This window comes from Maylandia zebra, linkage group LG13 (assembly GCF_041146795.1).
Source record: "Maylandia zebra isolate NMK-2024a linkage group LG13, Mzebra_GT3a, whole genome shotgun sequence".
NCBI classification, from domain to species: domain Eukaryota; kingdom Metazoa; phylum Chordata; class Actinopteri; order Cichliformes; family Cichlidae; genus Maylandia; species Maylandia zebra.
The window spans coordinates 22,887,374-22,958,902 of record NC_135179.1 but is presented as its reverse complement, the minus strand read 5'-3'; the positions used below and the strand labels follow the sequence as shown (position 1 = coordinate 22,958,902).

Below are 71,529 nucleotides of genomic sequence, written 5' to 3'. Positions count from 1 at the left end.
GTTGTTAGAAGCCAGTGTTTTAATGACAGGACATATATGACAGTAATGAGACAACCTAAGATATCCAAGATTAGCACAAAAACACAAATAGAATCACAGAAAGCGTGTTTCTCTCCCGTTAGTCTTTAGGCCCAGTTACCTTTTACTTTTCTGTGGTCAGTAGCCCTTCATGTCATATTCTGTCTCTATGTACAATGTAGCATTACTAATACAAGAACCTATATGTAAATGAACTTCATTGTGTAATTGATGGCAGTTCTCAAAGTACTAGTCACTTAAAGGTTAAATTTCACATCGAAATTCTCATATTATATTCTATTTGAATGTTTAAAAAGAAAAATATCACAGTATTTATGCTTTCACTGAGCATATACCTGCATCAATGATGAACTCTCAAGGCTGAAAAGTCCTGGCTTTGGTCAGCCACGGTCCACGCACACGCACACGTCACCAATCCCTGACTGCTTGATCATAACAGCAATTGGGCTGCTGGGAACATGACGGGCGTTCTTCTTGATGTTAACAAGGTGCTCACCAATCTCCCTGGGAACAAACGAGATTCCTAAGACAGACCGACAAAACAGATGTTAACAACGCTTATTCTTGTGTGTGCATGCAGCCCGTTTCAGTTGCTCCTGCTTCTTTCTCCACGCTTTAACTTTTATTACTTTCCCCCTCTGTCTTTTACTTAAGGGTTAATAAAGTATTTGGATTCTGATGAGTCTCATTGTTTAGCAAACTTCTCACTTATCAGACGGACACTCACCAATGTGAGCGTTACGCAGCATCTTCAGCAGGCAGGGCTCCTCTGGGCCTGAGGGTGTTGTAAGAGGGGCTGTCAGCTGGCTGAGGTCAAGCTCGCCTATGTCCAGTGGAATATCTGCAGCAGAGCCCGCCTTCAGTGAAGTATGTTGGCTGGAAGGCTTTCAGGCCCGTCTTTGCCACTCCAGGGTCAGAGACCTTCACCTTGTTTGGATGACAGCCTGCTCTGATATTCATCTGTGGGCACAAACACCAAAACTCAAGAGACTTTTCAGTGAGAAGAAAAGGCAAACCTTGCATGCCAGAGTGAAAGTGAGAGAGTGTGTGAGTGCATACTCACCCTGAATGGACTCTCAGGGATGTTAGCGTCTCCCCAGGAGACCATCACAGTGTGCTTCACAGGCTTACGTGGGGTGCAGGTGTATGTGCTGTTGCTATTATCCTTAACCTGGACATCCACAGAATTGACTTCACCATCCTGTGCAGAAGACAAGGGATTATAGTTCAATCAGATTTAACACACTGTATTTTTCGGACCATAAGGCGCACTGTCGATGAACAGGTCTGGTTTCATACATGAGGCGCACTGGACTATAAAACGCATTAAGCGAAACAAAACAGCCAGATAAGTCAAACTTTACTCAACTCTTTCTTCTTGCTTCCTCCACTTCCGTACCATTGATTCATTCATGTTGAAATCTCTCGCAGCTGCTCTATTCTCATGTTCTACTGCGTGACTGACAGCCTTGAGTTTGAAATCCGCTTCGTCAGCATGTCTCTTAACAGGTGGCATTTTGGGGTCATGATCCACACACAATACAGTAATATTATGTTGCAGCACAGTACGTATCACTCCGCCAGGCTCCTGACTACGTAGCCGTAATGCTCCGACAATCCATCAAGCGGTGCGACTTCATAGCTTACCAAAGTCGTACTAAAACATTTTTTGACAGATTTTTAAGCGCCGTGTATTACATAAAATCGGTTCAAGGTCAATAAGCACAACCACAATTCATACATAAGGCGCACTGTCGATTTTTGAGATAATTAAAGGATTTTAAGTGCGACTCATAGTCCGAAAAATACGGTACATACAATATATTTAACATATTTGTGATCATATACAAAGCCAGATACACCTGGGCTATAATTTTCAGAGGAGCTTTTCCTCCTTGCTTGGCATCAACTGTGAGTTCACTGGGTTTTCCAACAGCCAGACCACTGCTCTGTAGGCCTGGACCGTACGCCTTAACCTAGAGAAAACTATTTTAAACAAACAATTAAAAAAGGAACAAGTCAAAGATCTACTATAGCCAAAAGATCATTTACAGACTATAGCGCTGTGAAAAAATATTTGCCTCCTTTCTGATTTCGTATCTTGTTCCATATTTGTCACACTTACACGTTTCAGATCAATAAATGTTAATATTAGACAAGAATGTCTAATATTAAACGGCAGTTTTCAAGGGGAAAAAGCTATCCAAACATACTTGGTCCTATATGAAAAAGTAATTGCACCGAATTAAATAAATTCTAACAACAGCTTATCAAGTTTAAAGGCGCTTCTGCTGTTTAACACGACCTCTGCTAGTTTCCTCTTTCTGGCGCAAAGCGGGAGATAAACAAGCAAGAGAGACGGGACTTGTGGCAGAAACGCCGATCAGCTGATCATTGATCAGTTTCATGATTGAAGTAGCAGCAGGAGAGGGAGAACGAGAGAAGAAGAGGCAGCTGTGCAGCAAAGACACAGAATAACTCCAGCTTTTTGTCTTTTTTTATTGTAGCTGAAGTACGGGACAAATCGCTTTTATTTTCAGCTCAATACAAAACGCATAATATTAACTCTGAATACCAGAGGATTCCGTTTTTTATGGCACGGTTGGCTCTACTAACTAACCATATCAATAAAATAAAGTTCACCAGTAACATCATAGCACCCACCCAACTGTACAGAAACTCCATCATGCTAGCTAGTACACAGTACGAGTTATTGTAACTGACTGTAAAAAGTTAGCACAAGGAAAATAAACTCCACCTAAACTTGGTTTGACCCAGATAGACTGCAGGTCATAACTTCTTACCTGAAGCTCATTTCACCTGACAGTCGGACTGGCGGCCGCCTTGCGTCTCTCCACCTCCAGTCCTTTCCCCCATCCACCTGCTGGCCTCCACCACTTGCTAATTTGACTGAATGTGTGAAAGCTCCACCATAGCCACTACCAAAGAACTGAGTTCTTTTTACACGTCTGCCAGCATCTGTCCAATCCGCCACCTTTCACTGTTTACACAGTTAGGAAAAAAAAGACAACAACAACAACAATAACAAAACATTGGGCCATTTAAAAGGCAAAATTAGCATCGGCCCACCGGGCAAATGGCCGGTATACCCGATGCCCCACAGACAGACTGAGGCCCCGCCGCTATTTTTGAGTGCAAAAATGTGTGGTCTCCAGCTAATGGAAAAGGCTGATCGCACGATGTGCGCGTAGTGCTCTTTAAATAGAACAATTTGCCCCATTCTCTTCGCCCGTCATGTGGCCACATGTGGCGGGCTAGCAGGCTAGCAACATACAGGCCCGGGTTCGAGCCCTCGGCTCACTTCCCTCTGTATGTTCACCTGCTAGGGGGAGGTCCAGGCGGGCGATCTTGGAGTGAAAATTCCAAGGGATGACCCCTCGTAGCCTGGGCTTCCCCTGACTTTTTTTCTTTGCTTTGCTTTTTTTCATTTACCTGCCAGCAACAAACACACCTCCTTGTTGTCATGGCTACCAACGACCACTCTTCTTGTGCCAACAAGTCATTGCCTGACAAAACATTATTTCCTATGTTTCCCTGGCTTTTTTGCCTTTTTTATTTCTTGTCTTTTAGACAAAAAGAAAAGAAAAAGATCTACAGATTCAGGCTTTTCTTTACCTGTGGTAGTCGGGTAGAATGACGTCACTGACACTGCTTTAATATGAAAACAAACTTTCTCAAACAAAAAACAAAAACAAAAAAGGAGTGGGTCGGTGTGTCATCTTTACCAAGCACCATACATGTTTTGCTTCACATTCAAATTATTATTTTTCCTTTTCAAAAATAATTCAGAGAGAAAAAAAACAGAGAAGTCAAATATATCAAATTTGCACGAATCTTCTAGTGAAGGTGCCTCCTCCTTCTGACCTTAGGGTAACTAATTTCTCAGACAGTGACATGACAGTGCGCTGGGAAGCTGCAGCTGATGATGATGTTTCTTACCTCACTAAGTGGAGGCGACCTGAGACAGGTGGGGAAGAACTATTGGATTGTTGGGGTACATATTATGAAGTAAAAAAAATACAATATCTCAATAAACTGTTGTCCTGTGTCTTAAGGAGTATGAGATATCACTGTCTGCACTCTATGGAGATGGAGCTCAGAGTGAAGCTGTGGCCATACGCTACAGCACCTGTGAGTCACACATTTTCTGATCCTGAACGTTTGTCAAACTCAGGAGGGGAGAGCCTGAAACCATTTACCTAAGTCACATTAGCAGCAGTGTTCAGCCTAAAAAATAGACAAGTTAAAAGTCATGCATCCATATTATTTGTTTATTTATTAAATTATTTTCGAGACACTGTTAGTTGTTAGAAGCCAGTGTTTTAATGACAGGACATATATGACAGTAATGAGACAACCTAAGATATCCAAGATTAGCACAAAAACACAAATAGAATCACAGAAAGCGTGTTTCTCTCCCGTTAGTCTTTAGGCCCAGTTACCTTTTACTTTTCTGTGGTCAGTAGCCCTTCATGTCATATTCTGTCTCTATGTACAATGTAGCATTACTAATACAATAACCTATATGTAAATGAACTTCATTGTGTAATTGATGGCAGTTCTCAAAGTACTAGTCACTTAAAGGTTAAATTTCACATCGAAATTCTCATATTATATTCTATTTGAATGTTTAAAAAGAAAAATATCACAGTATTTATGCTTTCACTGAGCATATACCTGCATCAATGATGAACTCTCAAGGCTGAAAAGTCCTGGCTTTGGTCAGCCACGGTCCACGCACACGCACACGTCACCAATCCCTGACTGCTTGATCATAACAGCAATTGGGCTGCTGGGAACATGACGGGCGTTCTTCTTGATGTTAACAAGGTGCTCACCAATCTCCCTGGGAACAAACGAGATTCCTAAGACAGACCGACAAAACAGATGTTAACAACGCTTATTCTTGTGTGTGCATGCAGCCCGTTTCAGTTGCTCCTGCTTCTTTCTCCACGCTTTAACTTTTATTACTTTCCCCCTCTGTCTTTTACTTAAGGGTTAATAAAGTATTTGGATTCTGATGAGTCTCATTGTTTAGCAAACTTCTCACTTATCAGACGGACACTCACCAATGTGAGCGTTACGCAGCATCTTCAGCAGGCAGGGCTCCTCTGGGCCTGAGGGTGTTGTAAGAGGGGCTGTCAGCTGGCTGAGGTCAAGCTCGCCTATGTCCAGTGGAATATCTGCAGCAGAGCCCGCCTTCAGTGAAGTATGTTGGCTGGAAGGCTTTCAGGCCCGTCTTTGCCACTCCAGGGTCAGAGACCTTCACCTTGTTTGGATGACAGCCTGCTCTGATATTCATCTGTGGGCACAAACACCAAAACTCAAGAGACTTTTCAGTGAGAAGAAAAGGCAAACCTTGCATGCCAGAGTGAAAGTGAGAGAGTGTGTGAGTGCATACTCACCCTGAATGGACTCTCAGGGATGTTAGCGTCTCCCCAGGAGACCATCACAGTGTGCTTCACAGGCTTACGTGGGGTGCAGGTGTATGTGCTGTTGCTATTATCCTTAACCTGGACATCCACAGAATTGACTTCACCATCCTGTGCAGAAGACAAGGGATTATAGTTCAATCAGATTTAACACACTGTATTTTTCGGACCATAAGGCGCACTGTCGATGAACAGGTCTGGTTTCATACATGAGGCGCACTGGACTATAAAACGCATTAAGCGAAACAAAACAGCCAGATAAGTCAAACTTTACTCAACTCTTTCTTCTTGCTTCCTCCACTTCCGTACCATTGATTCATTCATGTTGAAATCTCTCGCAGCTGCTCTATTCTCATGTTCTACTGCATGACTGACAGCCTTGAGTTTGAAATCCGCTTCGTCAGCATGTCTCTTAACAGGTGGCATTTTGGGGTCATGATCCACACACAATACAGTAATATTATGTTGCAGCACAGTACGTATCACTCCGCCAGGCTCCTGACTACGTAGCCGTAATGCTCCGACAATCCATCAAGCGGTGCGACTTCATAGCTTACCAAAGTCGTACTAAAACATTTTTTGACAGATTTTTAAGCGCCGTGTATTACATAAAATCGGTTCAAGGTCAATAAGCACAACCAGAATTCATACATAAGGCGCACTGTCGATTTTTGAGATAATTAAAGGATTTTAAGTGCGACTCATAGTCCGAAAAATACGGTACATACAATATATTTAACATATTTGTGATCATATACAAAGCCAGATACACCTGGGCTATAATTTTCAGAGGAGCTTTTCCTCCTTGCTTGGCATCAACTGTGAGTTCACTGGGTTTTCCAACAGCCAGACCACTGCTCTGTAGGCCTGGACCGTACGCCTTAACCTAGAGAAAACTATTTTAAACAAACAATTAAAAAAGGAACAAGTCAAAGATCTACTATAGCCAAAAGATCATTTACAGACTATAGCGCTGTGAAAAAATATTTGCCTCCTTTCTGATTTCGTATCTTGTTCCATATTTGTCACACTTACACGTTTCAGATCAATAAATGTTAATATTAGACAAGAATGTCTAATATTAAACGGCAGTTTTCAAGGGGAAAAAGCTATCCAAACATACTTGGTCCTATATGAAAAAGTAATTGCACCGAATTAAATAAATTCTAACAACAGCTTATCAAGTTTAAAGGCGCTTCTGCTGTTTAACACGACCTCTGCTAGTTTCCTCTTTCTGGCGCAAAGCGGGAGATAAACAAGCAAGAGAGACGGGACTTGTGGCAGAAACGCCGATCAGCTGATCATTGATCAGTTTCATGATTGAAGTAGCAGCAGGAGAGGGAGAACGAGAGAAGAAGAGGCAGCTGTGCAGCAAAGACACAGAATAACTCCAGCTTTTTGTCTTTTTTTTATTGTAGCTGAAGTACGGGACAAATCGCTTTTATTTTCAGCTCAATACAAAACGCATAATATTAACTCTGAATACCAGAGGATTCCGTTTTTTATGGCACGGTTGGCTCTACTAACTAACCATATGAATAAAATAAAGTTCACCAGTAACATCATAGCACCCACCCAACTGTACAGAAACTCCATCATGCTAGCTAGTACACAGTACGAGTTATTGTAACTGACTGTAAAAAGTTAGCACAAGGAAAATAAACTCCACCTAAACTTGGTTTGACCCAGATAGACTGCAGGTCATAACTTCTTACCTGAAGCTCATTTCACCTGACAGTCGGACTGGCGGCCGCCTTGCGTCTCTCCACCTCCAGTCCTTTCCCCCATCCACCTGCTGGCCTCCACCACTTGCTAATTTGACTGAATGTGTGAAAGCTCCACCATAGCCACTACCAAAGAACTGAGTTCTTTTTACACGTCTGCCAGCATCTGTCCAATCCGCCACCTTTCACTGTTTACACAGTTAGGAAAAAAAGACAACAACAACAACAACAACAACAAAACATTGGGCCATTTAAAAGGCAAAATTAGCATCGGCCCACCGGGCAAATGGCCGGTATACCCGATGCCCCACAGACAGACTGAGGCCCCGCCGCTATTTTTGAGTGCAAAAATGTGTGGTCTCCAGCTAATGGAAAAGGCTGATCGCACGATGTGCGCGTAGTGCTCTTTAAATAGAACAATTTGCCCCATTCTCTTCGCCCGTCATGTGGCCACATGTGGCGGGCTAGCAGGCTAGCAACATACAGGCCCGGGTTCGAGCCCTCGGCTCACTTCCCTCTGTATGTTCACCTGCTAGGGGGAGGTCCAGGCGGGCGATCTTGGAGTGAAAATTCCAAGGGATGACCCCTCGTAGCCTGGGCTTCCCCTGACTTTTTTTCTTTGCTTTGCTTTTTTTCATTTACCTGCCAGCAACAAACACACCTCCTTGTTGTCATGGCTACCAACGACCACTCTTCTTGTGCCAACAAGTCATTGCCTGACAAAACATTATTTCCTATGTTTCCCTGGCTTTTTTGCCTTTTTTATTTCTTGTCTTTTAGACAAAAAGAAAAGAAAAAGATCTACAGATTCAGGCTTTTCTTTACCTGTGGTAGTCGGGTAGAATGACGTCACTGACACTGCTTTAATATGAAAACAAACTTTCTCAAACAAAAAACAAAAACAAAAAAGGAGTGGGTCGGTGTGTCATCTTTACCGAGCACCATACATGTTTTGCTTCACATTCAAATTATTATTTTTCCTTTTCAAAAATAATTCAGAGAGAAAAAAAACAGAGAAGTCAAATATATCAAATTTGCACGAATCTTCTAGTGAAGGTGCCTCCTCCTTCTGACCTTAGGGTAACTAATTTCTCAGACAGTGCGCTGGGAAGCTGCAGCTGATGATGATGTTTCTTACCTCACTAAGTGGAGGCGACCTGAGACAGGTGGGGAAGAACTATTGGATTGTTGGGGTACATATTATGAAGTAAAAAAAATACAATATCTCAATAAACTGTTGTCCTGTGTCTTAAGGAGTATGAGATATCACTGTCTGCACTCTATGGAGATGGAGCTCAGAGTGAAGCTGTGGCCATACGCTACAGCACCTGTGAGTCACACATTTTCTGATCCTGAACGTTTGTCAAACTCAGGAGGGGAGAGCCTGAAACCATTTACCTAAGTCACATTAGCAGCAGTGTTCAGCCTAAAAAATAGACAAGTTAAAAGTCATGCATCCATATTATTTGTTTATTTATTAAATTATTTTCGAGACACTGTTAGTTGTTAGAAGCCAGTGTTTTAATGACAGGACATATATGACAGTAATGAGACAACCTAAGATATCCAAGATTAGCACAAAAACACAAATAGAATCACAGAAAGCGTGTTTCTCTCCCGTTAGTCTTTAGGCCCAGTTACCTTTTACTTTTCTGTGGTCAGTAGCCCTTCATGTCATATTCTGTCTCTATGTACAATGTAGCATTACTAATACAAGAACCTATATGTAAATGAACTTCATTGTGTAATTGATGGCAGTTCTCAAAGTACTAGTCACTTAAAGGTTAAATTTCACATCGAAATTCTCATATTATATTCTATTTGAATGTTTAAAAAGAAAAATATCACAGTATTTATGCTTTCACTGAGCATATACCTGCATCAATGATGAACTCTCAAGGCTGAAAAGTCCTGGCTTTGGTCAGCCACGGTCCACGCACACGTCACCAATCCCTGACTGCTTGATCATAACAGCAATTGGGCTGCTGGGAACATGACGGGCGTTCTTCTTGATGTTAACAAGGTGCTCACCAATCTCCCTGGGAACAAACGAGATTCCTAAGACAGACCGACAAAACAGATGTTAACAACGCTTATTCTTGTGTGTGCATGCAGCCCGTTTCAGTTGCTCCTGCTTCTTTCTCCACGCTTTAACTTTTATTACTTTCCCCCTCTGTCTTTTACTTAAGGGTTAATAAAGTATTTGGATTCTGATGAGTCTCATTGTTTAGCAAACTTCTCACTTATCAGACGGACACTCACCAATGTGAGCGTTACGCAGCATCTTCAGCAGGCAGGGCTCCTCTGGGCCTGAGGGTGTTGTAAGAGGGGCTGTCAGCTGGCTGAGGTCAAGCTCGCCTATGTCCAGTGGAATATCTGCAGCAGAGCCCGCCTTCAGTGAAGTATGTTGGCTGGAAGGCTTTCAGGCCCGTCTTTGCCACTCCAGGGTCAGAGACCTTCACCTTGTTTGGATGACAGCCTGCTCTGATATTCATCTGTGGGCACAAACACCAAAACTCAAGAGACTTTTCAGTGAGAAGAAAAGGCAAACCTTGCATGCCAGAGTGAAAGTGAGAGAGTGTGTGAGTGCATACTCACCCTGAATGGACTCTCAGGGATGTTAGCGTCTCCCCAGGAGACCATCACAGTGTGCTTCACAGGCTTACGTGGGGTGCAGGTGTATGTGCTGTTGCTATTATCCTTAACCTGGACATCCACAGAATTGACTTCACCATCCTGTGCAGAAGACAAGGGATTATAGTTCAATCAGATTTAACACACTGTATTTTTCGGACCATAAGGCGCACTGTCGATGAACAGGTCTGGTTTCATACATGAGGCGCACTGGACTATAAAACGCATTAAGCGAAACAAAACAGCCAGATAAGTCAAACTTTACTCAACTCTTTCTTCTTGCTTCCTCCACTTCCGTACCATTGATTCATTCATGTTGAAATCTCTCGCAGCTGCTCTATTCTCATGTTCTACTGCGTGACTGACAGCCTTGAGTTTGAAATCCGCTTCGTCAGCATGTCTCTTAACAGGTGGCATTTTGGGGTCATGATCCACACACAATACAGTAATATTATGTTGCAGCACAGTACGTATCACTCCGCCAGGCTCCTGACTACGTAGCCGTAATGCTCCGACAATCCATCAAGCGGTGCGACTTCATAGCTTACCAAAGTCGTACTAAAACATTTTTTGACAGATTTTTAAGCGCCGTGTATTACATAAAATCGGTTCAAGGTCAATAAGCACAACCACAATTCATACATAAGGCGCACTGTCGATTTTTGAGATAATTAAAGGATTTTAAGTGCGACTCATAGTCCGAAAAATACGGTACATACAATATATTTAACATATTTGTGATCATATACAAAGCCAGATACACCTGGGCTATAATTTTCAGAGGAGCTTTTCCTCCTTGCTTGGCATCAACTGTGAGTTCACTGGGTTTTCCAACAGCCAGACCACTGCTCTGTAGGCCTGGACCGTACGCCTTAACCTAGAGAAAACTATTTTAAACAAACAATTAAAAAAGGAACAAGTCAAAGATCTACTATAGCCAAAAGATCATTTACAGACTATAGCGCTGTGAAAAAATATTTGCCTCCTTTCTGATTTCGTATCTTGTTCCATATTTGTCACACTTACACGTTTCAGATCAATAAATGTTAATATTAGACAAGAATGTCTAATATTAAACGGCAGTTTTCAAGGGGAAAAAGCTATCCAAACATACTTGGTCCTATATGAAAAAGTAATTGCACCGAATTAAATAAATTCTAACAACAGCTTATCAAGTTTAAAGGCGCTTCTGCTGTTTAACACGACCTCTGCTAGTTTCCTCTTTCTGGCGCAAAGCGGGAGATAAACAAGCAAGAGAGACGGGACTTGTGGCAGAAACGCCGATCAGCTGATCATTGATCAGTTTCATGATTGAAGTAGCAGCAGGAGAGGGAGAACGAGAGAAGAAGAGGCAGCTGTGCAGCAAAGACACAGAATAACTCCAGCTTTTTGTCTTTTTTTATTGTAGCTGAAGTACGGGACAAATCGCTTTTATTTTCAGCTCAATACAAAACGCATAATATTAACTCTGAATACCAGAGGATTCCGTTTTTTATGGCACGGTTGGCTCTACTAACTAACCATATGAATAAAATAAAGTTCACCAGTAACATCATAGCACCCACCCAACTGTACAGAAACTCCATCATGCTAGCTAGTACACAGTACGAGTTATTGTAACTGACTGTAAAAAGTTAGCACAAGGAAAATAAACTCCACCTAAACTTGGTTTGACCCAGATAGACTGCAGGTCATAACTTCTTACCTGAAGCTCATTTCACCTGACAGTCGGACTGGCGGCCGCCTTGCGTCTCTCCACCTCCAGTCCTTTCCCCCATCCACCTGCTGGCCTCCACCACTTGCTAATTTGACTGAATGTGTGAAAGCTCCACCATAGCCACTACCAAAGAACTGAGTTCTTTTTACACGTCTGCCAGCATCTGTCCAATCCGCCACCTTTCACTGTTTACACAGTTAGGAAAAAAAAGACAACAACAACAACAATAACAAAACATTGGGCCATTTAAAAGGCAAAATTAGCATCGGCCCACCGGGCAAATGGCCGGTATACCCGATGCCCCACAGACAGACTGAGGCCCCGCCGCTATTTTTGAGTGCAAAAATGTGTGGTCTCCAGCTAATGGAAAAGGCTGATCGCACGATGTGCGCGTAGTGCTCTTTAAATAGAACAATTTGCCCCATTCTCTTCGCCCGTCATGTGGCCACATGTGGCGGGCTAGCAGGCTAGCAACATACAGGCCCGGGTTCGAGCCCTCGGCTCACTTCCCTCTGTATGTTCACCTGCTAGGGGGAGGTCCAGGCGGGCGATCTTGGAGTGAAAATTCCAAGGGATGACCCCTCGTAGCCTGGGCTTCCCCTGACTTTTTTTCTTTGCTTTGCTTTTTTTCATTTACCTGCCAGCAACAAACACACCTCCTTGTTGTCATGGCTACCAACGACCACTCTTCTTGTGCCAACAAGTCATTGCCTGACAAAACATTATTTCCTATGTTTCCCTGGCTTTTTTGCCTTTTTTATTTCTTGTCTTTTAGACAAAAAGAAAAGAAAAAGATCTACAGATTCAGGCTTTTCTTTACCTGTGGTAGTCGGGTAGAATGACGTCACTGACACTGCTTTAATATGAAAACAAACTTTCTCAAACAAAAAACAAAAACAAAAAAGGAGTGGGTCGGTGTGTCATCTTTACCAAGCACCATACATGTTTTGCTTCACATTCAAATTATTATTTTTCCTTTTCAAAAATAATTCAGAGAGAAAAAAAACAGAGAAGTCAAATATATCAAATTTGCACGAATCTTCTAGTGAAGGTGCCTCCTCCTTCTGACCTTAGGGTAACTAATTTCTCAGACAGTGACATGACAGTGCGCTGGGAAGCTGCAGCTGATGATGATGTTTCTTACCTCACTAAGTGGAGGCGACCTGAGACAGGTGGGGAAGAACTATTGGATTGTTGGGGTACATATTATGAAGTAAAAAAAATACAATATCTCAATAAACTGTTGTCCTGTGTCTTAAGGAGTATGAGATATCACTGTCTGCACTCTATGGAGATGGAGCTCAGAGTGAAGCTGTGGCCATACGCTACAGCACCTGTGAGTCACACATTTTCTGATCCTGAACGTTTGTCAAACTCAGGAGGGGAGAGCCTGAAACCATTTACCTAAGTCACATTAGCAGCAGTGTTCAGCCTAAAAAATAGACAAGTTAAAAGTCATGCATCCATATTATTTGTTTATTTATTAAATTATTTTCGAGACACTGTTAGTTGTTAGAAGCCAGTGTTTTAATGACAGGACATATATGACAGTAATGAGACAACCTAAGATATCCAAGATTAGCACAAAAACACAAATAGAATCACAGAAAGCGTGTTTCTCTCCCGTTAGTCTTTAGGCCCAGTTACCTTTTACTTTTCTGTGGTCAGTAGCCCTTCATGTCATATTCTGTCTCTATGTACAATGTAGCATTACTAATACAAGAACCTATATGTAAATGAACTTCATTGTGTAATTGATGGCAGTTCTCAAAGTACTAGTCACTTAAAGGTTAAATTTCACATCGAAATTCTCATATTATATTCTATTTGAATGTTTAAAAAGAAAAATATCACAGTATTTATGCTTTCACTGAGCATATACCTGCATCAATGATGAACTCTCAAGGCTGAAAAGTCCTGGCTTTGGTCAGCCACGGTCCACGCACACGTCACCAATCCCTGACTGCTTGATCATAACAGCAATTGGGCTGCTGGGAACATGACGGGCGTTCTTCTTGATGTTAACAAGGTGCTCACCAATCTCCCTGGGAACAAACGAGATTCCTAAGACAGACCGACAAAACAGATGTTAACAACGCTTATTCTTGTGTGTGCATGCAGCCCGTTTCAGTTGCTCCTGCTTCTTTCTCCACGCTTTAACTTTTATTACTTTCCCCCTCTGTCTTTTACTTAAGGGTTAATAAAGTATTTGGATTCTGATGAGTCTCATTGTTTAGCAAACTTCTCACTTATCAGACGGACACTCACCAATGTGAGCGTTACGCAGCATCTTCAGCAGGCAGGGCTCCTCTGGGCCTGAGGGTGTTGTAAGAGGGGCTGTCAGCTGGCTGAGGTCAAGCTCGCCTATGTCCAGTGGAATATCTGCAGCAGAGCCCGCCTTCAGTGAAGTATGTTGGCTGGAAGGCTTTCAGGCCCGTCTTTGCCACTCCAGGGTCAGAGACCTTCACCTTGTTTGGATGACAGCCTGCTCTGATATTCATCTGTGGGCACAAACACCAAAACTCAAGAGACTTTTCAGTGAGAAGAAAAGGCAAACCTTGCATGCCAGAGTGAAAGTGAGAGAGTGTGTGAGTGCATACTCACCCTGAATGGACTCTCAGGGATGTTAGCGTCTCCCCAGGAGACCATCACAGTGTGCTTCACAGGCTTACGTGGGGTGCAGGTGTATGTGCTGTTGCTATTATCCTTAACCTGGACATCCACAGAATTGACTTCACCATCCTGTGCAGAAGACAAGGGATTATAGTTCAATCAGATTTAACACACTGTATTTTTCGGACCATAAGGCGCACTGTCGATGAACAGGTCTGGTTTCATACATGAGGCGCACTGGACTATAAAACGCATTAAGCGAAACAAAACAGCCAGATAAGTCAAACTTTACTCAACTCTTTCTTCTTGCTTCCTCCACTTCCGTACCATTGATTCATTCATGTTGAAATCTCTCGCAGCTGCTCTATTCTCATGTTCTACTGCGTGACTGACAGCCTTGAGTTTGAAATCCGCTTCGTCAGCATGTCTCTTAACAGGTGGCATTTTGGGGTCATGATCCACACACAATACAGTAATATTATGTTGCAGCACAGTACGTATCACTCCGCCAGGCTCCTGACTACGTAGCCGTAATGCTCCGACAATCCATCAAGCGGTGCGACTTCATAGCTTACCAAAGTCGTACTAAAACATTTTTTGACAGATTTTTAAGCGCCGTGTATTACATAAAATCGGTTCAAGGTCAATAAGCACAACCACAATTCATACATAAGGCGCACTGTCGATTTTTGAGATAATTAAAGGATTTTAAGTGCGACTCATAGTCCGAAAAATACGGTACATACAATATATTTAACATATTTGTGATCATATACAAAGCCAGATACACCTGGGCTATAATTTTCAGAGGAGCTTTTCCTCCTTGCTTGGCATCAACTGTGAGTTCACTGGGTTTTCCAACAGCCAGACCACTGCTCTGTAGGCCTGGACCGTACGCCTTAACCTAGAGAAAACTATTTTAAACAAACAATTAAAAAAGGAACAAGTCAAAGATCTACTATAGCCAAAAGATCATTTACAGACTATAGCGCTGTGAAAAAATATTTGCCTCCTTTCTGATTTCGTATCTTGTTCCATATTTGTCACACTTACACGTTTCAGATCAATAAATGTTAATATTAGACAAGAATGTCTAATATTAAACGGCAGTTTTCAAGGGGAAAAAGCTATCCAAACATACTTGGTCCTATATGAAAAAGTAATTGCACCGAATTAAATAAATTCTAACAACAGCTTATCAAGTTTAAAGGCGCTTCTGCTGTTTAACACGACCTCTGCTAGTTTCCTCTTTCTGGCGCAAAGCGGGAGATAAACAAGCAAGAGAGACGGGACTTGTGGCAGAAACGCCGATCAGCTGATCATTGATCAGTTTCATGATTGAAGTAGCAGCAGGAGAGGGAGAACGAGAGAAGAAGAGGCAGCTGTGCAGCAAAGACACAGAATAACTCCAGCTTTTTGTCTTTTTTTTATTGTAGCTGAAGTACGGGACAAATCGCTTTTATTTTCAGCTCAATACAAAACGCATAATATTAACTCTGAATACCAGAGGATTCCGTTTTTTATGGCACGGTTGGCTCTACTAACTAACCATATGAATAAAATAAAGTTCACCAGTAACATCATAGCACCCACCCAACTGTACAGAAACTCCATCATGCTAGCTAGTACACAGTACGAGTTATTGTAACTGACTGTAAAAAGTTAGCACAAGGAAAATAAACTCCACCTAAACTTGGTTTGACCCAGATAGACTGCAGGTCATAACTTCTTACCTGAAGCTCATTTCACCTGACAGTCGGACTGGCGGCCGCCTTGCGTCTCTCCACCTCCAGTCCTTTCCCCCATCCACCTGCTGGCCTCCACCACTTGCTAATTTGACTGAATGTGTGAAAGCTCCACCATAGCCACTACCAAAGAACTGAGTTCTTTTTACACGTCTGCCAGCATCTGTCCAATCCGCCACCTTTCACTGTTTACACAGTTAGGAAAAAAAAGACAACAACAACAACAATAACAAAACATTGGGCCATTTAAAAGGCAAAATTAGCATCGGCCCACCGGGCAAATGGCCGGTATACCCGATGCCCCACAGACAGACTGAGGCCCCGCCGCTATTTTTGAGTGCAAAAATGTGTGGTCTCCAGCTAATGGAAAAGGCTGATCGCACGATGTGCGCGTAGTGCTCTTTAAATAGAACAATTTGCCCCATTCTCTTCGCCCGTCATGTGGCCACATGTGGCGGGCTAGCAGGCTAGCAACATACAGGCCCGGGTTCGAGCCCTCGGCTCACTTCCCTCTGTATGTTCACCTGCTAGGGGGAGGTCCAGGCGGGCGATCTTGGAGTGAAAATTCCAAGGGATGACCCCTCGTAGCCTGGGCTTCCCCTGACTTTTTTTCTTTGCTTTGCTTTTTTTCATTTACCTGCCAGCAACAAACACACCTCCTTGTTGTCATGGCTACCAACGACCACTCTTCTTGTGCCAACAAGTCATTGCCTGACAAAACATTATTTCCTATGTTTCCCTGGCTTTTTTGCCTTTTTTATTTCTTGTCTTTTAGACAAAAAGAAAAGAAAAAGATCTACAGATTCAGGCTTTTCTTTACCTGTGGTAGTCGGGTAGAATGACGTCACTGACACTGCTTTAATATGAAAACAAACTTTCTCAAACAAAAAACAAAAACAAAAAAGGAGTGGGTCGGTGTGTCATCTTTACCGAGCACCATACATGTTTTGCTTCACATTCAAATTATTATTTTTCCTTTTCAAAAATAATTCAGAGAGAAAAAAAACAGAGAAGTCAAATATATCAAATTTGCACGAATCTTCTAGTGAAGGTGCCTCCTCCTTCTGACCTTAGGGTAACTAATTTCTCAGACAGTGCGCTGGGAAGCTGCAGCTGATGATGATGTTTCTTACCTCACTAAGTGGAGGCGACCTGAGACAGGTGGGGAAGAACTATTGGATTGTTGGGGTACATATTATGAAGTAAAAAAAATACAATATCTCAATAAACTGTTGTCCTGTGTCTTAAGGAGTATGAGATATCACTGTCTGCACTCTATGGAGATGGAGCTCAGAGTGAAGCTGTGGCCATACGCTACAGCACCTGTGAGTCACACATTTTCTGATCCTGAACGTTTGTCAAACTCAGGAGGGGAGAGCCTGAAACCATTTACCTAAGTGACATTAGCAGCAGTGTTCAGCCTAAAAAATAGACAAGTTAAAAGTCATGCATCCATATTATTTGTTTATTTATTAAATTATTTTCGAGACACTGTTAGTTGTTAGAAGCCAGTGTTTTAATGACAGGACATATATGACAGTAATGAGACAACCTAAGATATCCAAGATTAGCACAAAAACACAAATAGAATCACAGAAAGCGTGTTTCTCTCCCGTTAGTCTTTAGGCCCAGTTACCTTTTACTTTTCTGTGGTCAGTAGCCCTTCATGTCATATTCTGTCTCTATGTACAATGTAGCATTACTAATACAAGAACCTATATGTAAATGAACTTCATTGTGTAATTGATGGCAGTTCTCAAAGTACTAGTCACTTAAAGGTTAAATTTCACATCGAAATTCTCATATTATATTCTATTTGAATGTTTAAAAAGAAAAATATCACAGTATTTATGCTTTCACTGAGCATATACCTGCATCAATGATGAACTCTCAAGGCTGAAAAGTCCTGGCTTTGGTCAGCCACGGTCCACGCACACGTCACCAATCCCTGACTGCTTGATCATAACAGCAATTGGGCTGCTGGGAACATGACGGGCGTTCTTCTTGATGTTAACAAGGTGCTCACCAATCTCCCTGGGAACAAACGAGATTCCTAAGACAGACCGACAAAACAGATGTTAACAACGCTTATTCTTGTGTGTGCATGCAGCCCGTTTCAGTTGCTCCTGCTTCTTTCTCCACGCTTTAACTTTTATTACTTTCCCCCTCTGTCTTTTACTTAAGGGTTAATAAAGTATTTGGATTCTGATGAGTCTCATTGTTTAGCAAACTTCTCACTTATCAGACGGACACTCACCAATGTGAGCGTTACGCAGCATCTTCAGCAGGCAGGGCTCCTCTGGGCCTGAGGGTGTTGTAAGAGGGGCTGTCAGCTGGCTGAGGTCAAGCTCGCCTATGTCCAGTGGAATATCTGCAGCAGAGCCCGCCTTCAGTGAAGTATGTTGGCTGGAAGGCTTTCAGGCCCGTCTTTGCCACTCCAGGGTCAGAGACCTTCACCTTGTTTGGATGACAGCCTGCTCTGATATTCATCTGTGGGCACAAACACCAAAACTCAAGAGACTTTTCAGTGAGAAGAAAAGGCAAACCTTGCATGCCAGAGTGAAAGTGAGAGAGTGTGTGAGTGCATACTCACCCTGAATGGACTCTCAGGGATGTTAGCGTCTCCCCAGGAGACCATCACAGTGTGCTTCACAGGCTTACGTGGGGTGCAGGTGTATGTGCTGTTGCTATTATCCTTAACCTGGACATCCACAGAATTGACTTCACCATCCTGTGCAGAAGACAAGGGATTATAGTTCAATCAGATTTAACACACTGTATTTTTCGGACCATAAGGCGCACTGTCGATGAACAGGTCTGGTTTCATACATGAGGCGCACTGGACTATAAAACGCATTAAGCGAAACAAAACAGCCAGATAAGTCAAACTTTACTCAACTCTTTCTTCTTGCTTCCTCCACTTCCGTACCATTGATTCATTCATGTTGAAATCTCTCGCAGCTGCTCTATTCTCATGTTCTACTGCGTGACTGACAGCCTTGAGTTTGAAATCCGCTTCGTCAGCATGTCTCTTAACAGGTGGCATTTTGGGGTCATGATCCACACACAATACAGTAATATTATGTTGCAGCACAGTACGTATCACTCCGCCAGGCTCCTGACTACGTAGCCGTAATGCTCCGACAATCCATCAAGCGGTGCGACTTCATAGCTTACCAAAGTCGTACTAAAACATTTTTTGACAGATTTTTAAGCGCCGTGTATTACATAAAATCGGTTCAAGGTCAATAAGCACAACCAGAATTCATACATAAGGCGCACTGTCGATTTTTGAGATAATTAAAGGATTTTAAGTGCGACTCATAGTCCGAAAAATACGGTACATACAATATATTTAACATATTTGTGATCATATACAAAGCCAGATACACCTGGGCTATAATTTTCAGAGGAGCTTTTCCTCCTTGCTTGGCATCAACTGTGAGTTCACTGGGTTTTCCAACAGCCAGACCACTGCTCTGTAGGCCTGGACCGTACGCCTTAACCTAGAGAAAACTATTTTAAACAAACAATTAAAAAAGGAACAAGTCAAAGATCTACTATAGCCAAAAGATCATTTACAGACTATAGCGCTGTGAAAAAATATTTGCCTCCTTTCTGATTTCGTATCTTGTTCCATATTTGTCACACTTACACGTTTCAGATCAATAAATGTTAATATTAGACAAGAATGTCTAATATTAAACGGCAGTTTTCAAGGGGAAAAAGCTATCCAAACATACTTGGTCCTATATGAAAAAGTAATTGCACCGAATTAAATAAATTCTAACAACAGCTTATCAAGTTTAAAGGCGCTTCTGCTGTTTAACACGACCTCTGCTAGTTTCCTCTTTCTGGCGCAAAGCGGGAGATAAACAAGCAAGAGAGACGGGACTTGTGGCAGAAACGCCGATCAGCTGATCATTGATCAGTTTCATGATTGAAGTAGCAGCAGGAGAGGGAGAACGAGAGAAGAAGAGGCAGCTGTGCAGCAAAGACACAGAATAACTCCAGCTTTTTGTCTTTTTTTATTGTAGCTGAAGTACGGGACAAATCGCTTTTATTTTCAGCTCAATACAAAACGCATAATATTAACTCTGAATACCAGAGGATTCCGTTTTTTATGGCACGGTTGGCTCTACTAACTAACCATATGAATAAAATAAAGTTCACCAGTAACATCATAGCACCCACCCAACTGTACAGAAACTCCATCATGCTAGCTAGTACACAGTACGAGTTATTGTAACTGACTGTAAAAAGTTAGCACAAGGAAAATAAACTCCACCTAAACTTGGTTTGACCCAGATAGACTGCAGGTCATAACTTCTTACCTGAAGCTCATTTCACCTGACAGTCGGACTGGCGGCCGCCTTGCGTCTCTCCACCTCCAGTCCTTTCCCCCATCCACCTGCTGGCCTCCACCACTTGCTAATTTGACTGAATGTGTGAAAGCTCCACCATAGCCACTACCAAACAACTGAGTTCTTTTTACACGTCTGCCAGCATCTGTCCAATCCGCCACCTTTCACTGTTTACACAGTTAGGAAAAAAAGACAACAACAACAACAACAACAACAAAACATTGGGCCATTTAAAAGGCAAAATTAGCATCGGCCCACCGGGCAAATGGCCGGTATACCCGATGCCCCACAGACAGACTGAGGCCCCGCCGCTATTTTTGAGTGCAAAAATGTGTGGTCTCCAGCTAATGGAAAAGGCTGATCGCACGATGTGCGCGTAGTGCTCTTTAAATAGAACAATTTGCCCCATTCTCTTCGCCCGTCATGTGGCCACATGTGGCGGGCTAGCAGGCTAGCAACATACAGGCCCGGGTTCGAGCCCTCGGCTCACTTCCCTCTGTATGTTCACCTGCTAGGGGGAGGTCCAGGCGGGCGATCTTGGAGTGAAAATTCCAAGGGATGACCCCTCGTAGCCTGGGCTTCCCCTGACTTTTTTTCTTTGCTTTGCTTTTTTTCATTTACCTGCCAGCAACAAACACACCTCCTTGTTGTCATGGCTACCAACGACCACTCTTCTTGTGCCAACAAGTCATTGCCTGACAAAACATTATTTCCTATGTTTCCCCGGCTTTTTTGCCTTTTTTATTTCTTGTCTTTTAGACAAAAAGAAAAGAAAAAGATCTACAGATTCAGGCTTTTCTTTACCTGTGGTAGTCGGGTAGAATGACGTCACTGACACTGCTTTAATATGAAAACAAACTTTCTCAAACAAAAAACAAAAACAAAAACGGAGTGGGTCGGTGTGTCATCTTTACCGAGCACCATACATGTTTTGCTTCACATTCAAATTATTATTTTTCCTTTTCAAAAATAATTCAGAGAGAAAAAAAACAGAGAAGTCAAATATATCAAATTTGCACGAATCTTCTAGTGAAGGTGCCTCCTCCTTCTGACCTTAGGGTAACTAATTTCTCAGACAGTGACATGACAGTGCGCTGGGAAGCTGCAGCTGATGATGATGTTTCTTACCTCACTAAGTGGAGGCGACCTGAGACAGGTGGGGAAGAACTATTGGATTGTTGGGGTACATATTATGAAGTAAAAAAAATACAATATCTCAATAAACTGTTGTCCTGTGTCTTAAGGAGTATGAGATATCACTGTCTGCACTCTATGGAGATGGAGCTCAGAGTGAAGCTGTGGCCATACGCTACAGCACCTGTGAGTCACACATTTTCTGATCCTGAACGTTTGTCAAACTCAGGAGGGGAGAGCCTGAAACCATTTACCTAAGTCACATTAGCAGCAGTGTTCAGCCTAAAAAATAGACAAGTTAAAAGTCATGCATCCATATTATTTGTTTATTTATTAAATTATTTTCGAGACACTGTTAGTTGTTAGAAGCCAGTGTTTTAATGACAGGACATATATGACAGTAATGAGACAACCTAAGATATCCAAGATTAGCACAAAAACACAAATAGAATCACAGAAAGCGTGTTTCTCTCCCGTTAGTCTTTAGGCCCAGTTACCTTTTACTTTTCTGTGGTCAGTAGCCCTTCATGTCATATTCTGTCTCTATGTACAATGTAGCATTACTAATACAAGAACCTATATGTAAATGAACTTCATTGTGTAATTGATGGCAGTTCTCAAAGTACTAGTCACTTAAAGGTTAAATTTCACATCGAAATTCTCATATTATATTCTATTTGAATGTTTAAAAAGAAAAATATCACAGTATTTATGCTTTCACTGAGCATATACCTGCATCAATGATGAACTCTCAAGGCTGAAAAGTCCTGGCTTTGGTCAGCCACGGTCCACGCACACGCACACGTCACCAATCCCTGACTGCTTGATCATAACAGCAATTGGGCTGCTGGGAACATGACGGGCGTTCTTCTTGATGTTAACAAGGTGCTCACCAATCTCCCTGGGAACAAACGAGATTCCTAAGACAGACCGACAAAACAGATGTTAACAACGCTTATTCTTGTGTGTGCATGCAGCCCGTTTCAGTTGCTCCTGCTTCTTTCTCCACGCTTTAACTTTTATTACTTTCCCCCTCTGTCTTTTACTTAAGGGTTAATAAAGTATTTGGATTCTGATGAGTCTCATTGTTTAGCAAACTTCTCACTTATCAGACGGACACTCACCAATGTGAGCGTTACGCAGCATCTTCAGCAGGCAGGGCTCCTCTGGGCCTGAGGGTGTTGTAAGAGGGGCTGTCAGCTGGCTGAGGTCAAGCTCGCCTATGTCCAGTGGAATATCTGCAGCAGAGCCCGCCTTCAGTGAAGTATGTTGGCTGGAAGGCTTTCAGGCCCGTCTTTGCCACTCCAGGGTCAGAGACCTTCACCTTGTTTGGATGACAGCCTGCTCTGATATTCATCTGTGGGCACAAACACCAAAACTCAAGAGACTTTTCAGTGAGAAGAAAAGGCAAACCTTGCATGCCAGAGTGAAAGTGAGAGAGTGTGTGAGTGCATACTCACCCTGAATGGACTCTCAGGGATGTTAGCGTCTCCCCAGGAGACCATCACAGTGTGCTTCACAGGCTTACGTGGGGTGCAGGTGTATGTGCTGTTGCTATTATCCTTAACCTGGACATCCACAGAATTGACTTCACCATCCTGTGCAGAAGACAAGGGATTATAGTTCAATCAGATTTAACACACTGTATTTTTCGGACCATAAGGCGCACTGTCGATGAACAGGTCTGGTTTCATACATGAGGCGCACTGGACTATAAAACGCATTAAGCGAAACAAAACAGCCAGATAAGTCAAACTTTACTCAACTCTTTCTTCTTGCTTCCTCCACTTCCGTACCATTGATTCATTCATGTTGAAATCTCTCGCAGCTGCTCTATTCTCATGTTCTACTGCGTGACTGACAGCCTTGAGTTTGAAATCCGCTTCGTCAGCATGTCTCTTAACAGGTGGCATTTTGGGGTCATGATCCACACACAATACAGTAATATTATGTTGCAGCACAGTACGTATCACTCCGCCAGGCTCCTGACTACGTAGCCGTAATGCTCCGACAATCCATCAAGCGGTGCGACTTCATAGCTTACCAAAGTCGTACTAAAACATTTTTTGACAGATTTTTAAGCGCCGTGTATTACATAAAATCGGTTCAAGGTCAATAAGCACAACCAGAATTCATACATAAGGCGCACTGTCGATTTTTGAGATAATTAAAGGATTTTAAGTGCGACTCATAGTCCGAAAAATACGGTACATACAATATATTTAACATATTTGTGATCATATACAAAGCCAGATACACCTGGGCTATAATTTTCAGAGGAGCTTTTCCTCCTTGCTTGGCATCAACTGTGAGTTCACTGGGTTTTCCAACAGCCAGACCACTGCTCTGTAGGCCTGGACCGTACGCCTTAACCTAGAGAAAACTATTTTAAACAAACAATTAAAAAAGGAACAAGTCAAAGATCTACTATAGCCAAAAGATCATTTACAGACTATAGCGCTGTGAAAAAATATTTGCCTCCTTTCTGATTTCGTATCTTGTTCCATATTTGTCACACTTACACGTTTCAGATCAATAAATGTTAATATTAGACAAGAATGTCTAATATTAAACGGCAGTTTTCAAGGGGAAAAAGCTATCCAAACATACTTGGTCCTATATGAAAAAGTAATTGCACCGAATTAAATAAATTCTAACAACAGCTTATCAAGTTTAAAGGCGCTTCTGCTGTTTAACACGACCTCTGCTAGTTTCCTCTTTCTGGCGCAAAGCGGGAGATAAACAAGCAAGAGAGACGGGACTTGTGGCAGAAACGCCGATCAGCTGATCATTGATCAGTTTCATGATTGAAGTAGCAGCAGGAGAGGGAGAACGAGAGAAGAAGAGGCAGCTGTGCAGCAAAGACACAGAATAACTCCAGCTTTTTGTCTTTTTTTATTGTAGCTGAAGTACGGGACAAATCGCTTTTATTTTCAGCTCAATACAAAACGCATAATATTAACTCTGAATACCAGAGGATTCCGTTTTTTATGGCACGGTTGGCTCTACTAACTAACCATATGAATAAAATAAAGTTCACCAGTAACATCATAGCACCCACCCAACTGTACAGAAACTCCATCATGCTAGCTAGTACACAGTACGAGTTATTGTAACTGACTGTAAAAAGTTAGCACAAGGAAAATAAACTCCACCTAAACTTGGTTTGACCCAGATAGACTGCAGGTCATAACTTCTTACCTGAAGCTCATTTCACCTGACAGTCGGACTGGCGGCCGCCTTGCGTCTCTCCACCTCCAGTCCTTTCCCCCATCCACCTGCTGGCCTCCACCACTTGCTAATTTGACTGAATGTGTGAAAGCTCCACCATAGCCACTACCAAAGAACTGAGTTCTTTTTACACGTCTGCCAGCATCTGTCCAATCCGCCACCTTTCACTGTTTACACAGTTAGGAAAAAAAAGACAACAACAACAACAATAACAAAACATTGGGCCATTTAAAAGGCAAAATTAGCATCGGCCCACCGGGCAAATGGCCGGTATACCCGATGCCCCACAGACAGACTGAGGCCCCGCCGCTATTTTTGAGTGCAAAAATGTGTGGTCTCCAGCTAATGGAAAAGGCTGATCGCACGATGTGCGCGTAGTGCTCTTTAAATAGAACAATTTGCCCCATTCTCTTCGCCCGTCATGTGGCCACATGTGGCGGGCTAGCAGGCTAGCAACATACAGGCCCGGGTTCGAGCCCTCGGCTCACTTCCCTCTGTATGTTCACCTGCTAGGGGGAGGTCCAGGCGGGCGATCTTGGAGTGAAAATTCCAAGGGATGACCCCTCGTAGCCTGGGCTTCCCCTGACTTTTTTTCTTTGCTTTGCTTTTTTTCATTTACCTGCCAGCAACAAACACACCTCCTTGTTGTCATGGCTACCAACGACCACTCTTCTTGTGCCAACAAGTCATTGCCTGACAAAACATTATTTCCTATGTTTCCCTGGCTTTTTTGCCTTTTTTATTTCTTGTCTTTTAGACAAAAAGAAAAGAAAAAGATCTACAGATTCAGGCTTTTCTTTACCTGTGGTAGTCGGGTAGAATGACGTCACTGACACTGCTTTAATATGAAAACAAACTTTCTCAAACAAAAAACAAAAACAAAAAAGGAGTGGGTCGGTGTGTCATCTTTACCAAGCACCATACATGTTTTGCTTCACATTCAAATTATTATTTTTCCTTTTCAAAAATAATTCAGAGAGAAAAAAAACAGAGAAGTCAAATATATCAAATTTGCACGAATCTTCTAGTGAAGGTGCCTCCTCCTTCTGACCTTAGGGTAACTAATTTCTCAGACAGTGACATGACAGTGCGCTGGGAAGCTGCAGCTGATGATGATGTTTCTTACCTCACTAAGTGGAGGCGACCTGAGACAGGTGGGGAAGAACTATTGGATTGTTGGGGTACATATTATGAAGTAAAAAAAATACAATATCTCAATAAACTGTTGTCCTGTGTCTTAAGGAGTATGAGATATCACTGTCTGCACTCTATGGAGATGGAGCTCAGAGTGAAGCTGTGGCCATACGCTACAGCACCTGTGAGTCACACATTTTCTGATCCTGAACGTTTGTCAAACTCAGGAGGGGAGAGCCTGAAACCATTTACCTAAGTCACATTAGCAGCAGTGTTCAGCCTAAAAAATAGACAAGTTAAAAGTCATGCATCCATATTATTTGTTTATTTATTAAATTATTTTCGAGACACTGTTAGTTGTTAGAAGCCAGTGTTTTAATGACAGGACATATATGACAGTAATGAGACAACCTAAGATATCCAAGATTAGCACAAAAACACAAATAGAATCACAGAAAGCGTGTTTCTCTCCCGTTAGTCTTTAGGCCCAGTTACCTTTTACTTTTCTGTGGTCAGTAGCCCTTCATGTCATATTCTGTCTCTATGTACAATGTAGCATTACTAATACAATAACCTATATGTAAATGAACTTCATTGTGTAATTGATGGCAGTTCTCAAAGTACTAGTCACTTAAAGGTTAAATTTCACATCGAAATTCTCATATTATATTCTATTTGAATGTTTAAAAAGAAAAATATCACAGTATTTATGCTTTCACTGAGCATATACCTGCATCAATGATGAACTCTCAAGGCTGAAAAGTCCTGGCTTTGGTCAGCCACGGTCCACGCACACGCACACGTCACCAATCCCTGACTGCTTGATCATAACAGCAATTGGGCTGCTGGGAACATGACGGGCGTTCTTCTTGATGTTAACAAGGTGCTCACCAATCTCCCTGGGAACAAACGAGATTCCTAAGACAGACCGACAAAACAGATGTTAACAACGCTTATTCTTGTGTGTGCATGCAGCCCGTTTCAGTTGCTCCTGCTTCTTTCTCCACGCTTTAACTTTTATTACTTTCCCCCTCTGTCTTTTACTTAAGGGTTAATAAAGTATTTGGATTCTGATGAGTCTCATTGTTTAGCAAACTTCTCACTTATCAGACGGACACTCACCAATGTGAGCGTTACGCAGCATCTTCAGCAGGCAGGGCTCCTCTGGGCCTGAGGGTGTTGTAAGAGGGGCTGTCAGCTGGCTGAGGTCAAGCTCGCCTATGTCCAGTGGAATATCTGCAGCAGAGCCCGCCTTCAGTGAAGTATGTTGGCTGGAAGGCTTTCAGGCCCGTCTTTGCCACTCCAGGGTCAGAGACCTTCACCTTGTTTGGATGACAGCCTGCTCTGATATTCATCTGTGGGCACAAACACCAAAACTCAAGAGACTTTTCAGTGAGAAGAAAAGGCAAACCTTGCATGCCAGAGTGAAAGTGAGAGAGTGTGTGAGTGCATACTCACCCTGAATGGACTCTCAGGGATGTTAGCGTCTCCCCAGGAGACCATCACAGTGTGCTTCACAGGCTTACGTGGGGTGCAGGTGTATGTGCTGTTGCTATTATCCTTAACCTGGACATCCACAGAATTGACTTCACCATCCTGTGCAGAAGACAAGGGATTATAGTTCAATCAGATTTAACACACTGTATTTTTCGGACCATAAGGCGCACTGTCGATGAACAGGTCTGGTTTCATACATGAGGCGCACTGGACTATAAAACGCATTAAGCGAAACAAAACAGCCAGATAAGTCAAACTTTACTCAACTCTTTCTTCTTGCTTCCTCCACTTCCGTACCATTGATTCATTCATGTTGAAATCTCTCGCAGCTGCTCTATTCTCATGTTCTACTGCATGACTGACAGCCTTGAGTTTGAAATCCGCTTCGTCAGCATGTCTCTTAACAGGTGGCATTTTGGGGTCATGATCCACACACAATACAGTAATATTATGTTGCAGCACAGTACGTATCACTCCGCCAGGCTCCTGACTACGTAGCCGTAATGCTCCGACAATCCATCAAGCGGTGCGACTTCATAGCTTACCAAAGTCGTACTAAAACATTTTTTGACAGATTTTTAAGCGCCGTGTATTACATAAAATCGGTTCAAGGTCAATAAGCACAACCAGAATTCATACATAAGGCGCACTGTCGATTTTTGAGATAATTAAAGGATTTTAAGTGCGACTCATAGTCCGAAAAATACGGTACATACAATATATTTAACATATTTGTGATCATATACAAAGCCAGATACACCTGGGCTATAATTTTCAGAGGAGCTTTTCCTCCTTGCTTGGCATCAACTGTGAGTTCACTGGGTTTTCCAACAGCCAGACCACTGCTCTGTAGGCCTGGACCGTACGCCTTAACCTAGAGAAAACTATTTTAAACAAACAATTAAAAAAGGAACAAGTCAAAGATCTACTATAGCCAAAAGATCATTTACAGACTATAGCGCTGTGAAAAAATATTTGCCTCCTTTCTGATTTCGTATCTTGTTCCATATTTGTCACACTTACACGTTTCAGATCAATAAATGTTAATATTAGACAAGAATGTCTAATATTAAACGGCAGTTTTCAAGGGGAAAAAGCTATCCAAACATACTTGGTCCTATATGAAAAAGTAATTGCACCGAATTAAATAAATTCTAACAACAGCTTATCAAGTTTAAAGGCGCTTCTGCTGTTTAACACGACCTCTGCTAGTTTCCTCTTTCTGGCGCAAAGCGGGAGATAAACAAGCAAGAGAGACGGGACTTGTGGCAGAAACGCCGATCAGCTGATCATTGATCAGTTTCATGATTGAAGTAGCAGCAGGAGAGGGAGAACGAGAGAAGAAGAGGCAGCTGTGCAGCAAAGACACAGAATAACTCCAGCTTTTTGTCTTTTTTTTATTGTAGCTGAAGTACGGGACAAATCGCTTTTATTTTCAGCTCAATACAAAACGCATAATATTAACTCTGAATACCAGAGGATTCCGTTTTTTATGGCACGGTTGGCTCTACTAACTAACCATATGAATAAAATAAAGTTCACCAGTAACATCATAGCACCCACCCAACTGTACAGAAACTCCATCATGCTAGCTAGTACACAGTACGAGTTATTGTAACTGACTGTAAAAAGTTAGCACAAGGAAAATAAACTCCACCTAAACTTGGTTTGACCCAGATAGACTGCAGGTCATAACTTCTTACCTGAAGCTCATTTCACCTGACAGTCGGACTGGCGGCCGCCTTGCGTCTCTCCACCTCCAGTCCTTTCCCCCATCCACCTGCTGGCCTCCACCACTTGCTAATTTGACTGAATGTGTGAAAGCTCCACCATAGCCACTACCAAAGAACTGAGTTCTTTTTACACGTCTGCCAGCATCTGTCCAATCCGCCACCTTTCACTGTTTACACAGTTAGGAAAAAAAGACAACAACAACAACAACAACAACAAAACATTGGGCCATTTAAAAGGCAAAATTAGCATCGGCCCACCGGGCAAATGGCCGGTATACCCGATGCCCCACAGACAGACTGAGGCCCCGCCGCTATTTTTGAGTGCAAAAATGTGTGGTCTCCAGCTAATGGAAAAGGCTGATCGCACGATGTGCGCGTAGTGCTCTTTAAATAGAACAATTTGCCCCATTCTCTTCGCCCGTCATGTGGCCACATGTGGCGGGCTAGCAGGCTAGCAACATACAGGCCCGGGTTCGAGCCCTCGGCTCACTTCCCTCTGTATGTTCACCTGCTAGGGGGAGGTCCAGGCGGGCGATCTTGGAGTGAAAATTCCAAGGGATGACCCCTCGTAGCCTGGGCTTCCCCTGACTTTTTTTCTTTGCTTTGCTTTTTTTCATTTACCTGCCAGCAACAAACACACCTCCTTGTTGTCATGGCTACCAACGACCACTCTTCTTGTGCCAACAAGTCATTGCCTGACAAAACATTATTTCCTATGTTTCCCTGGCTTTTTTGCCTTTTTTATTTCTTGTCTTTTAGACAAAAAGAAAAGAAAAAGATCTACAGATTCAGGCTTTTCTTTACCTGTGGTAGTCGGGTAGAATGACGTCACTGACACTGCTTTAATATGAAAACAAACTTTCTCAAACAAAAAACAAAAACAAAAAAGGAGTGGGTCGGTGTGTCATCTTTACCGAGCACCATACATGTTTTGCTTCACATTCAAATTATTATTTTTCCTTTTCAAAAATAATTCAGAGAGAAAAAAAACAGAGAAGTCAAATATATCAAATTTGCACGAATCTTCTAGTGAAGGTGCCTCCTCCTTCTGACCTTAGGGTAACTAATTTCTCAGACAGTGCGCTGGGAAGCTGCAGCTGATGATGATGTTTCTTACCTCACTAAGTGGAGGCGACCTGAGACAGGTGGGGAAGAACTATTGGATTGTTGGGGTACATATTATGAAGTAAAAAAAATACAATATCTCAATAAACTGTTGTCCTGTGTCTTAAGGAGTATGAGATATCACTGTCTGCACTCTATGGAGATGGAGCTCAGAGTGAAGCTGTGGCCATACGCTACAGCACCTGTGAGTCACACATTTTCTGATCCTGAACGTTTGTCAAACTCAGGAGGGGAGAGCCTGAAACCATTTACCTAAGTCACATTAGCAGCAGTGTTCAGCCTAAAAAATAGACAAGTTAAAAGTCATGCATCCATATTATTTGTTTATTTATTAAATTATTTTCGAGACACTGTTAGTTGTTAGAAGCCAGTGTTTTAATGACAGGACATATATGACAGTAATGAGACAACCTAAGATATCCAAGATTAGCACAAAAACACAAATAGAATCACAGAAAGCGTGTTTCTCTCCCGTTAGTCTTTAGGCCCAGTTACCTTTTACTTTTCTGTGGTCAGTAGCCCTTCATGTCATATTCTGTCTCTATGTACAATGTAGCATTACTAATACAAGAACCTATATGTAAATGAACTTCATTGTGTAATTGATGGCAGTTCTCAAAGTACTAGTCACTTAAAGGTTAAATTTCACATCGAAATTCTCATATTATATTCTATTTGAATGTTTAAAAAGAAAAATATCACAGTATTTATGCTTTCACTGAGCATATACCTGCATCAATGATGAACTCTCAAGGCTGAAAAGTCCTGGCTTTGGTCAGCCACGGTCCACGCACACGCACACGTCACCAATCCCTGACTGCTTGATCATAACAGCAATTGGGCTGCTGGGAACATGACGGGCGTTCTTCTTGATGTTAACAAGGTGCTCACCAATCTCCCTGGGAACAAACGAGATTCCTAAGACAGACCGACAAAACAGATGTTAACAACGCTTATTCTTGTGTGTGCATGCAGCCCGTTTCAGTTGCTCCTGCTTCTTTCTCCACGCTTTAACTTTTATTACTTTCCCCCTCTGTCTTTTACTTAAGGGTTAATAAAGTATTTGGATTCTGATGAGTCTCATTGTTTAGCAAACTTCTCACTTATCAGACGGACACTCACCAATGTGAGCGTTACGCAGCATCTTCAGCAGGCAGGGCTCCTCTGGGCCTGAGGGTGTTGTAAGAGGGGCTGTCAGCTGGCTGAGGTCAAGCTCGCCTATGTCCAGTGGAATATCTGCAGCAGAGCCCGCCTTCAGTGAAGTATGTTGGCTGGAAGGCTTTCAGGCCCGTCTTTGCCACTCCAGGGTCAGAGACCTTCACCTTGTTTGGATGACAGCCTGCTCTGATATTCATCTGTGGGCACAAACACCAAAACTCAAGAGACTTTTCAGTGAGAAGAAAAGGCAAACCTTGCATGCCAGAGTGAAAGTGAGAGAGTGTGTGAGTGCATACTCACCCTGAATGGACTCTCAGGGATGTTAGCGTCTCCCCAGGAGACCATCACAGTGTGCTTCACAGGCTTACGTGGGGTGCAGGTGTATGTGCTGTTGCTATTATCCTTAACCTGGACATCCACAGAATTGACTTCACCATCCTGTGCAGAAGACAAGGGATTATAGTTCAATCAGATTTAACACACTGTATTTTTCGGACCATAAGGCGCACTGTCGATGAACAGGTCTGGTTTCATACATGAGGCGCACTGGACTATAAAACGCATTAAGCGAAACAAAACAGCCAGATAAGTCAAACTTTACTCAACTCTTTCTTCTTGCTTCCTCCACTTCCGTACCATTGATTCATTCATGTTGAAATCTCTCGCAGCTGCTCTATTCTCATGTTCTACTGCGTGACTGACAGCCTTGAGTTTGAAATCCGCTTCGTCAGCATGTCTCTTAACAGGTGGCATTTTGGGGTCATGATCCACACACAATACAGTAATATTATGTTGCAGCACAGTACGTATCACTCCGCCAGGCTCCTGACTACGTAGCCGTAATGCTCCGACAATCCATCAAGCGGTGCGACTTCATAGCTTACCAAAGTCGTACTAAAACATTTTTTGACAGATTTTTAAGCGCCGTGTATTACATAAAATCGGTTCAAGGTCAATAAGCACAACCAGAATTCATACATAAGGCGCACTGTCGATTTTTGAGAGATAATTAAAGGATTTTAAGTGCGACTCATAGTCCGAAAAATACGGTACATACAATATATTTAACATATTTGTGATCATATACAAAGCCAGATATACCTGGGCTATAATTTTCAGAGGAGCTTTTCCTCCTTGCTTGGCATCAACTGTGAGTTCACTGGGTTTTCCAACAGCCAGACCACTGCTCTGTAGGCCTGGACCGTACGCCTTAACCTAGAGAAAACTATTTTAAACAAACAATTAAAAAAGGAACAAGTCAAAGATCTACTATAGCCAAAAGATCATTTACAGACTATAGCGCTGTGAAAAAATATTTGCCTCCTTTCTGATTTCGTATCTTGTTCCATATTTGTCACACTTACACGTTTCAGATCAATAAATGTTAATATTAGACAAGAATGTCTAATATTAAACGGCAGTTTTCAAGGGGAAAAAGCTATCCAAACATACTTGGTCCTATATGAAAAAGTAATTGCACCGAATTAAATAAATTCTAACAACAGCTTATCAAGTTTAAAGGCGCTTCTGCTGTTTAACACGACCTCTGCTAGTTTCCTCTTTCTGGCGCAAAGCGGGAGATAAACAAGCAAGAGAGACGGGACTTGTGGCAGAAACGCCGATCAGCTGATCATTGATCAGTTTCATGATTGAAGTAGCAGCAGGAGAGGGAGAACGAGAGAAGAAGAGGCAGCTGTGCAGCAAAGACACAGAATAACTCCAGCTTTTTGTCTTTTTTTTATTGTAGCTGAAGTACGGGACAAATCGCTTTTATTTTCAGCTCAATACAAAACGCATAATATTAACTCTGAATACCAGAGGATTCCGTTTTTTATGGCACGGTTGGCTCTACTAACTAACCATATGAATAAAATAAAGTTCACCAGTAACATCATAGCACCCACCCAACTGTACAGAAACTCCATCATGCTAGCTAGTACACAGTACGAGTTATTGTAACTGACTGTAAAAAGTTAGCACAAGGAAAATAAACTCCACCTAAACTTGGTTTGACCCAGATAGACTGCAGGTCATAACTTCTTACCTGAAGCTCATTTCACCTGACAGTCGGACTGGCGGCCGCCTTGCGTCTCTCCACCTCCAGTCCTTTCCCCCATCCACCTGCTGGCCTCCACCACTTGCTAATTTGACTGAATGAGTGAAAGCTCCACCATAGCCACTACCAAACAACTGAGTTCTTTTTACACGTCTGCCAGCATCTGTCCAATCCGCCACCTTTCACTGTTTACACAGTTAGGAAAAAAAGACAACAACAACAACAAAACATTGGGCCATTTAAAAGGCAAAATTAGCATCGGCCCACCGGGCAAATGGCCGGTATACCCGATGCCCCACAGACAGACTGAGGCCCCGCCGCTATTTTTGAGTGCAAAAATGTGTGGTCTCCAGCTAATGGAAAAGGCTGATCGCGTAGTGCTCTTTAAATAGAACAATTTGCCCCATTCTCTTCGCCCGTCATGTGGCCACATGTGGCGGGCTAGCAGGCTAGCAACATACAGGCCCGGGTTCGAGCCCTCGGCTCACCTCCCTCTGTATGTTCACCTGCTAGGGGGAGGTCCAGGCGGGCGATCTTGGAGTGAAAATTCCAAGGGATGACCCCTCGTAGCCTGGGCTTCCCCTGACTTTTTTTCTTTGCTTTGCTTTTTTTCATTTACCTGCCAGCAACAAACACACCTCCTTGTTGTCATGGCTACCAACGACCACTCTTCTTGTGCCAACAAGTCATTGCCTGACAAAACATTATTTCCTATGTTTCCCTGGCTTTTTTGCCTTTTTTATTTCTTGTCTTTTAGACAAAAAGAAAAGAAAAAGATCTACAGATTCAGGCTTTTCTTTACCTGTGGTAGTCGGGTAGAATGACGTCACTGACACTGCTTTAATATGAAAACAAACTTTCTCAAACAAAAAACAAAAACAAAAAAGGAGTGGGTCGGTGTGTCATCTTTACCGAGCACCATACATGTTTTGCTTCACATTCAAATTATTATTTTTCCTTTTCAAAAATAATTCAGAGAGAAAAAAAACAGAGAAGTCAAATATATCAAATTTGCACGAATCTTCTAGTGAAGGTGCCTCCTCCTTCTGACCTTAGGGTAACTAATTTCTCAGACAGTGACATGACAGTGCGCTGGGAAGCTGCAGCTGATGATGATGTTTCTTACCTCACTAAGTGGAGGCGACCTGAGACAGGTGGGGAAGAACTATTGGATTGTTGGGGTACATATTATGAAGTAAAAAAAATACAATATCTCAATAAACTGTTGTCCTGTGTCTTAAGGAGTATGAGATATCACTGTCTGCACTCTATGGAGATGGAGCTCAGAGTGAAGCTGTGGCCATACGCTACAGCACCTGTGAGTCACACATTTTCTGATCCTGAACGTTTGTCAAACTCAGGAGGGGAGAGCCTGAAACCATTTACCTAAGTCACATTAGCAGCAGTGTTCAGCCTAAAAAATAGACAAGTTAAAAGTCATGCATCCATATTATTTGTTTATTTATTAAATTATTTTCGAGACACTGTTAGTTGTTAGAAGCCAGTGTTTTAATGACAGGACATATATGACAGTAATGAGACAACCTAAGATATCCAAGATTAGCACAAAAACACAAATAGAATCACAGAAAGCGTGTTTCTCTCCCGTTAGTCTTTAGGCCCAGTTACCTTTTACTTTTCTGTGGTCAGTAGCCCTTCATGTCATATTCTGTCTCTATGTACAATATAGCATTACTAATACAATAACCTATATGTAAATGAACTTCATTGTGTAATTGATGGCAGTTCTCAAAGTACTAGTCACTTAAAGGTTAAATTTCACATCGAAATTCTCATATTATATTCTATTTGAATGTTTAAAAAGAAAAATATCACAGTATTTATGCTTTCACTGAGCATATACCTGCATCAATGATGAACTCTCAAGGCTGAAAAGTCCTGGCTTTGGTCAGCCACGGTCCACGCACACGTCACCAATCCCTGACTGCTTGATCATAACAGCAATTGGGCTGCTGGGAACATGACGGGCGTTCTTCTTGATGTTAACAAGGTGCTCACCAATCTCCCTGGGAACAAACGAGATTCCTAAGACAGACCGACAAAACAGATGTTAACAACGCTTATTCTTGTGTGTGCATGCAGCCCGTTTCAGTTGCTCCTGCTTCTTTCTCCACGCTTTAACTTTTATTACTTTCCCCCTCTGTCTTTTACTTAAGGGTTAATAAAGTATTTGGATTCTGATGAGTCTCATTGTTTAGCAAACTTCTCACTTATCAGACGGACACTCACCAATGTGAGCGTTACGCAGCATCTTCAGCAGGCAGGGCTCCTCTGGGCCTGAGGGTGTTGTAAGAGGGGCTGTCAGCTGGCTGAGGTCACGCTCGCCTATGTCCAGTGGAATATCTGCAGCAGAGCCCGCCTTCAGTGAAGTATGTTGGCTGGAAGGCTTTCAGGCCCGTCTTTGCCACTCCAGGGTCAGAGACCTTCACCTTGTTTGGATGACAGCCTGCTCTGATATTCATCTGTGGGCACAAACACCAAAACTCAAGAGACTTTTCAGTGAGAAGAAAAGGCAAACCTTGCATGCCAGAGTGAAAGTGAGAGTGTGTGAGTGCATACTCACCCTGAATGGACTCTCAGGGATGTTAGCGTCTCCCCAGGAGACCATCACAGTGTGCTTCACAGGCTTACGTGGGGTGCAGGTGTATGTGCTGTTGCTATTATCCTTAACCTGGACATCCACAGAATTGACTTCACCATCCTGTGCAGAAGACAAGGGATTATAGTTCAATCAGATTTAACACACTGTATTTTTCGGACCATAAGGCGCACTGTCGATGAACAGGTCTGGTTTCATACATGAGGCGCACTGGACTATAAAACGCATTAAGCGAAACAAAACAGCCAGATAAGTCAAACTTTACTCAACTCTTTCTTCTTGCTTCCTCCACTTCCGTACCATTGATTCATTCATGTTGAAATCTCTCGCAGCTGCTCTATTCTCATGTTCTACTGCGTGACTGACAGCCTTGAGTTTGAAATCCGCTTCGTCAGCATGTCTCTTAACAGGTGGCATTTTGGGGTCATGATCCACACACAATACAGTAATATTATGTTGCAGCACAGTACGTATCACTCCGCCAGGCTCCTGACTACGTAGCCGTAATGCTCCGACAATCCATCAAGCGGTGCGACTTCATAGCTTACCAAAGTCGTACTAAAACATTTTTTGACAGATTTTTAAGCGCCGTGTATTACATAAAATCGGTTCAAGGTCAATAAGCACAACCAGAATTCATACATAAGGCGCACTGTCGATTTTTGAGAGATAATTAAAGGATTTTAAGTGCGACTCATAGTCCGAAAAATACGGTACATACAATATATTTAACATATTTGTGATCATATACAAAGCCAGATATACCTGGGCTATAATTTTCAGAGGAGCTTTTCCTCCTTGCTTGGCATCAACTGTGAGTTCACTGGGTTTTCCAACAGCCAGACCACTGCTCTGTAGGCCTGGACCGTACGCCTTAACCTAGAGAAAACTATTTTAAACAAACAATTAAAAAAGGAACAAGTCAAAGATCTACTATAGCCAAAAGATCATTTACAGACTATAGCGCTGTGAAAAAATATTTGCCTCCTTTCTGATTTCGTATCTTGTTCCATATTTGTCACACTTACACGTTTCAGATCAATAAATGTTAATATTAGACAAGAATGTCTAATATTAAACGGCAGTTTTCAAGGGGAAAAAGCTATCCAAACATACTTGGTCCTATATGAAAAAGTAATTGCACCGAATTAAATAAATTCTAACAACAGCTTATCAAGTTTAAAGGCGCTTCTGCTGTTTAACACGACCTCTGCTAGTTTCCTCTTTCTGGCGCAAAGCGGGAGATAAACAAGCAAGAGAGACGGGACTTGTGGCAGAAACGCCGATCAGCTGATCATTGATCAGTTTCATGATTGAAGTAGCAGCAGGAGAGGGAGAACGAGAGAAGAAGAGGCAGCTGTGCAGCAAAGACACAGAATAACTCCAGCTTTTTGTCTTTTTTTTATTGTAGCTGAAGTACGGGACAAATCGCTTTTATTTTCAGCTCAATACAAAACGCATAATATTAACTCTGAATACCAGAGGATTCCGTTTTTTATGGCACGGTTGGCTCTACTAACTAACCATATGAATAAAATAAAGTTCACCAGTAACATCATAGCACCCACCCAACTGTACAGAAACTCCATCATGCTAGCTAGTACACAGTACGAGTTATTGTAACTGACTGTAAAAAGTTAGCACAAGGAAAATAAACTCCACCTAAACTTGGTTTGACCCAGATAGACTGCAGGTCATAACTTCTTACCTGAAGCTCATTTCACCTGACAGTCGGACTGGCGGCCGCCTTGCGTCTCTCCACCTCCAGTCCTTTCCCCCATCCACCTGCTGGCCTCCACCACTTGCTAATTTGACTGAATGAGTGAAAGCTCCACCATAGCCACTACCAAACAACTGAGTTCTTTTTACACGTCTGCCAGCATCTGTCCAATCCGCCACCTTTCACTGTTTACACAGTTAGGAAAAAAAGACAACAACAACAACAAAACATTGGGCCATTTAAAAGGCAAAATTAGCATCGGCCCACCGGGCAAATGGCCGGTATACCCGATGCCCCACAGACAGACTGAGGCCCCGCCGCTATTTTTGAGTGCAAAAATGTGTGGTCTCCAGCTAATGGAAAAGGCTGATCGCGTAGTGCTCTTTAAATAGAACAATTTGCCCCATTCTCTTCGCCCGTCATGTGGCCACATGTGGCGGGCTAGCAGGCTAGCAACATACAGGCCCGGGTTCGAGCCCTCGGCTCACCTCCCTCTGTATGTTCACCTGCTAGGGGGAGGTCCAGGCGGGCGATCTTGGAGTGAAAATTCCAAGGGATGACCCCTCGTAGCCTGGGCTTCCCCTGACTTTTTTTCTTTGCTTTGCTTTTTTTCATTTACCTGCCAGCAACAAACACACCTCCTTGTTGTCATGGCTACCAACGACCACTCTTCTTGTGCCAACAAGTCATTGCCTGACAAAACATTATTTCCTATGTTTCCCTGGCTTTTTTGCCTTTTTTATTTCTTGTCTTTTAGACAAAAAGAAAAGAAAAAGATCTACAGATTCAGGCTTTTCTTTACCTGTGGTAGTCGGGTAGAATGACGTCACTGACACTGCTTTAATATGAAAACAAACTTTCTCAAACAAAAAACAAAAACAAAAAAGGAGTGGGTCGGTGTGTCATCTTTACCGAGCACCATACATGTTTTGCTTCACATTCAAATTATTATTTTTCCTTTTCAAAAATAATTCAGAGAGAAAAAAAACAGAGAAGTCAAATATATCAAATTTGCACGAATCTTCTAGTGAAGGTGCCTCCTCCTTCTGACCTTAGGGTAACTAATTTCTCAGACAGTGACATGACAGTGCGCTGGGAAGCTGCAGCTGATGATGATGTTTCTTACCTCACTAAGTGGAGGCGACCTGAGACAGGTGGGGAAGAACTATTGGATTGTTGGGGTACATATTATGAAGTAAAAAAAATACAATATCTCAATAAACTGTTGTCCTGTGTCTTAAGGAGTATGAGATATCACTGTCTGCACTCTATGGAGATGGAGCTCAGAGTGAAGCTGTGGCCATACGCTACAGCACCTGTGAGTCACACATTTTCTGATCCTGAACGTTTGTCAAACTCAGGAGGGGAGAGCCTGAAACCATTTACCTAAGTCACATTAGCAGCAGTGTTCAGCCTAAAAAATAGACAAGTTAAAAGTCATGCATCCATATTATTTGTTTATTTATTAAATTATTTTCGAGACACTGTTAGTTGTTAGAAGCCAGTGTTTTAATGACAGGACATATATGACAGTAATGAGACAACCTAAGATATCCAAGATTAGCACAAAAACACAAATAGAATCACAGAAAGCGTGTTTCTCTCCCGTTAGTCTTTAGGCCCAGTTACCTTTTACTTTTCTGTGGTCAGTAGCCCTTCATGTCATATTCTGTCTCTATGTACAATATAGCATTACTAATACAATAACCTATATGTAAATGAACTTCATTGTGTAATTGATGGCAGTTCTCAAAGTACTAGTCACTTAAAGGTTAAATTTCACATCGAAATTCTCATATTATATTCTATTTGAATGTTTAAAAAGAAAAATATCACAGTATTTATGCTTTCACTGAGCATATACCTGCATCAATGATGAACTCTCAAGGCTGAAAAGTCCTGGCTTTGGTCAGCCACGGTCCACGCACACGTCACCAATCCCTGACTGCTTGATCATAACAGCAATTGGGCTGCTGGGAACATGACGGGCGTTCTTCTTGATGTTAACAAGGTGCTCACCAATCTCCCTGGGAACAAACGAGATTCCTAAGACAGACCGACAAAACAGATGTTAACAACGCTTATTCTTGTGTGTGCATGCAGCCCGTTTCAGTTGCTCCTGCTTCTTTCTCCACGCTTTAACTTTTATTACTTTCCCCCTCTGTCTTTTACTTAAGGGTTAATAAAGTATTTGGATTCTGATGAGTCTCATTGTTTAGCAAACTTCTCACTTATCAGACGGACACTCACCAATGTGAGCGTTACGCAGCATCTTCAGCAGGCAGGGCTCCTCTGGGCCTGAGGGTGTTGTAAGAGGGGCTGTCAGCTGGCTGAGGTCACGCTCGCCTATGTCCAGTGGAATATCTGCAGCAGAGCCCGCCTTCAGTGAAGTATGTTGGCTGGAAGGCTTTCAGGCCCGTCTTTGCCACTCCAGGGTCAGAGACCTTCACCTTGTTTGGATGACAGCCTGCTCTGATATTCATCTGTGGGCACAAACACCAAAACTCAAGAGACTTTTCAGTGAGAAGAAAAGGCAAACCTTGCATGCCAGAGTGAAAGTGAGAGTGTGTGAGTGCATACTCACCCTGAATGGACTCTCAGGGATGTTAGCGTCTCCCCAGGAGACCATCACAGTGTGCTTCACAGGCTTACGTGGGGTGCAGGTGTATGTGCTGTTGCTATTATCCTTAACCTGGACATCCACAGAATTGACTTCACCATCCTGTGCAGAAGACAAGGGATTATAGTTCAATCAGATTTAACACACTGTATTTTTCGGACCATAAGGCGCACTGTCGATGAACAGGTCTGGTTTCATACATGAGGCGCACTGGACTATAAAACGCATTAAGCGAAACAAAACAGCCAGATAAGTCAAACTTTACTCAACTCTTTCTTCTTGCTTCCTCCACTTCCGTACCATTGATTCATTCATGTTGAAATCTCTCGCAGCTGCTCTATTCTCATGTTCTACTGCGTGACTGACAGCCTTGAGTTTGAAATCCGCTTCGTCAGCATGTCTCTTAACAGGTGGCATTTTGGGGTCATGATCCACACACAATACAGTAATATTATGTTGCAGCACAGTACGTATCACTCCGCCAGGCTCCTGACTACGTAGCCGTAATGCTCCGACAATCCATCAAGCGGTGCGACTTCATAGCTTACCAAAGTCGTACTAAAACATTTTTTGACAGATTTTTAAGCGCCGTGTATTACATAAAATCGGTTCAAGGTCAATAAGCACAACCAGAATTCATACATAAGGCGCACTGTCGATTTTTGAGAGATAATTAAAGGATTTTAAGTGCGACTCATAGTCCGAAAAATACGGTACATACAATATATTTAACATATTTGTGATCATATACAAAGCCAGATATACCTGGGCTATAATTTTCAGAGGAGCTTTTCCTCCTTGCTTGGCATCAACTGTGAGTTCACTGGGTTTTCCAACAGCCAGACCACTGCTCTGTAGGCCTGGACCGTACGCCTTAACCTAGAGAAAACTATTTTAAACAAACAATTAAAAAAGGAACAAGTCAAAGATCTACTATAGCCAAAAGATCATTTACAGACTATAGCGCTGTGAAAAAATATTTGCCTCCTTTCTGATTTCGTATCTTGTTCCATATTTGTCACACTTACACGTTTCAGATCAATAAATGTTAATATTAGACAAGAATGTCTAATATTAAACGGCAGTTTTCAAGGGGAAAAAGCTATCCAAACATACTTGGTCCTATATGAAAAAGTAATTGCACCGAATTAAATAAATTCTAACAACAGCTTATCAAGTTTAAAGGCGCTTCTGCTGTTTAACACGACCTCTGCTAGTTTCCTCTTTCTGGCGCAAAGCGGGAGATAAACAAGCAAGAGAGACGGGACTTGTGGCAGAAACGCCGATCAGCTGATCATTGATCAGTTTCATGATTGAAGTAGCAGCAGGAGAGGGAGAACGAGAGAAGAAGAGGCAGCTGTGCAGCAAAGACACAGAATAACTCCAGCTTTTTGTCTTTTTTTTATTGTAGCTGAAGTACGGGACAAATCGCTTTTATTTTCAGCTCAATACAAAACGCATAATATTAACTCTGAATACCAGAGGATTCCGTTTTTTATGGCACGGTTGGCTCTACTAACTAACCATATGAATAAAATAAAGTTCACCAGTAACATCATAGCACCCACCCAACTGTACAGAAACTCCATCATGCTAGCTAGTACACAGTACGAGTTATTGTAACTGACTGTAAAAAGTTAGCACAAGGAAAATAAACTCCACCTAAACTTGGTTTGACCCAGATAGACTGCAGGTCATAACTTCTTACCTGAAGCTCATTTCACCTGACAGTCGGACTGGCGGCCGCCTTGCGTCTCTCCACCTCCAGTCCTTTCCCCCATCCACCTGCTGGCCTCCACCACTTGCTAATTTGACTGAATGTGTGAAAGCTTCACCATAGCCACTACCAAACAACTGAGTTCTTTTTACACGTCTGCCAGCATCTGTCCAATCCGCCACCTTTCACTGTTTACACAGTTAGGAAAAAAAGACAACAACAACAACAACAACAACAAAACATTGGGCCATTTAAAAGGCAAAATTAGCATCGGCCCACCGGGCAAATGGCCGGTATACCCGATGCCCCACAGACAGACTGAGGCCCCGCCGCTATTTTTGAGTGCAAAAATGTGTGGTCTCCAGCTAATGGAAAAGGCTGATCGCACGATGTGCGCGTAGTGCTCTTTAAATAGAACAATTTGCCCCATTCTCTTCGCCCGTCATGTGGCCACATGTGGCGGGCTAGCAGGCTAGCAACATACAGGCCCGGGTTCGAGCCCTCGGCTCACTTCCCTCTGTATGTTCACCTGCTAGGGGGAGGTCCAGGCGGGCGATCTTGGAGTGAAAATTCCAAGGGATGACCCCTCGTAGCCTGGGCTTCCCCTGACTTTTTTTCTTTGCTTTGCTTTTTTTCATTTACCTGCCAGCAACAAACACACCTCCTTGTTGTCATGGCTACCTGACAAAACATTATTTCCTATGTTTCCCTGGCTTTTTTGCCTTTTTTATTTCTTGTGTTTTAGACAAAAAGAAAAGAAAAAGATCTACAGATTCAGGCTTTTCTTTACCTGTGGTAGTCGGGTAGAATGACGTCACTGACACTATTTAATATGAAAACAAACTTTCTCAAACAAAAAACAAAAACAAAAAAGGAGTGGGTCGGTGTGTCATCTTTACCGAGCACCATACATGTTTTGCTTCACATTCAAATTATTATTTTTCCTTTTCAAAAATAATTCAGAGAGAAAAAAAAACAGAGAAGTCAAATATATCAAATTTGCACGAATCTTCTAGTGAAGGTGCCTCCTCCTTCTGACCTTAGGGTAACTAATTTCTCAGACAGTGACATGACAGTGCGCTGGGAAGCTGCAGCTGATGATGATGTTTCTTACCTCACTAAGTGGAGGCGACCTGAGACAGGTGGGGAAGAACTATTGGATTGTTGGGGTACATATTATGAAGTAAAAAAAATACAATATCTCAATAAACTGTTGTCCTGTGTCTTAAGGAGTATGAGATATCACTGTCTGCACTCTATGGAGATGGAGCTCAGAGTGAAGCTGTGGCCATACGCTACAGCACCTGTGAGTCACACATTTTCTGATCCTGAACGTTTGTCAAACTCAGGAGGGGAGAGCCTGAAACCATTTACCTAAGTGACATTAGCAGCAGTGTTCAGCCTAAAAAATAGACAAGTTAAAAGTCATGCATCCATATTATTTGTTTATTTATTAAATTATTTTCGAGACACTGTTAGTTGTTAGAAGCCAGTGTTTTAATGACAGGACATATATGACAGTAATGAGACAACCTAAGATATCCAAGATTAGCACAAAAACACAAATAGAATCACAGAAAGCGTGTTTCTCTCCCGTTAGTCTTTAGGCCCAGTTACCTTTTACTTTTCTGTGGTCAGTAGCCCTTCATGTCATATTCTGTCTCTATGTACAATATAGCATTACTAATACAATAACCTATATGTAAATGAACTTCATTGTGTAATTGATGGCAGTTCTCAAAGTACTAGTCACTTAAAGGTTAAATTTCACATCGAAATTCTCATATTATATTCTATTTGAATGTTTAAAAAGAAAAATATCACAGTATTTATGCTTTCACTGAGCATATACCTGCATCAATGATGAACTCTCAAGGCTGAAAAGTCCTGGCTTTGGTCAGCCACGGTCCACGCACACGTCACCAATCCCTGACTGCTTGATCATAACAGCAATTGGGCTGCTGGGAACATGACGGGCGTTCTTCTTGATGTTAACAAGGTGCTCACCAATCTCCCTGGGAACAAACGAGATTCCTAAGACAGACCGACAAAACAGATGTTAACAACGCTTATTCTTGTGTGTGCATGCAGCCCGTTTCAGTTGCTCCTGCTTCTTTCTCCACGCTTTAACTTTTATTACTTTCCCCCTCTGTCTTTTACTTAAGGGTTAATAAAGTATTTGGATTCTGATGAGTCTCATTGTTTAGCAAACTTCTCACTTATCAGACGGACACTCACCAATGTGAGCGTTACGCAGCATCTTCAGCAGGCAGGGCTCCTCTGGGCCTGAGGGTGTTGTAAGAGGGGCTGTCAGCTGGCTGAGGTCAAGCTCGCCTATGTCCAGTGGAATATCTGCAGCAGAGCCCGCCTTCAGTGAAGTATGTTGGCTGGAAGGCTTTCAGGCCCGTCTTTGCCACTCCAGGGTCAGAGACCTTCACCTTGTTTGGATGACAGCCTGCTCTGATATTCATCTGTGGGCACAAACACCAAAACTCAAGAGACTTTTCAGTGAGAAGAAAAGGCAAACCTTGCATGCCAGAGTGAAAGTGAGAGAGTGTGTGAGTGCATACTCACCCTGAATGGACTCTCACGGATGTTAGCGTCTCCCCAGGAGACCATCACAGTGTGCTTCACAGGCTTACGTGGGGTGCAGGTGTATGTGCTGTTGCTATTATCCTTAACCTGGACATCCACAGAATTGACTTCACCATCCTGTGCAGAAGACAAGGGATTATAGTTCAATCAGATTTAACACACTGTATTTTTCGGACCATAAGGCGCACTGTCGATGAACAGGTCTGGTTTCATACATGAGGCGCACTGGACTATAAAACGCATTAAGCGAAACAAAACAGCCAGATAAGTCAAACTTTACTCAACTCTTTCTTCTTGCTTCCTCCACTTCCGTACCATTGATTCATTCATGTTGAAATCTCTCGCAGCTGCTCTATTCTCATGTTCTACTGCGTGACTGACAGCCTTGAGTTTGAAATCCGCTTCGTCAGCATGTCTCTTAACAGGTGGCATTTTGGGGTCATGATCCACACACAATACAGTAATATTATGTTGCAGCACAGTACGTATCACTCCGCCAGGCTCCTGACTACGTAGCCGTAATGCTCCGACAATCCATCAAGCGGTGCGACTTCATAGCTTACCAAAGTCGTACTAAAACATTTTTTGACAGATTTTTAAGCGCCGTGTATTACATAAAATCGGTTCAAGGTCAATAAGCACAACCACAATTCATACATAAGGCGCACTGTCGATTTTTGAGAGATAATTAAAGGATTTTAAGTGCGACTCATAGTCCGAAAAATACGGTACATACAATATATTTAACATATTTGTGATCATATACAAAGCCAGATATACCTGGGCTATAATTTTCAGAGGAGCTTTTCCTCCTTGCTTGGCATCAACTGTGAGTTCACTGGGTTTTCCAACAGCCAGACCACTGCTCTGTAGGCCTGGACCGTACGCCTTAACCTAGAGAAAACTATTTTAAACAAACAATTAAAAAAGGAACAAGTCAAAGATCTACTATAGCCAAAAGATCATTTACAGACTATAGCGCTGTGAAAAAATATTTGCCTCCTTTCTGATTTCGTATCTTGTTCCATATTTGTCACACTTACACGTTTCAGATCAATAAATGTTAATATTAGACAAGAATGTCTAATATTAAACGGCAGTTTTCAAGGGGAAAAAGCTATCCAAACATACTTGGTCCTATATGAAAAAGTAATTGCACCGAATTAAATAAATTCTAACAACAGCTTATCAAGTTTAAAGGCGCTTCTGCTGTTTAACACGACCTCTGCTAGTTTCCTCTTTCTGGCGCAAAGCGGGAGATAAACAAGCAAGAGAGACGGGACTTGTGGCAGAAACGCCGATCAGCTGATCATTGATCAGTTTCATGATTGAAGTAGCAGCAGGAGAGGGAGAACGAGAGAAGAAGAGGCAGCTGTGCAGCAAAGACACAGAATAACTCCAGCTTTTTGTCTTTTTTTTATTGTAGCTGAAGTACGGGACAAATCGCTTTTATTTTCAGCTCAATACAAAACGCATAATATTAACTCTGAATACCAGAGGATTCCGTTTTTTATGGCACGGTTGGCTCTACTAACTAACCATATGAATAAAATAAAGTTCACCAGTAACATCATAGCACCCACCCAACTGTACAGAAACTCCATCATGCTAGCTAGTACACAGTACGAGTTATTGTAACTGACTGTAAAAAGTTAGCACAAGGAAAATAAACTCCACCTAAACTTGGTTTGACCCAGATAGACTGCAGGTCATAACTTCTTACCTGAAGCTCATTTCACCTGACAGTCGGACTGGCGGCCGCCTTGCGTCTCTCCACCTCCAGTCCTTTCCCCCATCCACCTGCTGGCCTCCACCACTTGCTAATTTGACTGAATGAGTGAAAGCTCCACCATAGCCACTACCAAACAACTGAGTTCTTTTTACACGTCTGCCAGCATCTGTCCAATCCGCCACCTTTCACTGTTTACACAGTTAGGAAAAAAAGACAACAACAACAACAAAACATTGGGCCATTTAAAAGGCAAAATTAGCATCGGCCCACCGGGCAAATGGCCGGTATACCCGATGCCCCACAGACAGACTGAGGCCCCGCCGCTATTTTTGAGTGCAAAAATGTGTGGTCTCCAGCTAATGGAAAAGGCTGATCGCGTAGTGCTCTTTAAATAGAACAATTTGCCCCATTCTCTTCGCCCGTCATGTGGCCACATGTGGCGGGCTAGCAGGCTAGCAACATACAGGCCCGGGTTCGAGCCCTCGGCTCACCTCCCTCTGTATGTTCACCTGCTAGGGGGAGGTCCAGGCGGGCGATCTTGGAGTGAAAATTCCAAGGGATGACCCCTCGTAGCCTGGGCTTCCCCTGACTTTTTTTCTTTGCTTTGCTTTTTTTCATTTACCTGCCAGCAACAAACACACCTCCTTGTTGTCATGGCTACCTGACAAAACATTATTTCCTATGTTTCCCTGGCTTTTTTGCCTTTTTTATTTCTTGTGTTTTAGACAAAAAGAAAAGAAAAAGATCTACAGATTCAGGCTTTTCTTTACCTGTGGTAGTCGGGTAGAATGACGTCACTGACACTATTTAATATGAAAACAAACTTTCTCAAACAAAAAACAAAAACAAAAAAGGAGTGGGTCGGTGTGTCATCTTTACCGAGCACCATACATGTTTTGCTTCACATTCAAATTATTATTTTTCCTTTTCAAAAATAATTCAGAGAGAAAAAAAAACAGAGAAGTCAAATATATCAAATTTGCACGAATCTTCTAGTGAAGGTGCCTCCTCCTTCTGACCTTAGGGTAACTAATTTCTCAGACAGTGCGCTGGGAAGCTGCAGCTGATGATGATGTTTCTTACCTCACTAAGTGGAGGCGACCTGAGACAGGTGGGGAAGAACTATTGGATTGTTGGGGTACATATTATGAAGTAAAAAAAATACAATATCTCAATAAACTGTTGTCCTGTGTCTTAAGGAGTATGAGATATCACTGTCTGCACTCTATGGAGATGGAGCTCAGAGTGAAGCTGTGGCCATACGCTACAGCACCTGTGAGTCACACATTTTCTGATCCTGAACGTTTGTCAAACTCAGGAGGGGAGAGCCTGAAACCATTTACCTAAGTGACATTAGCAGCAGTGTTCAGCCTAAAAAATAGACAAGTTAAAAGTCATGCATCCATATTATTTGTTTATTTATTAAATTATTTTCGAGACACTGTTAGTTGTTAGAAGCCAGTGTTTTAATGACAGGACATATATGACAGTAATGAGACAACCTAAGATATCCAAGATTAGCACAAAAACACAAATAGAATCACAGAAAGCGTGTTTCTCTCCCGTTAGTCTTTAGGCCCAGTTACCTTTTACTTTTCTGTGGTCAGTAGCCCTTCATGTCATATTCTGTCTCTATGTACAATATAGCATTACTAATACAATAACCTATATGTAAATGAACTTCATTGTGTAATTGATGGCAGTTCTCAAAGTACTAGTCACTTAAAGGTTAAATTTCACATCGAAATTCTCATATTATATTCTATTTGAATGTTTAAAAAGAAAAATATCACAGTATTTATGCTTTCACTGAGCATATACCTGCATCAATGATGAACTCTCAAGGCTGAAAAGTCCTGGCTTTGGTCAGCCACGGTCCACGCACACGTCACCAATCCCTGACTGCTTGATCATAACAGCAATTGGGCTGCTGGGAACATGACGGGCGTTCTTCTTGATGTTAACAAGGTGCTCACCAATCTCCCTGGGAACAAACGAGATTCCTAAGACAGACCGACAAAACAGATGTTAACAACGCTTATTCTTGTGTGTGCATGCAGCCCGTTTCAGTTGCTCCTGCTTCTTTCTCCACGCTTTAACTTTTATTACTTTCCCCCTCTGTCTTTTACTTAAGGGTTAATAAAGTATTTGGATTCTGATGAGTCTCATTGTTTAGCAAACTTCTCACTTATCAGACGGACACTCACCAATGTGAGCGTTACGCAGCATCTTCAGCAGGCAGGGCTCCTCTGGGCCTGAGGGTGTTGTAAGAGGGGCTGTCAGCTGGCTGAGGTCAAGCTCGCCTATGTCCAGTGGAATATCTGCAGCAGAGCCCGCCTTCAGTGAAGTATGTTGGCTGGAAGGCTTTCAGGCCCGTCTTTGCCACTCCAGGGTCAGAGACCTTCACCTTGTTTGGATGACAGCCTGCTCTGATATTCATCTGTGGGCACAAACACCAAAACTCAAGAGACTTTTCAGTGAGAAGAAAAGGCAAACCTTGCATGCCAGAGTGAAAGTGAGAGAGTGTGTGAGTGCATACTCACCCTGAATGGACTCTCAGGGATGTTAGCGTCTCCCCAGGAGACCATCACAGTGTGCTTCACAGGCTTACGTGGGGTGCAGGTGTATGTGCTGTTGCTATTATCCTTAACCTGGACATCCACAGAATTGACTTCACCATCCTGTGCAGAAGACAAGGGATTATAGTTCAATCAGATTTAACACACTGTATTTTTCGGACCATAAGGCGCACTGTCGATGAACAGGTCTGGTTTCATACATGAGGCGCACTGGACTATAAAACGCATTAAGCGAAACAAAACAGCCAGATAAGTCAAACTTTACTCAACTCTTTCTTCTTGCTTCCTCCACTTCCGTACCATTGATTCATTCATGTTGAAATCTCTCGCAGCTGCTCTATTCTCATGTTCTACTGCGTGACTGACAGCCTTGAGTTTGAAATCCGCTTCGTCAGCATGTCTCTTAACAGGTGGCATTTTGGGGTCATGATCCACACACAATACAGTAATATTATGTTGCAGCACAGTACGTATCACTCCGCCAGGCTCCTGACTACGTAGCCGTAATGCTCCGACAATCCATCAAGCGGTGCGACTTCATAGCTTACCAAAGTCGTACTAAAACATTTTTTGACAGATTTTTAAGCGCCGTGTATTACATAAAATCGGTTCAAGGTCAATAAGCACAACCAGAATTCATACATAAGGCGCACTGTCGATTTTTGAGAGATAATTAAAGGATTTTAAGTGCGACTCATAGTCCGAAAAATACGGTACATACAATATATTTAACATATTTGTGATCATATACAAAGCCAGATATACCTGGGCTATAATTTTCAGAGGAGCTTTTCCTCCTTGCTTGGCATCAACTGTGAGTTCACTGGGTTTTCCAACAGCCAGACCACTGCTCTGTAGGCCTGGACCGTACGCCTTAACCTAGAGAAAACTATTTTAAACAAACAATTAAAAAAGGAACAAGTCAAAGATCTACTATAGCCAAAAGATCATTTACAGACTATAGCGCTGTGAAAAAATATTTGCCTCCTTTCTGATTTCGTATCTTGTTCCATATTTGTCACACTTACACGTTTCAGATCAATAAATGTTAATATTAGACAAGAATGTCTAATATTAAACGGCAGTTTTCAAGGGGAAAAAGCTATCCAAACATACTTGGTCCTATATGAAAAAGTAATTGCACCGAATTAAATAAATTCTAACAACAGCTTATCAAGTTTAAAGGCGCTTCTGCTGTTTAACACGACCTCTGCTAGTTTCCTCTTTCTGGCGCAAAGCGGGAGATAAACAAGCAAGAGAGACGGGACTTGTGGCAGAAACGCCGATCAGCTGATCATTGATCAGTTTCATGATTGAAGTAGCAGCAGGAGAGGGAGAACGAGAGAAGAAGAGGCAGCTGTGCAGCAAAGACACAGAATAACTCCAGCTTTTTGTCTTTTTTTTATTGTAGCTGAAGTACGGGACAAATCGCTTTTATTTTCAGCTCAATACAAAACGCATAATATTAACTCTGAATACCAGAGGATTCCGTTTTTTATGGCACGGTTGGCTCTACTAACTAACCATATGAATAAAATAAAGTTCACCAGTAACATCATAGCACCCACCCAACTGTACAGAAACTCCATCATGCTAGCTAGTACACAGTACGAGTTACTGTAACTGACTGTAAAAAGTTAGCACAAGGAAAATAAACTCCACCTAAACTTGGTTTGACCCAGATAGACTGCAGGTCATAACTTCTTACCTGAAGCTCATTTCACCTGACAGTCGGACTGGCGGCCGCCTTGCGTCTCTCCACCTCCAGTCCTTTCCCCCATCCACCTGCTGGCCTCCACCACTTGCTAATTTGACTGAATGTGTGAAAGCTCCACCATAGCCACTACCAAACAACTGAGTTCTTTTTACACGTCTGCCAGCATCTGTCCAATCCGCCACCTTTCACTGTTTACACAGTTAGGAAAAAAAGACAACAACAACAACAAAACATTGGGCCATTTAAAAGGCAAAATTAGCATCGGCCCACCGGGCAAATGGCCGGTATACCCGATGCCCCACAGACAGACTGAGGCCCCGCCGCTATTTTTGAGTGCAAAAATGTGTGGTCTCCAGCTAATGGAAAAGGCTGATCGCGTAGTGCTCTTTAAATAGAACAATTTGCCCCATTCTCTTCGCCCGTCATGTGGCCACATGTGGCGGGCTAGCAGGCTAGCAACATACAGGCCCGGGTTCGAGCCCTCGGCTCACTTCCCTCTGTATGTTCACCTGCTAGGGGGAGGTCCAGGCGGGCGATCTTGGAGTGAAAATTCCAAGGGATGACCCCTCGTAGCCTGGGCTTCCCCTGACTTTTTTTCTTTGCTTTGCTTTTTTTCATTTACCTGCCAGCAACAAACACACCTCCTTGTTGTCATGGCTACCAACGACCACTCTTCTTGTGCCAACAAGTCATTGCCTGACAAAACATTATTTCCTATGTTTCCCTGGCTTTTTTGCCTTTTTTATTTCTTGTCTTTTAGACAAAAAGAAAAGAAAAAGATCTACAGATTCAGGCTTTTCTTTACCTGTGGTAGTCGGGTAGAATGACGTCACTGACACTATTTAATATGAAAACAAACTTTCTCAAACAAAAAACAAAAACAAAAAAGGAGTGGGTCGGTGTGTCATCTTTACTGAGCACCATACATGTTTTGCTTCACATTCAAATTATTATTTTTCCTTTTCAAAAATAATTCAGAGAGAAAAAAAACAGAGAAGTCAAATATATCAAATTTGCACGAATCTTCTAGTGAAGGTGCCTCCTCCTTCTGACCTTAGGGTAACTAATTTCTCAGACAGTGACATGACAGTGCGCTGGGAAGCTGCAGCTGATGATGATGTTTCTTACCTCACTAAGTGGAGGCGACCTGAGACAGGTGGGGAAGAACTATTGGATTGTTGGGGTACATATTATGAAGTAAAAAAAATACAATATCTCAATAAACTGTTGTCCTGTGTCTTAAGGAGTATGAGATATCACTGTCTGCACTCTATGGAGATGGAGCTCAGAGTGAAGCTGTGGCCATACGCTACAGCACCTGTGAGTCACACATTTTCTGATCCTGAACGTTTGTCAAACTCAGGAGGGGAGAGCCTGAAACCATTTACCTAAGTCACATTAGCAGCAGTGTTCAGCCTAAAAAATAGACAAGTTAAAAGTCATGCATCCATATTATTTGTTTATTTATTAAATTATTTTCAAGACACTGTTAGTTGTTAGAAGCCAGTGTTTTAATGACAGGACATATATGACAGTAATGAGACAACCTAAGATATCCAAGATTAGCACAAAAACACAAATAGAATCACAGAAAGCGTGTTTCTCTCCCGTTAGTCTTTAGGCCCAGTTACCTTTTACTTTTCTGTGGTCAGTAGCCCTTCATGTCATATTCTGTCTCTATGTACAATATAGCATTACTAATACAATAACCTATATGTAAATGAACTTCATTGTGTAATTGATGGCAGTTCTCAAAGTACTAGTCACTTAAAGGTTAAATTTCACATCGAAATTCTCATATTATATTCTATTTGAATGTTTAAAAAGAAAAATATCACAGTATTTATGCTTTCACTGAGCATATACCTGCATCAATGATGAACTCTCAAGGCTGAAAAGTCCTGGCTTTGGTCAGCCACGGTCCACGCACACGTCACCAATCCCTGACTGCTTGATCATAACAGCAATTGGGCTGCTGGGAACATGACGGGCGTTCTTCTTGATGTTAACAAGGTGCTCACCAATCTCCCTGGGAACAAACGAGATTCCTAAGACAGACCGACAAAACAGATGTTAACAACGCTTATTCTTGTGTGTGCATGCAGCCCGTTTCAGTTGCTCCTGCTTCTTTCTCCACGCTTTAACTTTTATTACTTTCCCCCTCTGTCTTTTACTTAAGGGTTAATAAAGTATTTGGATTCTGATGAGTCTCATTGTTTAGCAAACTTCTCACTTATCAGACGGACACTCACCAATGTGAGCGTTACGCAGCATCTTCAGCAGGCAGGGCTCCTCTGGGCCTGAGGGTGTTGTAAGAGGGGCTGTCAGCTGGCTGAGGTCAAGCTCGCCTATGTCCAGTGGAATATCTGCAGCAGAGCCCGCCTTCAGTGAAGTATGTTGGCTGGAAGGCTTTCAGGCCCGTCTTTGCCACTCCAGGGTCAGAGACCTTCACCTTGTTTGGATGACAGCCTGCTCTGATATTCATCTGTGGGCACAAACACCAAAACTCAAGAGACTTTTCAGTGAGAAGAAAAGGCAAACCTTGCATGCCAGAGTGAAAGTGAGAGAGTGTGTGAGTGCATACTCACCCTGAATGGACTCTCAGGGATGTTAGCGTCTCCCCAGGAGACCATCACAGTGTGCTTCACAGGCTTACGTGGGGTGCAGGTGTATGTGCTGTTGCTATTATCCTTAACCTGGACATCCACAGAATTGACTTCACCATCCTGTGCAGAAGACAAGGGATTATAGTTCAATCAGATTTAACACACTGTATTTTTCGGACCATAAGGCGCACTGTCGATGAACAGGTCTGGTTTCATACATGAGGCGCACTGGACTATAAAACGCATTAAGCGAAACAAAACAGCCAGATAAGTCAAACTTTACTCAACTCTTTCTTCTTGCTTCCTCCACTTCCGTACCATTTATTCATTCATGTTGAAATCTCTCGCAGCTGCTCTATTCTCATGTTCTACTGCGTGACTGACAGCCTTGAGTTTGAAATCCGCTTCGTCAGCATGTCTCTTAACAGGTGGCATTTTGGGGTCATGATCCACACACAATACAGTAATATTATGTTGCAGCACAGTACGTATCACTCCGCCAGGCTCCTGACTACGTAGCCGTAATGCTCCGACAATCCATCAAGCGGTGCGACTTCGTAGCTTACCAAAGTCGTACTAAAACATTTTTTGACAGATTTTTAAGCGCCGTGTATTACATAAAATCGGTTCAAGGTCAGTAAGCACAACCACAATTCATACATAAGGCGCACTGTCGATTTTTGAGAGATAATTAAAGGATTTTAAGTGCGACTCATAGTCCGAAAAATACGGTACATACAATATATTTAACATATTTGTGATCATATACAAAGCCAGATATACCTGGGCTATAATTTTCAGAGGAGCTTTTCCTCCTTGCTTGGCATCAACTGTGAGTTCACTGGGTTTTCCAACAGCCAGACCACTGCTCTGTAGGCCTGGACCGTACGCCTTAACCTAGAGAAAACTATTTTAAACAAACAATTAAAAAAGGAACAAGTCAAAGATCTACTATAGCCAAAAGATCATTTACAGACTATAGCGCTGTGAAAAAATATTTGCCTCCTTTCTCATTTCGTATCTTATTCCATATTTGTCACACTTACACGTTTCAGATCAATAAATGTTAATATTAGACAAGAATGTCTAATATTAAACGGCAGTTTTCAAGGGGAAAAAGCTATCCAAACATACTTGGTCCTATATGAAAAAGTAATTGCACCGAATTAAATAAATTCTAACAACAGCTTATCAAGTTTAAAGGCGCTTCTGCTGTTTAACACGACCTCTGCTAGTTTCCTCTTTCTGGCGCAAAGCGGGAGATAAACAAGCAAGAGAGACGGGACTTGTGGCAGAAACGCCGATCAGCTGATCATTGATCAGTTTCATGATTGAAGTAGCAGCAGGAGAGGGAGAACGAGAGAAGAAGAGGCAGCTGTGCAGCAAAGACACAGAATAACTCCAGCTTTTTGTCTTTTTTTTATTGTAGCTGAAGTACGGGACAAATCGCTTTTATTTTCAGCTCAATACAAAACGCATAATATTAACTCTGAATACCAGAGGATTCCGTTTTTTATGGCACGGTTGGCTCTACTAACTAACCATATGAATAAAATAAAGTTCACCAGTAACATCATAGCACCCACCCAACTGTACAGAAACTCCATCATGCTAGCTAGTACACAGTACGAGTTATTGTAACTGACTGTAAAAAGTTAGCACAAGGAAAATAAACTCCACCTAAACTTGGTTTGACCCAGATAGACTGCAGGTCATAACTTCTTACCTGAAGCTCATTTCACCTGACAGTCGGACTGGCGGCCGCCTTGCGTCTCTCCACCTCCAGTCCTTTCCCCCATCCACCTGCTGGCCTCCACCACTTGCTAATTTGACTGAATGTGTGAAAGCTCCACCATAGCCACTACCAAACAACTGAGTTCTTTTTACACGTCTGCCAGCATCTGTCCAATCCGCCACCTTTCACTGTTTACACAGTTAGGAAAAAAAGACAACAACAACAACAACAACAAAACATTGGGCCATTTAAAAGGCAAAATTAGCATCGGCCCACCGGGCAAATGGCCGGTATACCCGATGCCCCACAGACAGACTGAGGCCCCGCCGCTATTTTTGAGTGCAAAAATGTGTGGTCTCCAGCTAATGGAAAAGGCTGATCGCACGATGTGCGCGTAGTGCTCTTTAAATAGAACAATTTGCCCCATTCTCTTCGCCCGTCATGTGGCCACATGTGGCGGGCTAGCAGGCTAGCAACATACAGGCCCGGGTTCGAGCCCTCGGCTCACTTCCCTCTGTATGTTCACCTGCTAGGGGGAGGTCCAGGCGGGCGATCTTGGAGTGAAAATTCCAAGGGATGACCCCTCGTAGCCTGGGCTTCCCCTGACTTTTTTTCTTTGCTTTGCTTTTTTTCATTTACCTGCCAGCAACAAACACACCTCCTTGTTGTCATGGCTACCAACGACCACTCTTCTTGTGCCAACAAGTTATTGCCTGACAAAACATTATTTCCTATGTTTCCCTGGCTTTTTTGCCTTTTTTATTTCTTGTGTTTTAGACAAAAAGAAAAGAAAAAGATCTACAGATTCAGGCTTTTCTTTACCTGTGGTAGTCGGGTAGAATGACGTCACTGACACTATTTAATATGAAAACAAACTTTCTCAAACAAAAAACAAAAACAAAAAAGGAGTGGGTCGGTGTGTCATCTTTACCGAGCACCATACATGTTTTGCTTCACATTCAAATTATTATTTTTCCTTTTCAAAAATAATTCAGAGAGAAAAAAAACAGAGAAGTCAAATATATCAAATTTGCACGAATCTTCTAGTGAAGGTGCCTCCTCCTTCTGACCTTAGGGTAACTAATTTCTCAGACAGTGACATGACAGTGCGCTGGGAAGCTGCAGCTGATGATGATGTTTCTTACCTCACTAAGTGGAGGCGACCTGAGACAGGTGGGGAAGAACTATTGGATTGTTGGGGTACATATTATGAAGTAAAAAAAATACAATATCTCAATAAACTGTTGTCCTGTGTCTTAAGGAGTATGAGATATCACTGTCTGCACTCTATGGAGATGGAGCTCAGAGTGAAGCTGTGGCCATACGCTACAGCACCTGTGAGTCACACATTTTCTGATCCTGAACGTTTGTCAAACTCAGGAGGGGAGAGCCTGAAACCATTTACCTAAGTGACATTAGCAGCAGTGTTCAGCCTAAAAAATAGACAAGTTAAAAGTCATGCATCCATATTATTTGTTTATTTATTAAATTATTTTCGAGACACTGTTAGTTGTTAGAAGCCAGTGTTTTAATGACAGGACATATATGACAGTAATGAGACAACCTAAGATATCCAAGATTAGCACAAAAACACAAATAGAATCACAGAAAGCGTGTTTCTCTCCCGTTAGTCTTTAGGCCCAGTTACCTTTTACTTTTCTGTGGTCAGTAGCCCTTCATGTCATATTCTGTCTCTATGTACAATATAGCATTACTAATACAATAACCTATATGTAAATGAACTTCATTGTGTAATTGATGGCAGTTCTCAAAGTACTAGTCACTTAAAGGTTAAATTTCACATCGAAATTCTCATATTATATTCTATTTGAATGTTTAAAAAGAAAAATATCACAGTATTTATGCTTTCACTGAGCATATACCTGCATCAATGATGAACTCTCAAGGCTGAAAAGTCCTGGCTTTGGTCAGCCACGGTCCACGCACACGCACACGTCACCAATCCCTGACTGCTTGATCATAACAGCAATTGGGCTGCTGGGAACATGACGGGCGTTCTTCTTGATGTTAACAAGGTGCTCACCAATCTCCCTGGGAACAAACGAGATTCCTAAGACAGACCGACAAAACAGATGTTAACAACGCTTATTCTTGTGTGTGCATGCAGCCCGTTTCAGTTGCTCCTGCTTCTTTCTCCACGCTTTAACTTTTATTACTTTCCCCCTCTGTCTTTTACTTAAGGGTTAATAAAGTATTTGGATTCTGATGAGTCTCATTGTTTAGCAAACTTCTCACTTATCAGACGGACACTCACCAATGTGAGCGTTACGCAGCATCTTCAGCAGGCAGGGCTCCTCTGGGCCTGAGGGTGTTGTAAGAGGGGCTGTCAGCTGGCTGAGGTCAAGCTCGCCTATGTCCAGTGGAATATCTGCAGCAGAGCCCGCCTTCAGTGAAGTATGTTGGCTGGAAGGCTTTCAGGCCCGTCTTTGCCACTCCAGGGTCAGAGACCTTCACCTTGTTTGGATGACAGCCTGCTCTGATATTCATCTGTGGGCACAAACACCAAAACTCAAGAGACTTTTCAGTGAGAAGAAAAGGCAAACCTTGCATGCCAGAGTGAAAGTGAGAGAGTGTGTGAGTGCATACTCACCCTGAATGGACTCTCAGGGATGTTAGCGTCTCCCCAGGAGACCATCACAGTGTGCTTCACAGGCTTACGTGGGGTGCAGGTGTATGTGCTGTTGCTATTATCCTTAACCTGGACATCCACAGAATTGACTTCACCATCCTGTGCAGAAGACAAGGGATTATAGTTCAATCAGATTTAACACACTGTATTTTTCGGACCATAAGGCGCACTGTCGATGAACAGGTCTGGTTTCATACATGAGGCGCACTGGACTATAAAACGCATTAAGCGAAACAAAACAGCCAGATAAGTCAAACTTTACTCAACTCTTTCTTCTTGCTTCCTCCACTTCCGTACCATTGATTCATTCATGTTGAAATCTCTCGCAGCTGCTCTATTCTCATGTTCTACTGCGTGACTGACAGCCTTGAGTTTGAAATCCGCTTCGTCAGCATGTCTCTTAACAGGTGGCATTTTGGGGTCATGATCCACACACAATACAGTAATATTATGTTGCAGCACAGTACGTATCACTCCGCCAGGCTCCTGACTACGTAGCCGTAATGCTCCGACAATCCATCAAGCGGTGCGACTTCATAGCTTACCAAAGTCGTACTAAAACATTTTTTGACAGATTTTTAAGCGCCGTGTATTACATAAAATCGGTTCAAGGTCAGTAAGCACAACCAGAATTCATACATAAGGCGCACTGTCGATTTTTGAGAGATAATTAAAGGATTTTAAGTGCGACTCATAGTCCGAAAAATACGGTACATACAATATATTTAACATATTTGTGATCATATACAAAGCCAGATACACCTGGGCTATAATTTTCAGAGGAGCTTTTCCTCCTTGCTTGGCATCAACTGTGAGTTCACTGGGTTTTCCAACAGCCAGACCACTGCTCTGTAGGCCTGGACCGTGCGCCTTAACCTAGAGAAAACTATTTTAAACAAACAATTAAAAAAGGAACAAGTCAAAGATCTACTATAGCCAAAAGATCATTTACAGACTATAGCGCTGTGAAAAAATATTTGCCTCCTTTCTCATTTCGTATCTTATTCCATATTTGTCACACTTACACGTTTCAGATCAATAAATGTTAATATTAGACAAGAATGTCTAATATTAAACGGCAGTTTTCAAGGGGAAAAAGCTATCCAAACATACTTGGTCCTATATGAAAAAGTAATTGCACCGAATTAAATAAATTCTAACAACAGCTTATCAAGTTTAAAGGCGCTTCTGCTGTTTAACACGACCTCTGCTAGTTTCCTCTTTCTGGCGCAAAGCGGGAGATAAACAAGCAAGAGAGACGGGACTTGTGGCAGAAACGCCGATCAGCTGATCATTGATCAGTTTCATGATTGAAGTAGCAGCAGGAGAGGGAGAACGAGAGAAGAAGAGGCAGCTGTGCAGCAAAGACACAGAATAACTCCAGCTTTTTGTCTTTTTTTTATTGTAGCTGAAGTACGGGACAAATCGCTTTTATTTTCAGCTCAATACAAAACGCATAATATTAACTCTGAATACCAGAGGATTCCGTTTTTTATGGCACGGTTGGCTCTACTAACTAACCATATGAATAAAATAAAGTTCACCAGTAACATCATAGCACCCACCCAACTGTACAGAAACTCCATCATGCTAGCTAGTACACAGTACGAGTTACTGTAACTGACTGTAAAAAGTTAGCACAAGGAAAATAAACTCCACCTAAACTTGGTTTGACCCAGATAGACTGCAGGTCATAACTTCTTACCTGAAGCTCATTTCACCTGACAGTCGGACTGGCGGCCGCCTTGCGTCTCTCCACCTCCAGTCCTTTCCCCCATCCACCTGCTGGCCTCCACCACTTGCTAATTTGACTGAATGTGTGAAAGCTCCACCATAGCCACTACCAAACAACTGAGTTCTTTTTACACGTCTGCCAGCATCTGTCCAATCCGCCACCTTTCACTGTTTACACAGTTAGGAAAAAAAGACAACAACAACAACAACAACAAAACATTGGGCCATTTAAAAGGCAAAATTAGCATCGGCCCACCGGGCAAATGGCCGGTATACCCGATGCCCCACAGACAGACTGAGGCCCCGCCGCTATTTTTGAGTGCAAAAATGTGTGGTCTCCAGCTAATGGAAAAGGCTGATCGCGTAGTGCTCTTTAAATAGAACAATTTGCCCCATTCTCTTCGCCCGTCATGTGGCCACATGTGGCGGGCTAGCAGGCTAGCAACATACAGGCCCGGGTTCGAGCCCTCGGCTCACTTCCCTCTGTATGTTCACCTGCTAGGGGGAGGTCCAGGCGGGCGATCTTGGAGTGAAAATTCCAAGGGATGACCCCTCGTAGCCTGGGCTTCCCCTGACTTTTTTTCTTTGCTTTGCTTTTTTTCATTTACCTGCCAGCAACAAACACACCTCCTTGTTGTCATGGCTACCAACGACCACTCTTCTTGTGCCAACAAGTCATTGCCTGACAAAACATTATTTCCTATGTTTCCCTGGCTTTTTTGCCTTTTTTATTTCTTGTCTTTTAGACAAAAAGAAAAGAAAAAGATCTACAGATTCAGGCTTTTCTTTACCTGTGGTAGTCGGGTAGAATGACGTCACTGACACTATTTAATATGAAAACAAACTTTCTCAAACAAAAAACAAAAACAAAAAAGGAGTGGGTCGGTGTGTCATCTTTACCGAGCACCATACATGTTTTGCTTCACATTCAAATTATTATTTTTCCTTTTCAAAAATAATTCAGAGAGAAAAAAAACAGAGAAGTCAAATATATCAAATTTGCACGAATCTTCTAGTGAAGGTGCCTCCTCCTTCTGACCTTAGGGTAACTAATTTCTCAGACAGTGACATGACAGTGCGCTGGGAAGCTGCAGCTGATGATGATGTTTCTTACCTCACTAAGTGGAGGCGACCTGAGACAGGTGGGGAAGAACTATTGGATTGTTGGGGTACATATTATGAAGTAAAAAAAATACAATATCTCAATAAACTGTTGTCCTGTGTCTTAAGGAGTATGAGATATCACTGTCTGCACTCTATGGAGATGGAGCTCAGAGTGAAGCTGTGGCCATACGCTACAGCACCTGTGAGTCACACATTTTCTGATCCTGAACGTTTGTCAAACTCAGGAGGGGAGAGCCTGAAACCATTTACCTAAGTCACATTAGCAGCAGTGTTCAGCCTAAAAAATAGACAAGTTAAAAGTCATGCATCCATATTATTTGTTTATTTATTAAATTATTTTCGAGACACTGTTAGTTGTTAGAAGCCAGTGTTTTAATGACAGGACATATATGACAGTAATGAGACAACCTAAGATATCCAAGATTAGCACAAAAACACAAATAGAATCACAGAAAGCGTGTTTCTCTCCCGTTAGTCTTTAGGCCCAGTTACCTTTTACTTTTCTGTGGTCAGTAGCCCTTCATGTCATATTCTGTCTCTATGTACAATATAGCATTACTAATACAATAACCTATATGTAAATGAACTTCATTGTGTAATTGATGGCAGTTCTCAAAGTACTAGTCACTTAAAGGTTAAATTTCACATCGAAATTCTCATATTATATTCTATTTGAATGTTTAAAAAGAAAAATATCACAGTATTTATGCTTTCACTGAGCATATACCTGCATCAATGATGAACTCTCAAGGCTGAAAAGTCCTGGCTTTGGTCAGCCACGGTCCACGCACACGTCACCAATCCCTGACTGCTTGATCATAACAGCAATTGGGCTGCTGGGAACATGACGGGCGTTCTTCTTGATGTTAACAAGGTGCTCACCAATCTCCCTGGGAACAAACGAGATTCCTAAGACAGACCGACAAAACAGATGTTAACAACGCTTATTCTTGTGTGTGCATGCAGCCCGTTTCAGTTGCTCCTGCTTCTTTCTCCACGCTTTAACTTTTATTACTTTCCCCCTCTGTCTTTTACTTAAGGGTTAATAAAGTATTTGGATTCTGATGAGTCTCATTGTTTAGCAAACTTCTCACTTATCAGACGGACACTCACCAATGTGAGCGTTACGCAGCATCTTCAGCAGGCAGGGCTCCTCTGGGCCTGAGGGTGTTGTAAGAGGGGCTGTCAGCTGGCTGAGGTCAAGCTCGCCTATGTCCAGTGGAATATCTGCAGCAGAGCCCGCCTTCAGTGAAGTATGTTGGCTGGAAGGCTTTCAGGCCCGTCTTTGCCACTCCAGGGTCAGAGACCTTCACCTTGTTTGGATGACAGCCTGCTCTGATATTCATCTGTGGGCACAAACACCAAAACTCAAGAGACTTTTCAGTGAGAAGAAAAGGCAAACCTTGCATGCCAGAGTGAAAGTGAGAGAGTGTGTGAGTGCATACTCACCCTGAATGGACTCTCAGGGATGTTAGCGTCTCCCCAGGAGACCATCACAGTGTGCTTCACAGGCTTACGTGGGGTGCAGGTGTATGTGCTGTTGCTATTATCCTTAACCTGGACATCCACAGAATTGACTTCACCATCCTGTGCAGAAGACAAGGGATTATAGTTCAATCAGATTTAACACACTGTATTTTTCGGACCATAAGGCGCACTGTCGATGAACAGGTCTGGTTTCATACATGAGGCGCACTGGACTATAAAACGCATTAAGCGAAACAAAACAGCCAGATAAGTCAAACTTTACTCAACTCTTTCTTCTTGCTTCCTCCACTTCCGTACCATTGATTCATTCATGTTGAAATCTCTCGCAGCTGCTCTATTCTCATGTTCTACTGCGTGACTGACAGCCTTGAGTTTGAAATCCGCTTCGTCAGCATGTCTCTTAACAGGTGGCATTTTGGGGTCATGATCCACACACAATACAGTAATATTATGTTGCAGCACAGTACGTATCACTCCGCCAGGCTCCTGACTACGTAGCCGTAATGCTCCGACAATCCATCAAGCGGTGCGACTTCATAGCTTACCAAAGTCGTACTAAAACATTTTTTGACAGATTTTTAAGCGCCGTGTATTACATAAAATCGGTTCAAGGTCAATAAGCACAACCAGAATTCATACATAAGGCGCACTGTCGATTTTTGAGATAATTAAAGGATTTTAAGTGCGACTCATAGTCCGAAAAATACGGTACATACAATATATTTAACATATTTGTGATCATATACAAAGCCAGATATACCTGGGCTATAATTTTCAGAGGAGCTTTTCCTCCTTGCTTGGCATCAACTGTGAGTTCACTGGGTTTTCCAACAGCCAGACCACTGCTCTGTAGGCCTGGACCGTGCGCCTTAACCTAGAGAAAACTATTTTAAACAAACAATTAAAAAAGGAACAAGTCAAAGATCTACTATAGCCAAAAGATCATTTACAGACTATAGCGCTGTGAAAAAATATTTGCCTCCTTTCTGATTTCGTATCTTGTTCCATATTTGTCACACTTACACGTTTCAGATCAATAAATGTTAATATTAGACAAGAATGTCTAATATTAAACGGCAGTTTTCAAGGGGAAAAAGCTATCCAAACATACTTGGTCCTATATGAAAAAGTAATTGCACCGAATTAAATAAATTCTAACAACAGCTTATCAAGTTTAAAGGCGCTTCTGCTGTTTAACACGACCTCTGCTAGTTTCCTCTTTCTGGCGCAAAGCGGGAGATAAACAAGCAAGAGAGACGGGACTTGTGGCAGAAACGCCGATCAGCTGATCATTGATCAGTTTCATGATTGAAGTAGCAGCAGGAGAGGGAGAACGAGAGAAGAAGAGGCAGCTGTGCAGCAAAGACACAGAATAACTCCAGCTTTTTGTCTTTTTTTTATTGTAGCTGAAGTACGGGACAAATCGCTTTTATTTTCAGCTCAATACAAAACGCATAATATTAACTCTGAATACCAGAGGATTCCGTTTTTTATGGCACGGTTGGCTCTACTAACTAACCATATGAATAAAATAAAGTTGACCAGTAACATCATAGCACCCACCCAACTGTACAGAAACTCCATCATGCTAGCTAGTACACAGTACGAGTTATTGTAACTGACTGTAAAAAGTTAGCACAAGGAAAATAAACTCCACCTAAACTTGGTTTGACCCAGATAGACTGCAGGTCATAACTTCTTACCTGAAGCTCATTTCACCTGACAGTCGGACTGGCGGCCGCCTTGCGTCTCTCCACCTCCAGTCCTTTCCCCCATCCACCTGCTGGCCTCCACCACTTGCTAATTTGACTGAATGTGTGAAAGCTCCACCATAGCCACTACCAAAGAACTGAGTTCTTTTTACACGTCTGCCAGCATCTGTCCAATCCGCCACCTTTCACTGTTTACACAGTTAGGAAAAAAAGACAACAACAACAACAACAACAAAACATTGGGCCATTTAAAAGGCAAAATGAGCATCGGCCCACCGGGCAAATGGCCGGTATACCCGATGCCCCACAGACAGACTGAGGCCCCGCCGCTATTTTTGAGTGCAAAAATGTGTGGTCTCCAGCTAATGGAAAAGGCTGATCGCGTAGTACTCTTTAAATAGAACAATTTGCCCCATTCTCTTCGCCCGTCATGTGGCCACATGTGGCGGGCTAGCAGGCTAGCAACATACAGGCCCGGGTTCGAGCCCTCGGCTCACTTCCCTCTGTATGTTCACCTGCTAGGGGGAGGTCCAGGCGGGCGATCTTGGAGTGAAAATTCCAAGGGATGACCCCTCGTAGCCTGGGCTTCCCCTGACTTTTTTTCTTTGCTTTGCTTTTTTTCATTTACCTGCCAGCAACAAACACACCTCCTTGTTGTCATGGCTACCAACGACCACTCTTCTTGTGCCAACAAGTCATTGCCTGACAAAACATTATTTCCTATGTTTCCCTGGCTTTTTTGCCTTTTTTATTTCTTGTGTTTTAGACAAAAAGAAAAGAAAAAGATCTACAGATTCAGGCTTTTCTTTACCTGTGGTAGTCGGGTAGAATGACGTCACTGACACTATTTAATATGAAAACAAACTTTCTCAAACAAAAAACAAAAACAAAAAAGGAGTGGGTCGGTGTGTCATCTTTACTGAGCACCATACATGTTTTGCTTCACATTCAAATTATTATTTTTCCTTTTCAAAAATAATTCAGAGAGAAAAAAAACAGAGAAGTCAAATATATCAAATTTGCACGAATCTTCTAGTGAAGGTGCCTCCTCCTTCTGACCTTAGGGTAACTAATTTCTCAGACAGTGACATGACAGTGCGCTGGGAAGCTGCAGCTGATGATGATGTTTCTTACCTCACTAAGTGGAGGCGACCTGAGACAGGTGGGGAAGAACTATTGGATTGTTGGGGTACATATTATGAAGTAAAAAAAATACAATATCTCAATAAACTGTAAGGTAAGGTAAGGTAACTTTATTTATACCTAAAGGCAAGGTAAATTTGCTTTACAGAAAAATGACAGCATTTGACATCCCTTTAAAAACACACATACCTAGTAAATATATAAAACTCACTGTGACACATACTTTAATATTTCGAATCAAAAACAGTTCTTATTTAATTCAGTGACAGCAACGGGGACAAAGCTATTTTTATAACGCTTTGTCCTGCATCTCGGAAATAGAAACCTCCGTCCTGAGGGAAGAAGCTGAAATTCACCCCTTAGAGGATGGGAACCATTTTTAAGGATTGATAAAGCCATCCTCTGTACCTGCTTAGAGTACAGGGAGGCTAAACAAGACTGTGGCTCACCTATCAGACGACTGGACCATCTCACTATCTGATTTAGAGAGTTTTTCTCTGTGACAGAGGTCTGACCAAACCATGCCACCAAACAAAAGGATAAAACAGACTCAATAAAAGAACGATAAAACAAAGTTAAAATTTTTTGGTCAATGTGGAAATGAACAAGTTTCCTAAGGCAATAAAGGTGCTGGTGACCCTTTTTACAAACTGATTTGCAATTTTGATCAAAGTTCAGTTTTTCATTTATTATGGTCCCAAGATATTTATATGATTGTACTTGCTCTATTTTCTGACCTTTAATTAAAGTGACTGCTTGCCCATTTTGTTGTTTCCTAAAATCAACAACCATGTCTTTTGTTTTAGATATGTTCAGCTGGAGATAAGACTCCTCACACCACTGAACAAAGTCATCAATGACTGGACCGTGGTTAGTTTCACCCTCTTTCAGTAAGCTGACAATAACAGAGTCATCTGCATATTTAATGATGGCCCTGTTTTCATGTCTGCTCTGACACATATTTGTATAGAGAGTGAATAATAAGGGCGATAGGACGCACCCTTGAGGAGAACCTGTGGAGGAGAACACTGGGTCAGACAGAACCCCATTTATTCTCACTCTTTGTGACCTGTCAGTTAAAAAATCTAAAATCCAGCCCACCAGGTTTTTCCTGATTTCAAACTGTTCTAAAAGTCTTTTAATTAAAATATGGGGCTGTATTGTATTAAAAGCCGAAGAAAAATCAATGAAAAGAAGTCTTGCAAAAGTCCCTTTACTCTCTACATGTTTAAGAATTAGATTTAGTAAAGTCAAAAGTGCGTCCTCCACTCCTCTGTTGGGCCTGTATGCAAACTGCATTGGATCTAGCTGACCTTCAGTCTCTTTCATAATCACATTTCTGATGATTTTTTCAAAGACTTTCATGACAACTGAAGTGAGGGCAACAGGCCTGAAGTCGTTTAGAATTTTTGGACGACTAGATTTGGGGACAGGAACCACGACTGCTTCTTTCCAAAGAGAGGGCACATGTTGTGTTTGCAAGGATTTGTTAAAAATAACCTGAAATATAGGACTGAGTTCATCAGCACAAGATTTAATTAGGCGGCCACTAATATTATCAGGACCCTGGCTCTTAGTCACATTGACTGTATGAAAGGCCTTTTTAACATCGCTGAGTTCAATGATAAAGTGCTGAGTATCTCTCAGTTTCTGTTTCAGTTCCAAAATATCCTCGCTAAAATCAGAAGAACTAAAACGAGCATAAAACATGTTTAAAGCATTTGCAAAATCTCTGTCTGAATTAAAACCATCTAAAATGACCTGACTGCTGCTCTGGGGATTTTGAAACCCTGCTATGGTTTTCATACAAGTCCAGGCAGACCCCAAATTTTTTGCAGCAAATTTGCTTTCAAGAAGGTTTTTGTAGCTCTGTTTTGCTTTCAAGATCTCAATTTTCATTTCCTTGGTGGCTGTCTGAAAATCGGTAACAGCCCCCTCTTTAAAGGCCTGTCTCTTTTTCCTTAAACAGGATTTGACACTTTTAGTGACCCATGGCTTATTGTTAGCGTAAATTTTAACGCGCTTACGGGGTATAATCATGTCTTTACAAAATACTGCATAAGAGCTAGTAACATCCACCAAAGCGTCGAGATCATCTCCACAAGACTGAATAAAAACTTCCCAATCTGTACACTTAAAACATTCCTGCAAGGTAAGCACAGATTCTTCTGACCATATGTCAACATCCTTAGTCTTTGTCTTCTCTCGTTTTAAGACAGTTTTATAGATGGGCAGAAGATGCACACAGTTATGGTCAGAAGATCCCAGAGGAGGAAGCGGGAGGGATTTATAAGCATTCTTCACCGATCCGTAACAGAGGTCCAACATTTTATCCCGTCTGGTAGGACAGGATACATATTGATACAGATTGCCCAAAGTTGATTTAAGGGAGACATGGTTAAAGTCCCCCATTATAAAGTTTGGTGCATCAGGAGAAAGCGCCTGCAGCTTCTGCACTACGTCTGAAATGATGCTGCAAGTGGAGGCGGGGTGAGCCTTCGGGTGAATGTAAACTACGGTTATAAAAAGTTGTGGAAACTCACGAGGGAGATAAAAAGGGCGCAGTGACACAGATAAAAGTTCAACATCTGGTGTACAAATACATTCTCTAACAGTCACAGCGCTACAATAACGTTTGTTCACATACAAGCATACTCCCCCTCCTTGAGATTTCCCTGTTACCCGTGCATCTCGATCCCGGCGGAAGGGAGCTCCAAAACCGTCGATTGAAAAATCGGCGTCCTGATCCAGCTCCGTCAGCCATGTCTCGGAAAAAGCCATTACACAGCTGTCCCTGAAGTCTTTCTGGAACCTGACGTTTCCCTGGAGTTCATCTAGTTTGTTCCTAAGAGACTGAACATTTTCAAGGATAACAGACGGCAGGGGAAACCGACTGACCTGTTGTCTCCTCATACGCAATTTAACACCTCCACGTCTCCCTCTTTTCCTCTTCCTCTTCTCACTCGTTCTGTTAGAGTCTTTATGTATAAAATCCGGTATACATGAGGTGAGGTCCTTACCATCATACGGTAAGTTAAGTTGTAACAGTTCGTCGCGGGAGTAAACAATCCTCAGCTGACTCACGGCCTCGCCCACCTCATTGGAAACAAGCCAGCACAGTAGAAATCCAACCAAAATGAAGAAGAAAGAATCCATGACGTTCTCACTGTTGTGGAGCGTGTGTCACTTTGTAAGAAACTGTCACTTCTTTCAACCAAAACACACGGCAACATACTCCTTAAGTCCTGTGTCTTAAGGAGTATGAGATATCACTGTCTGCACTCTATGGAGATGGAGCTCAGAGTGAAGCTGTGGCCATACGCTACAGCACCTGTGAGTCACACATTTTCTGATCCTGAACGTTTGTCAAACTCAGGAGGGGAGAGCCTGAAACCATTTACCTAAGTCACATTAGCAGCAGTGTTCAGCCTAAAAAATAGACAAGTTAAAAGTCATGCATCCATATTATTTGTTTATTTATTAAATTATTTTCGAGACACTGTTAGTTGTTAGAAGCCAGTGTTTTAATGACAGGACATATATGACAGTAATGAGACAACCTAAGATATCCAAGATTAGCACAAAAACACAAATAGAATCACAGAAAGCGTGTTTCTCTCCCGTTAGTCTTTAGGCCCAGTTACCTTTTACTTTTCTGTGGTCAGTAGCCCTTCATGTCATATTCTGTCTCTATGTACAATATAGCATTACTAATACAAGAACCTATATGTAAATGAACTTCATTGTGTAATTGATGGCAGTTCTCAAAGTACTAGTCACTTAAAGGTTAAATTTCACATCGAAATTCTCATATTATATTCTATTTGAATGTTTAAAAAGAAAAATATCACAGTATTTATGCTTTCACTGAGCATATACCTGCATCAATGATGAACTCTCAAGGCTGAAAAGTCCTGGCTTTGGTCAGCCACGGTCCACGCACACGCACACGTCACCAATCCCTGACTGCTTGATCATAACAGCAATTGGGCTGCTGGGAACATGACGGGCGTTCTTCTTGATGTTAACAAGGTGCTCACCAATCTCCCTGGGAACAAACGAGATTCCTAAGACAGACCGACAAAACAGATGTTAACAACGCTTATTCTTGTGTGTGCATGCAGCCCGTTTCAGTTGCTCCTGCTTCTTTCTCCACGCTTTAACTTTTATTACTTTCCCCCTCTGTCTTTTACTTAAGGGTTAATAAAGTATTTGGATTCTGATGAGTCTCATTGTTTAGCAAACTTCTCACTTATCAGACGGACACTCACCAATGTGAGCGTTACGCAGCATCTTCAGCAGGCAGGGCTCCTCTGGGCCTGAGGGTGTTGTAAGAGGGGCTGTCAGCTGGCTGAGGTCAAGCTCACCTATGTCCAGTGGAATATCTGCAGCAGAGCCCGCCTTCAGTGAAGTATGTTGGCTGGAAGGCTTTCAGGCCCGTCTTTGCCACTCCAGGGTCAGAGACCTTCACCTTGTTTGGATGACAGCCTGCTCTGATATTCATCTGTGGGCACAAACACCAAAACTCAAGAGACTTTTCAGTGAGAAGAAAAGGCAAACCTTGCATGCCAGAGTGAAAGTGAGAGTGTGTGAGTGCATACTCACCCTGAATGGACTCTCAGGGATGTTAGCGTCTCCCCAGGAGACCATCACAGTGTGCTTCACAGGCTTACGTGGGGTGCAGGTGTATGTGCTGTTGCTATTATCCTTAACCTGGACATCCACAGAATTGACTTCACCATCCTGTGCAGAAGACAAGGGATTATAGTTCAATCAGATTTAACACACTGTATTTTTCGGACCATAAGGCGCACTGTCGATGAACAGGTCTGGTTTCATACATGAGGCGCACTGGACTATAAAACGCATTAAGCGAAACAAAACAGCCAGATAAGTCAAACTTTACTCAACTCTTTCTTCTTGCTTCCTCCACTTCCGTACCATTGATTCATTCATGTTGAAATCTCTCGCAGCTGCTCTATTCTCATGTTCTACTGCGTGACTGACAGCCTTGAGTTTGAAATCCGCTTCGTCAGCATGTCTCTTAACAGGTGGCATTTTGGGGTCATGATCCACACACAATACAGTAATATTATGTTGCAGCACAGTACGTATCACTCCGCCAGGCTCCTGACTACGTAGCCGTAATGCTCCGACAATCCATCAAGCGGTGCGACTTCATAGCTTACCAAAGTCGTACTAAAACATTTTTTGACAGATTTTTAAGCGCCGTGTATTACATAAAATCGGTTCAAGGTCAATAAGCACAACAACAATTCATACATAAGGCGCACTGTCGATTTTTGAGAGATAATTAAAGGATTTTAAGTGCGACTCATAGTCCGAAAAATACGGTACATACAATATATTTAACATATTTGTGATCATATACAAAGCCAGATACACCTGGGCTATAATTTTCAGAGGAGCTTTTCCTCCTTGCTTGGCATCAACTGTGAGTTCACTGGGTTTTCCAACAGCCAGACCACTGCTCTGTAGGCCTGGACCGTACGCCTTAACCTAGAGAAAACTATTTTAAACAAACAATTAAAAAAGGAACAAGTCAAAGATCTACTATAGCCAAAAGATCATTTACAGACTATAGCGCTGTGAAAAAATATTTGCCTCCTTTCTGATTTCGTATCTTGTTCCATATTTGTCACACTTACACGTTTCAGATCAATAAATGTTAATATTAGACAAGAATGTCTAATATTAAACGGCAGTTTTCAAGGGGAAAAAGCTATCCAAACATACTTGGTCCTATATGAAAAAGTAATTGCACCGAATTAAATAAATTCTAACAACAGCTTATCAAGTTTAAAGGCGCTTCTGCTGTTTAACACGACCTCTGCTAGTTTCCTCTTTCTGGCGCAAAGCGGGAGATAAACAAGCAAGAGAGACGGGACTTGTGGCAGAAACGCCGATCAGCTGATCATTGATCAGTTTCATGATTGAAGTAGCAGCAGGAGAGGGAGAACGAGAGAAGAAGAGGCAGCTGTGCAGCAAAGACACAGAATAACTCCAGCTTTTTGTCTTTTTTTTATTGTAGCTGAAGTACGGGACAAATCGCTTTTATTTTCAGCTCAATACAAAACGCATAATATTAACTCTGAATACCAGAGGATTCCGTTTTTTATGGCACGGTTGGCTCTACTAACTAACCATATGAATAAAATAAAGTTCACCAGTAACATCATAGCACCCACCCAACTGTACAGAAACTCCATCGTGCTAGCTAGTACACAGTACGAGTTATTGTAACTGACTGTAAAAAGTTAGCACAAGGAAAATAAACTCCACCTAAACTTGGTCTGACCCAGATAGACTGCAGGTCATAACTTCTTACCTGAAGCTCATTTCACCTGACAGTCGGACTGGCGGCCGCCTTGCGTCTCTCCACCTCCAGTCCTTTCCCCCATCTGGCCTCCACCACTTGCTAATTTGACTGAATGTGTGAAAGCTCCACCATAGCCACTACCAAACAACTGAGTTCTTTTTACACGTCTGCCAGCATCTGTCCAATCCGCCACCTTTCACTGTTTACACAGTTAGGAAAAAAAGACAACAACAACAACAACAACAAAACATTGGGCCATTTAAAAGGCAAAATTAGCATCGGCCCACCGGGCAAATGGCCGGTATACCCGATGCCCCACAGACAGACTGAGGCCCCGCC

General features: G+C 42.3%; 1 protein-coding gene across 1 annotated transcript; it reads right to left on the bottom strand.

Annotated features, from left to right (window-relative positions):
• Positions 1-30,918: 30,918 nt before the first annotated feature.
• Positions 30,919-71,272, bottom strand: LOC112435759 (filamin-A-like). The gene is made up of 44 exons (XM_076891986.1): positions 71,216-71,272; positions 69,456-69,593; positions 69,252-69,354; positions 69,122-69,169; positions 68,802-68,917; positions 67,533-67,703; positions 61,957-62,094; positions 61,751-61,853; positions 61,621-61,668; positions 61,301-61,416; positions 57,610-57,747; positions 57,404-57,506; positions 57,274-57,321; positions 56,954-57,069; positions 54,047-54,160; positions 53,246-53,383; positions 53,040-53,142; positions 52,910-52,957; positions 52,590-52,705; positions 49,706-49,819; positions 48,905-49,042; positions 48,699-48,801; positions 48,569-48,616; positions 48,249-48,364; positions 45,410-45,523; positions 44,609-44,746; positions 44,403-44,505; positions 44,273-44,320; positions 43,953-44,068; positions 41,083-41,196; positions 40,282-40,419; positions 40,078-40,180; positions 39,948-39,995; positions 39,628-39,743; positions 36,743-36,856; positions 35,942-36,079; positions 35,738-35,840; positions 35,608-35,655; positions 35,288-35,403; positions 32,403-32,516; positions 31,602-31,739; positions 31,396-31,498; positions 31,266-31,313; positions 30,919-31,061 (listed from the first exon to the last, which is right to left on the bottom strand). The coding sequence occupies exons 1-44, from the start codon at positions 71,270-71,272 to the stop codon at positions 30,919-30,921; spliced, it is 4,584 nt and encodes a 1,527-aa protein (XP_076748101.1).
• Positions 71,273-71,529: the final 257 nt, after the last annotated feature.

Coding starts and splice junctions, on each gene's coding strand:
- LOC112435759 (XM_076891986.1), bottom strand. CDS start 71,272: ATGGGGGAAAGGACTGGAGGTGGAGAGACGCAAGGCGGCCGCCAGTCC. Junction 44,069..44,272: donor GCTGCGTAACGCTCACATTG/GTGAGTGTCCGT, acceptor GGTCTGTCTTAG/GAATCTCGTTTGTTCCCAGG. Junction 35,841..35,941: donor TCCCTGAGAGTCCATTCAGG/GTGAGTATGCAC, acceptor TTGTGCCCACAG/ATGAATATCAGAGCAGGCTG.